Below are 72,089 nucleotides of genomic sequence, written 5' to 3' on the forward strand. Positions count from 1 at the left end.
ACTGGGACTCTGATTCGAACCATCATAATATACCACTAAATCACCCGCACCCTCGGGTAAAGATGATGCTCAATGCATTGCAGAGTTGGGATTCGAGAGCTGAAAAGATTAGAGCTGCGCGATCTTCGAAAATCCCATGATGAATCTGCGATAGTATCCAGAGTGAGGCCAAGAATTGCTGCATCCCCGAGGGGATCTTTGGCGTCGATCAGTTTCTAACGAAATGGACCTTAGCGAGATCCACGTGTATTCCCACTTTATCGTTTATATGACCAAATATGCACATCTCGAATCCAGAAGTTACCTTTTAACAAGACTTCGCGCGGAGTGGCTCCTCCCTCAGGAGCCCTAAAATAGGATACATATGCCGCCCCTGTTGTTCCTTACTCCTAGCAATGGTTTGAAACGTCCTCAATAAACGCGGTCGATTCATGTGATCCATATGGCTGCCAGTGTGTTGGTTAACTTCAAAGGTCATGGAATACAAAGTCGCAATGAACGCATCGCGTTTGATATGCCGTTTTAGGAACATCCTCCCCTTGGACTTCCCTCTAACGATAGCTCGTTCACTAGCTAATCCTCGAATGAAGCTTGTCCCTCGCACTAGTCGACGGGTTGACAATACATGGTCGAGGCAAACGGTTCTTAACTGTTACCTTGTTAAGTTCTCGATAATACATATGAAAAGGCTTATCTTCATGGATATAACTGGGGCTTCCCAAAGCGAAAACTAAGCCCGAAAAAACTCCTGTCCAACAGTTCTCGTAGCTTGTACAGTTCTTGTAACCCTCCTGTGCAAAATGGTACGATGTATGAGTATTCAGAGTTGCCTCTGCCGTGAGATCAACTGAGATTCTGACTAACAGTTGTGCAAGTAAGCCTGAAAGTTCCTAGAGTAGCACACCGAGAGGAGTCAAGAACAATTGGTGGATCCTCGATAGCCTGACAATCAAAAACGGTTGCTTACATAGCGAGGTAATCCCCCCGTAGACACTTCTGGGTTTTCATTGCAGAATTGATGCTAACCTCTACACAACTCTGGTACTTTGGAACAGATGACGATTCTCCACTAGGGAGAGGGGTACGCAAAGCTTTCTTATCGCAGGGTATATCTGCGCGATGTATGGATAACCAATCCATAATAACTACTGCATCAAATTATCGAGGATGACAGAAGGAAGGTTTACGTCGAACACTTGTCCCACAAGGTCGAGTTTACATCCCAACGAACATATGAAGTTCTGTTTGACTTGCCATCAGTTGCTGCCACCACAGGTTCGGTTTCAAGAAGCATCAGGGTTGACTAAAACAGGGCTACTTATACAAGTTACCATGCTGCTATTATGCCTGGCGTCACCTTCGCCAATCCTAAATACCCTTCCGTACGCATCATTTCCAGTGTTGTTTTCGTTGCGAGAATTCCTAGTACCGTCTTTATTCCCTTGGATGATGACACTTTGACTTAACACAGTCAGTCCTTGTCGTGGTCAACTTCGTTTCCATACTGTAAGCTATGATTACGAGTTCCTTGATGTTGCCGTGACCGTTGCCTCTGCTGTCGTTGCTTAAAACGGGGCCCTACGATCTTTCAACAACAGGGTCCCTCTTGTCCCATTCCGTGTCGCGTCCTAAGGCACTACTCACTACGTGGGAAGTTACACATTCCATGTCCCGATTGATTCGTAAGAGTCGACTCCCATAAGTCATTTACTAGGGTTAAGGATTCGGTTGAGGTCAATCTGCGAGAGTTCATTGCTGGTAATCAGGGTCGTTCTAATACTGGGGTTGGTAATGCACTACGCTCATCCTCTTGTCCATCGCTCTTGCAAATTGACTGAGTAATATACGATATGTTTCTAGAGTGTTGCAGATGTGGTCGCACTCCGGGGTCTAAGACATCGGTACATTGAGTTCCAACCGATGAAAAGGAGTGAAAAGGTATCGTCCCATCATTCGACGCTGCAGCATCCAACTCAGGGATGTTCGTACAAGCACTTAACGTTCTACACAGTTCGCTAGGCGTTCAGACGGGTGTTCAGGTAATGCTCGATAACATCGTGATTCGTAAGGGTTTAGAGAGAAATGAAAAGATCATGCTCAAGTAGGAGACAACCACTGCTATGACTCTTATAGACTGTTGTGTTGCACATCAATCAAATAACGAAACGGAACCTCTTTTTCACTTGTTAAGCCTCACTAGGACTTGCATGCACCCCTCATTATTATTATGTGTGCACCCACAATAATATTGTGATTTGCATGCTCATTTCAGCTCCTCCTAACTCATGTCAAATGGTTCCTCAAACTCAAGTAGCAAACCAAGAGCATCACGAAACGTGAGTCACGAATGTTTAGGGAAATACCACCCTATCAGTCATATAAAACATGCAAGTAATACAGGAATTCATACTGTTGTGCCAACGTGCAATCATAGGCAATATCATATGTAAGTGTTCACTAGTTATGCTATGCAATGAATAAACGAAAGACGAACCTTGCTATCTGGAGCTGAGTGTCATGGTCGTATTCTTGTTTTCAGAACTGTTCGGTTATAGTCTGGTTTTTCTAAAACGTTATAAAACCAAGTTCGCTATAACCAGTGGCTCTGATACCAAACTGTCACACCCTCAAAATACCACCTAGGGAGTGTCCCTGATAGGCGTGTGACGTACCAATAACGAGCCACCAATTACATTGAACCCATACAAGTTATAAATAAAATCCCCATTATTAATAAAAATATACTCAATAAGTTAAAATGAAAATCAATAAGTTCAGCGGAAGCAAATAGTAAACCAAGTTAAATTGTTTCATAACCAAAGTATGGTCTCATGAAATCAATCACATAATCCTTCCAGTCGACCCATGACCACTCCAGCTACTCCAGACAGCAAGTTTCCCCAAATCCAAGATACCTAACGACCTGCGAGCATGTAACAAGTGTATCAGACAAAGCTGGCGAGTTCACAGTTTTAGAAAACGTTTGTTACCGGTTGTATGTAAAACAGTTCACTGACAATGCAAGTAATATTGTTAATATCTCAATTCCGAACAAGACGGCTCCTGAAATACATGACTGCCCTTCCCACGTACTCCTATCTAGTACTGGGCCATGACTGGGTCATTAGTTCACATCCGTCCTATCCAGGAGCGGTGTGAGGGTGCCAAACCTAAGTAGCGCTACCAACTAATACCCGTTACCCTCCAGGTAACATAATAAGGGACTTACAAAATGACAGGTGAGAATATTAACCAATATACCCGTTTTTACCCAAAACACTTGTCCCTCCACGGGATACCTACTGACTGTCCCCAACCACTGGGATGCATGCTCGAATGTAGTGAACTCACCTTAGAGTGCTCGGTTTGATTTAGTTACTCGTTTTTCAAAAGTAGTCAACCAAGCCCTACCGTGGTTACCAGAGTTAGTCTGTTTCATGTATACGTAAAATGGGTGTTTATTGCATCTAGCACACAGGTTACAGATAACAGTACTTATATTATTACACAGATTGTAACAAACAGTTGAGTCAGACAACGCAAGTCCATATCATACTATATCACAAGTGGTTTAGTTCACAATTAACTTTACGCGTCCCCGCTCGTAAAGAGCTTCGTAACCACATTTAGCATTACGGCACATCATAACTCAATCTCATAATAGAATGACACAAGGGATTTTAGGTCACATATTCAACACATATCATTAATAACATACAACTTATGATTATAGTTCTTATAACCATCCGGCATGTCTAGGTCCGGTAAACTATCTGTGGCCTAATCAACCAATCATCCACCCGCAACCCACCAGATATGTATAACCCACTAATTAACACCCTACTCGGCCCAAATCAACCGAGCCCAGTACCAGATGTGGCCCAACAAGAACCTACGCCCAAACGATAGGGGTGACCTGACTCGTGTTTAAGCTGGCCCAATCCCCCAATGCCCCTTTTAACTCAGACCACCCAAAACCCGATCATGCTAGCCCAAGTATACCCAGCCACCGCCCCAAGCGACTGCTCGTGTGGATGTGTGTGCGTGTCTCAGCTGACATAACTGAGGCCCAATTACATACACCTAATAAGTCTTAATCGTATAGCCCAGGTTATGCTATATGGCTCAGTTATTTCCGTAGCTGACCCACCATCACAACCGCTCCCCTGTGTTACTCAGATTACATGCGGCCCACTCCTGCTTGTGGCCTGACTCGCTAATCAGCCCAAGCCACATCCTCGAGCATCATCTAAGCTCTCAAACAGGCTATTTTATGTGAAGATTATTACCATTCTCTATGTTATACACATTATGATTATTTAATAGTTTATACAAACACTAGTTTAATTATCAAAAGCCAAGAACAACCGCAACCAGTTTGATTATCACAAGCCATTCATCATAATATTCTATGGCCATTGTATTGGTGTAATCCATTTGCATGAGATCTAGTCATTCTATCGGTCCAATAGAAATTAACTATGATAATAGTTGTCAGCCATCATCTAATTAAGATATCATCTAACTATTGTCATATCACTACTTAATTTCTGCCCATGTGTTTGTTTTGAGAGGTCCAATAGTATTGAGAATTGGTGGGTTTGGATCAGGATGTTATTCTTGATTCCATCAAAAGCAATTAGTAATTTCACATAGCAATCTTTGTTTAATCAAGAGGTGGTCAAGTTCATACGTGTAATCAGTAACATGAACTAATCATTAACATTGACAAACTCATGGAATCCTATCATGTCCACTGTTGTACCAATCGGTTAACGACCAACGTCATATGCAATCATAACAATTATCACAGGAAATCAACCTCATTCAATATCACGTATGAACATTATTATACAAATATATAAATGTTACTAGATAAGAATCACTAACCAATAATTTAACCAATCCAGATTCTATCTCGAGGGGATGTGGGTGTGCCTACTGCCGTCGAGCAATCAAGAAGGAAAGGGGTAATGCTTTAGGGTTTTATATTGACTTAAGCTTAATCCAGTACATAATACGTGCACCATGTTTGATAAGTGTTTGGGGCGGTTACCCCTTTATGCCGATATGGGCCTAAGCCCCAAGCACTTGGGTTGCCATAATCACATGTCATGACTGCCATATAGTGGCGGTTTGGGCTTCTAGTTCACGGCTTTGGGATGCGGCCCGATAAAACAATCGTTTATTCAGAACACAAGGTGTGGCCCAATCATATTTTCCATCCAAAGATTGGCCCACTACACATTACTCACTACATTATAACGTAACACGTTTATCAAAGTCGCGGGTGTTGAACAGATTTGTTAAAACAATAACAAGGAAGGAAATAATAAAAGGAATCGGAATCACAAGACGACACTAACCTTAAATTTCGGGTTGTCACATTTGTGTTAACCCACAGAACAAGCATGTTTAAAATTTAGTTTATATCTTGATGCGTGGTTGAAAACTGGTGTTCGTTGATGTTTAAGTTGATGTTTTTATTCGACTTTTAATCTGGAATAGCCTACTTTTAATTAGATTTGTGTTTTGCAGGTTTAATGAAGTTTAAGGAGCTTTTCAGGAGCTTTACGGATCACCGGGTCGAAAACCGGAGCACCGGGATGCGTTACGGATCAATCGAGAGTGCAAGGAGCGAAAAATGGAGAAATGAATTTCTAGAGGCCGTCGGCGACGGGGGTATACCCGTCCCGGACGGGCCCCAGAAAGTCCCGTAGGCCAAAAGTTCCCATATCCAGTCATTTAGGCCGTCGGCCAAAGAAGTGTTTTTGGGGACCCGTCGGCGACGGGGTCAGGCCCGTCGGCGACGGGTGATGGTTTTTCAAAACGCGAAATTTGATGATTTAAGGGTCAAGCTCGAATGTTATAGGCTCTCACTCATTGATTTCGGGAGTTACACCTTCTTTTGAGTTTTTGAACATCATCTTGGAGCCATTATCACCCAGCTACCACCTACCATTCAACCCTCTTCATCTTTTAACAACCGAATCACCATCAATCATCCCCAATTCCTCTATTAAACCCTAATTCTCCATCCCCATCATCCATCTCACTATTATTCTTCACCAAGCCTTCAACATCTATCAATTCTCCATCCAATCAAGCTTCAAGATGAATCCTTCCACGTTCCAAACACCCGGTGATCAAGCTTCTTCAACCATGAGCGGCTAATCATCTCGGTTTCACCCCGGTGTAGGTAGTTGTTAATTCTAGGGTTTTGAATTGTTCTTGTTTTAACTTAGTGACAATTTGTATTTGGTTTTTGAAACTCTTGACAATAGTATTACATTTGTTACGAATTCGTGAATTGTCGAGCGATGTTAAAAGTTATGACTTTGCGAAACGGTGATATGTAATTGTACATTGTCATTGTTAGGATTTACTTGTGTTGATTATAAAGTGTCTTTTTGTCCGTTCTTCGGGGCGTTGATAGTTAGTAGCACCTAAGTCACGGTACACTAAATCCGTTAATCAAATGCATTTGAGTTGAAACTAGAACTTGTAGAAATCCTAGGTTGATAATTACCGAAACCGGGTGTGATTCCCTTTTAATATTATTGTTTTCATATCCAGAAACTTTTGCAATCGTTACGTAGTAGTTGTTAATTAAGCAATTCAATTTCAGTAATCCAATTTCACATCTTTCAATTAAACGAAAACCCAAAAATACTTTAGCAAGCTTCATAAATTGTGACAAGTTTTATAATTCAGTCAAATCCATACACAAACCACATACTCTTCGTGGATCGACCCCTTACTACCACTAACACATTGTTAAGGGTAATTTGGGCATATAAATATTATCTTTGACCGGAGCGCGACACTCCGATCAAATTTTGGCGCCGTTGCCGGGGAGTGCGTGCGCTTTGTGTTTGAATATTGTTTGAATTTTTTGTGATTAACTATTTAACTTGTTTAGCTTTCTTTTTGTATTGTCTTTTTCCTTGTTACGCGGGGTGTGTTACTTGTGCAGGTTCAGGTAGTGCATGCGTACACGCAATTCCGGGAGGACTTCACCTTTAGTCTACGAACCGGAAATCGAAAGACTCGCAAGGAGGAACCTAGCAAGCCGGTTAGAAGCAACTCTTGCTTCTAATCAAACCAACCAAACACCACCACTCACACCGACCATTGAAACCGATTCAATGGCAAACCACAATTCCAACCAAGACTTCAATCTCAACCAAAACCTCAATCCAAATCAATTCCAATCCCGAGGAACCTTTTATCCCGCTCAAAACACCCAACCTATACCCCAAGAACAACCGGGTGGTAACACCAACGCAAGACCACCTACTCCACCTTTCCGAAACCAAAACACCAACAACACCCAACGAACACCTCAACAACAACCCCTTCACCGACAAGCATCATTACCTATCAACCTTGATGACCGGAATGTCAACTCCGATCGTAGAGGTAACCGTGATCGCGGCAATCCCGCAAATGAAGACCCGTTTTTCAACATTGACGATTTAAGGAATGCAATCCCCGATGATGAACCGTATAGTGTTCCCGGTTATCAATCACCGGAACACGTAAGCATCCATACGGAAAATTCGGACGATGGGGGGTATTACGATGATCGAGCTAATGATGATGAAGATTGGGGTTACATGAATAGGGGAAACGTCTACAATGCTAGAAGGTATGACGATGAGGAAGTTGGTTACCAAAACGCCAATTATGTTGGGGAAGATGAATACGGTTACGGAGGTGGAAGAAACGATGGTTATGGGAACAACCGTCAACCACAAAACAACAACCAACGAAACCGGAATGATGGGTTTTACAACAACAATAACAACAACAACAATGTAAACCCTAACCGGATTCCTCGTTTCGTGGGAGGTGGTAACCCAAGGGATAATCGAACGGGGGATCAAAGAGGTGGAAGAAGGGATAATCGAAGACCGGTCGATCAAGAAGTTAATGGTCCACAACGTCGTCAACAACCTCCACAGGGAGTAAATGACCGTTTCCGCCCGATAGTGACCGAGAATAATTCTCCGATAGTATGCGAAAGGAGGATGTTTGATTGTAAACCGCATTAAATCAACATACTTCCTCACTTTCATGGGAGATCCAATGATGAGCCGTACACACATTTAACGGAGTTTTCTTCCATTTGTGATACTGTTGGGGGGCATAATTTCGCACTAGAGGAAGTGAAGCTTCGGTTATTTCAATTTTCGTTGAAAGATAAGGCAAAACAGTGGTTCCTCACACTTCCGGCCAATAGTATTCGAACTGGGGAACAAATGCGACAAGTATTTTTGGATGAATACTATTCTATGGCAAAGACCGACGATGCTAGAGATGAAATTCGGTCGTTTTGTCAACTTTCGAGTGAGCCTCTACATGAAGCATTTACCCGATTCAAAGAGCTAATGAGGAGATGCCCACATCACCAAATAGAAAAATGGGAGTTGGTGAAATGCTTTGTACGGGGTTTGGATGATGCAACTTGGAATCGTCTCGAGACAACAAGCAATGGTACACTCTTGAGCAATCATGAAGATGATGATTGGGAATTTTTGGAAAGGATGAGCAAACGATCCAAAGAAAAAGAATCGGCCGATAGAGCGAAAAGACATCCAGTTTCCCGGTCACTTCCCGATCTCGATTCCAAAGACCGGATTTCCACTTTAGAACGGGAAATAGCCCAATTGAAAAAGAAGAAGGAGGTAAATGCGGTTCAGTTTGCGGTTTGTGAAGAATGTGGAGATATTGGACATGCGACTGAGCAATGTTCAATGGGGTCGAGTGGTTACACCGAAGAAGTCAATCAGGTGTATGGGGATAGAAAACAATATGACATGAACTCCAACACTTACCATCCGGGTTTGAGAAATCACTCCAATTTCCGGTATGGCAATGCTTCAAATCAAATGAACCCGAATTTCCAATCGGGTAATCAAGGAGGAAGTGGGTCATCATACCAAAACCGTCAAGGTGGTAACCAAGGAGGTTACCAACGAAATTACAACCAAGGGTACCAAGGTAGGTACCAAAAGAATTACAACAACCAAGGCGGTAACGGAAGTGGGTCAAATAACCAAACCGGTGGTGATGACTTGAGTGCCAAGATGGATGCTTTGCTAAACATGCAAAAGGAGACTCACAGTGATGTCAAAGAGATAAAGAAGGCAAATGAGATTCGAGACAAAGCACACGAGGCATTGTCGAAACAAGTGGGTCAACTAGCGGAAGAAGTGGCCCAAATAAAGGGAGGCATGGGGAAGCTTCCAAGTGACACCACCATAAACCCTAAGCATCAAGGGTCGAGCTCGAGGAACACACGTGAGGTACCAATTAATCAAGTTACTCTACGTAGTGGTCGAATTGTTGATAATGGTGTCAAAACACCACCACCCCAATTTGTTGAAGGGGTGGTAGAAGATGCTAGTGATCAGGAGCTTGAGGATGGTCAAACGGGTCAAAATAAAAATGAATTGAAAAAGAATAATGTTACTCCCATTGTGACCATCCCCGTCCCCAAGGCTAAGGAAATGGGCGTGGAGGCTAATACCGCCCCTTATCCCGAAGCATTGAAGGGACCGATGAAAAAGGTTGTAAACAAAAGAGGTCCACAACAAGAAGAGTTGTTGGAAATTTTCAAACAAGTCAAAATTAATTTACCTCTTTTGGATGCAATTAAACAAGTACCGTCGTATGCTAAGTACTTGAAAGATTTGTGTACCCAAAAACGCACTCACAAATTTCCAAAAAAAATAGATTTAACCGAAAACGTGAGTTCGATTCTTTCGGGTGCAGTTCCACCTAAGCTCCAAGATCCGGGTGCGCCTATCATTTCAATTCAAGTGGGCGATTTTAAAATCAACCGGGCACTTCTAGATCTTGGTGCTAGTGTAAGCATTCTACCGGGTAGTTTGTATGACCAATACGAGTTTGGTCCACTTCAATCGTCAAACACCACCGTGGTGTTAGCCGATTTGACACCCAAACTACCCCGTGGAATTGTTTCAGATGTGATAGTGAAAATCGAGGATTTTTACTATCCGGTGGACTTTCTTGTGCTTGATTATGTGGCCAAGGACCCAACCAAACAACCTACGGTGATTTTGGGTCGACCGTTCTTAGCAACTGCAAATGCTCAAATTGATTGTAGAACGGGAACGGTTGACATGACATTTGGAAACCGGAGGTTGAGGTTGCATGTTTTTTCCGGACTTATGAACCCTCCAGTTGATGATGAATGCTATATGGCAGACATTATTGACACGTGTATACCTCTTTGCGACACAGTCGTTTATGGGGAAAACACAATAACAGGTCACAGGTGGAGGTGGAATGAAGCATGGACGAGGAAGTGAGGAGTTTGGAGGTGCTTGCGGTTAGAGAAGGAAAACCGACATGGACGCACCAAGTTGAAAGCTTACCGGAGAGCATTGATACTAAATTGAAGCCGTCTTTAGTGGAGCCTCCGGAAGTGGAGTTGAAAGCATTGCCAAAGCATCTCAAGTATGCTTATGTTGGAGAGGGCAATACTCTTCCGGTTATCATTGCATCAAATTTAACCGGAGAGCAAGAGAAAAAGTTGATGGAGGTGTTGGTCATCAATCGGGCGGCGATTGGGTGGACCATTGTGGACTTGAAGGGTATTAGTCCCTCGGTGGTGATGCACAAAATCATCACGGAAGAGAATGTGACTCCCGTTCGAGATGCACAAAGGCGGTTAAATCCGAACATGCGGGAGGTCGTGAAGAAAGAAGTGTTGAAGTGGCTTGATGCGGGTATCATTTACCCGATCTCGGATAGCCAATGGGTGAGCCCAACACAGATGGTTCCCAAGAAAGCCGGTATACAAGTCGTCAAAAATGACGCAGGTGAAGAGGTAGCTACCCGGCCGGTAACCGGGTGGCGAATTTGTATTGATTATAGGAAGTTGAATACTGCAACTTCCAAAGATCATTTTCCTTTACCGTTTATTGATCAAATCGTTGAGAAATTATCGGGGCAAAAATTTTATTGCTTCCTAGATGGTTATTCCGGTTATAACCAAATTGCCATCCATCCGGAAGATCAAGCAAAGACTACATTTACATGTCCCTACGGTACCTTCGCATTTAGGCGGATGCCGTTTGGATTATGTAATGCTCCCGCCACCTTCCAAAGGTGCATGATGAGTATCTTCTCCGATATGGTGGGAAAGTCTTTGGAAATCTTCATGGATGATTTCTCAATTTTTGGATCATCTTTTGAGACTTGTTTGGACCAACTAGATAAAGTGTTAAAAAGATGTGTTGAAACTAGTTTGGTCCTTAGTTGGGAAAAGAGCCATTTTATGATTCAAGAGGGAATTGTGTTGGGGCACGTCGTGTCAAGTCGTGGGATTGAGGTTGATCGTGCTAAGGTACAAGTGATATCTACTTTACCATATCCCACGACGGTTAAAGGTGTTAGGTCGTTTTTAGGTCATGCGGGGTTTTATAGACGGTTTATTAAGGGTTTTAGTGATATAACGAAGCCTTTATGTAATTTGTTGCTAAAAGACCAACCGTTTGATTTCAACGAAAATTGCCAAAATGCTTTTAACAATTTAAAAGAGAAGTTAGTGGAGGCCCCAATCTTGCAATCGCCAAATTGGTCTTTACCTTTTGAGATTATTTGCGATGCAAGTGATTATGCGGTGGGGGCCGTGTTGGGACAACGGGTTGACAAGAAACCCGTTGCCATATACTACGCAAGTAAGACTCTTTCGGATGCACAATTGAACTACACAACTACCGAAAAAGAGCTACTTGCGGTGGTATATGCATTGGATAAATTTCGGTCTTACATATGGGGTAGTAAAGTGATTATTTACTCTGATCACACGGCAGTTAGGTACCTCATGGAGAAGAAAGATGCAAAGCCGAGGTTAATCCGATGGGTGTTGTTGCTCCAAGAGTTTGATTTGGAGATACGGGACAAGAAGGGTATTGAGAATGTGGTGGCGGACCACTTGTCCCGGTTGATGGTAGAAGATGATCCGAGAGCCTTTGAGATCAATGAGTCTTTCCCAGATGAGCATATAATGAAATTAGATAAATTGCCATGGTATGCTAACATTGTCAATTATCTTGTTACAGGTGATATGCCGGCGCATTGGGATAGACGGAAAAGGCAACACTTCATGTCCCAAATTAAGTACTATCGGTTGGAAGAACCGCATTTGTGGAAAGAGTGTGCGGATCAAGTTATAAGGAGATGCATTGATGACGAAGAGATTCCGAGCGTGCTGCAACATCTACACTCGTTTGCATGTGGTGGTCACTTTAGTGGTCACAAAACGGGTCATAAAGTGTTGAATAGTGGCCTTTATTGGCCTACTATTTTCAAAGATGCAAACGAGTTTGCCAGAAATTGCATAGAGTGTCAAAAGTTAGGGGGTATCTCAAAAAGGGATGAGATGCCCATGCAACCAATCCTTGTAGTCGATGTTTTCGATGTATGGGGTATTGATTTCATGGGCCCATTCCCCAATTCCTATGGCAATTTGTACATCTTGGTGGCCGTTGACTATGTGTCAAAATGGGTCGAAGCAATAGCCACTAAGACAAACGACCATTCCGTAGTATGTAACTTTGTCCAAACCAATATTTTCTCAAGGTTTGGGATTCCGCGTGTCATCATAAGTGATGGAGGATCTCATTTTAAAAATTTTCGGTTTGGCAAACTCTTAAAACGGTTTGGTGTTGACCATAGGATTGCTACCCCCTATCATCCGCAAACAAGCGGGCAAGTTGAGGTGTCAAATAGGCGAATCAAACAGATTTTGCAAAAGACCATGCGGGCGGACCGTAAGGATTGGTCAATTAAATTGAACGATGCTTTATGGGCCTACCGAACGGCACATAAGACACCCATAGGCACTACACCTTACCGGTTGGTCTACGGTAAAAATTGTCATTTACCGGTTGAACTTGTGCACAAATCGTTATGGGCCATTAAAGAGGTTAACGTGCAATATGATGATGCAGGTAAGGAACGGAAGCTCAAGTTGTGTGAATTGGAGGAGCTAAGGGAGATGGCATATGAATACGCATCTCAATACAAGGACGGAATGAAGAGAACGCATGATGCCAAGTTGAGGAAGAAAGAATTTGAAGTGGGTCAAAAGGTGTGGCTCTACAATTCAAAGCTCAAATTCTTTCCCGGAAAGCTCCGAAGCAAATGGATGGGACCCTATGTTGTCACCCGGGTCGGACAATTGGGTGATGTTACTATCGAGGACCCGAAGGACGGGGTACGGCAAACGGTAAATGGTCATCGTTTAAAACCGTTTCTCGAGGGTAATGAGAAAGTAGATGCAAACAAGGAATCGGTAAGCTTCGTGGTAAGTTTCCCGGTTTACGAGGTCGAATGAAAAGGACCGGTAACACTTTGTGTAAAGTTATGTACAATCTTTTAATTGTTTATGTGCTCTAGATATAATCGTTTTCGTTTGACACTAACCTCTCTTGATTGTGTGAAGTCCGGACATTCCGAACGGGTCATGAAGACACAAGGTATGTTTAGGCTTTGTTATGTGTATTGAGGACAATACACGAATTTTTAGGGGGTGGTAGGGCCGTTGACGGTTATTGCATTTAAAAAAAAAATTTAAATTTTAACTTATAAAAATTCACAAAAAGATTTTTAATATTTTTTAGGATTTTTTAGTGTACATAGGCCCTTTATTAAAAAGTCATAATTTCCTTCATTTTACAAAAAAAAAAAGAAAAAGAAAAAGAAAAACCTGTACCCGTCGGCGACGGGGTGGTGACCGTCGGCGACGGGGTCTCAAATAACCCGTCAGGTGGTTGTTCCCCGTATCGGGCCGTTGACGGTTATTGCATTTAAAAAAAAATTTAAATTTTAACTTATAAAAATTCACAAAAAGATTTTTAATATTTTTTAGGATTTTTTAGTGTACATAGGCCCTTTATTAAAAAGTCATAATTTCCTTCATTTTACAAAAAAAAAAAAAAAGAAAAACCTGTACCCGTCGGCGACGGGGTGGTGACCGTCGGCGACGGGGTCTCAAATAACCCGTCGGGTGGTTGTTCCCCGTATCCAGATCGTTAAGCCGTCGCCACCATCGCCACATTTCCGTGCCCGTCGGCGACGGGGGGGGGGGGGGGGACCCGTCGGCGACGGGTTGCCAATTTGTCTCCGACGCAGGTCGGGTCTAATGGTTTAAAAAACGATTTTTAACTCTTTTTCACCTAACCAAGCATCGTCAAAACTCAATCTTAACCACAAATCCGACCCATACCCATCTTACATCATTCTTTACTTCCAAAATTTCTGACTTCTCTCTCCAAACTCACCTATTCCCTTCATCTTCCTCATCTTCACCTCAAGAACCCTAAACCTTCAACTCCCCATAACTTTCTCAATTCTCCACCAAATCCACTGATTTTCGGGTCCATCTTGGGTAATTTTTCAAGAGGAACAAAACCCCCAACACGGTTTTCATCAATTCTTGCTATTGTGCGAGATTTCTGGGCGTGTTACTTAGGGTTTGTGAAAGGGTGTTCATCAAGTTGCTTATTTGCCATCTTTTCTTAGTTCTTCTTGTTTAACAACAACCAAGGTATGGATTCTTCTTAAATTTATGCTTGATTATCATATGTTAGTGTTTTTCTTCCGAAATTTTAAACTTTTTGGTTTAAGAGTAGGTTGTTTAGACAATGTATGTTGTGCTAGCATGATTTTGAGTAAGATTAGTTGTTTTGAATGGAATTTGAGTATGTCATAACCATAGTGAAGTGATTACACTGTTATGAACATGATTGAACATGAAGATGATGTTGACTTTTGTTGAAATTATAAGAGATTGTAAGATTAACAGGAAATTAATAAGTTTATGATAAAGTGAGCGACTTTGAAAGTTTAAAGAGGCGATTTTACATTCACTTGTTAATTAAAATGTCAACATCACACCTCATGTTCAAAGTTTGGGAGTTAATGAAGGTTGAATTTATATTGATGTTGCTTGTTTGTGATTGTAGTTATGGCGGGAAGCAAGAGACAAAAGACTACAGGCCAAGCTTCATCATCCGGGGTTGGTTCTTCTTCCGGTTTAATACCGAAGAAGTGGGAGCAACTAAGCTCCGTGGAGGAGAATGATCCGAGGTTATACTGGCAGGATTGGGAGTGGGCGAAGTTCAGGGATAGCCAAAGTGCTAAAATTTGGGATGACGAGAAGAACAAAACGTTGTCCCATTATCAAGACAGGAAGTTAGAGGCTAAGTTGTGGAAGTGGAAGATGGTGAACGGTGTGAATACCTTAGTGCCAACAAGGGTAATATGTGAAAGGGTGGTGAACGTGGAAGAATTTCGTAACATCGGGATTGTGCAAATGTTTGAGCGTTTAGGATGGGAAAGCGTTCTTGATTGGTGCGAAGATAATACTTCCAGGATTCACTTGTCGGAAGTATGTGAATGGTTGTCTACCTTGAAGCTTTTGAACAAGAATGAATCTCCTTCACAGTGGAAGTTGGTGGGGAAGACTACTCGAGGGAACATGACGATGTCTTTCGAGACCATGAATCGTATTGCTCGTTTCAACTCTTTGGGAGTACAAGCTTATGATTATCCATCCATCGAGCAGTTTTTGGATAATCATTTGAACAACAACGATTTCGAGCAACTGTTAGATGTTATCTTACCAACCCGCCAATGGATCCAAACGAGCGATATCAGCGGTAGAGGTATGGTATGCTTTATGTTGTTGTTGTTGTATATTTTGTTCCGTTATTTCTTTTTGTTTTTATTTAATTTATAGTTAAATGAACTTTGTGGGTGTGTTCCCTATATAACCCTCACGAGACCTCTCGTCCTCCCAAGCTATTGGGGGGTTTAAATGGGCTTGTTGCATAAGCTAAATGCAACCGTGATTCCTACGAAAGTGAGTTAGGTTTGTTGTTGTTGTAAAATTTTTTCCACAAAAAATCAAAGTAAAATAATGCATGACTTGGTAATATGTTCATAAAAAGGGTAGAACTACGTACTAACAAATTTTGATGGTTGTGAGAAGCATGCTTCTACACAAGGATTAGAATTTGTAGGTACAACATGTTTGTGGGACAACCATTTTTATGAAGAGACGAAGGATATGAGCATCAAGCGATAAAAATCAGGTGCATGTGTTTCTTTTTACTTTGATTGATAGTTTAGAATAAGTGGATTGTAAGGTGTATTTTAATTTCTGGGGCGAAAAGTTGGGAAGGTTAGTCGTGTCACATCCCTTGTGCAGTGCTAAAACTCTAGTTCTTACACATTGAGGACAATATGTACTTCAAGTGTGGGGATGGGGGAGTAGTAGAAATTTTTCGATTTTGACCCGTTCATTTAAAAACTACACATTGAGGACAATGTTGATGGGGGAAAATTTCAAAATTTTTTTCAAAAATGTCTTGTTTTCAAAGCGATCTTAAAAGCACGAGTAACCAAGTCAACGAGGGATGTCACAACCCATTTGGTCTTTTGTCATGGTCAAGTTCAAATTAATAAGCATAGCGGGTATTTATTGGGTGGTTATTTGGGAATAATTCGCCTAAGGAACTAGCAATTTATGCATATCACATATCATACCCTTATACGTGAGGTTTGAGCCACTTATATATCATAGATTTACATTTACATGTTTCTTTGTTTGAGTGGACCATTAGTCGCGTATTGTAGAACTTGCAACTTTTGATACGTTTGAGACTATAGACCAAATACAAGCACGAGAATGATTAAGGCATTAGGTAAACCTTTTTCTCTTAAAACCATTTTTCTATCCTTACCCGAACAAATTCCTTAGTCGCCTATTTTGAGCCTAAACCTTTCGTTTGACCACCCTATAGCCCATAAACCTTAAACCTTTTCGTTTAAACCCGTGTGATGAAAATTCGATTGTAGGAGCTTAAGTTTGTATAGTTGTTATGATTCGTTGAAAAAAAAATGTGAAAAAGAATTGAAAATTGTTGAAGAAAAACACAAAAAGAAGTGTTCGTAGTTGTTGAATAAAAGGGTGAAAGATCATTGCCCATAGTTGATGTTTATAGTTTACTTTCGTTTTAGATAGTCTTTTGTAATAAAAAGTTGAATTTTCATCACTTTAGCCACTTTAAAAATATCCTATTTCCTACCCTTCGCCTAGCCCCGTTACAACCCTTCAAAGACCTTTTGACTTGTGCTTAGTATTTGTGTTCGATAGTGGAGAATGATTGAGTTGCAAGCCTATGCGGGTACGTGTTCTAATCGGTTTTGAGCGATTAATTGTTGAAATGCTAATACATTATACATGTTAGCAAAATTTTAAGCCGAGTGGAGAGCACATTGTGAGGGATATGCATGAGTTGTTAGTTTTACGGGCGAGTTAATCTTGGATAACCATTAGTATATGTGATTATTCACTTAACCGGTAAATATGTGAAATGTGTAAAGAGTTTGAATTTTTTTTATGACAATAGACCTTAACCTTTTTCTCGGGAATGGGATTTGTATTCGTTGTTTGACCCACGTGAAAGTGAAAAACAGATTTGCTTGAGGGCAAGCAAAAGACAAGGGTGGGGATGTGATGCGTGGTTGAAAACCGGTGTTCGTTGATGTTTAAGTTGATGTTTTTATTCGACTTTTAATCTGGAATAGCCTACTTTTAATTAGATTTGTGTTTTGCTGGTTTAATGAAGTTTAAGGAGCTTTTCAGGAGCTTTACGGATCACCGGGTCGAAAACCGGAGCACCGGGATGCGTTACGGATCAATCGAGAGTGCAAGGAGCGAAAAATGGAGAAATGAATTTCTAGAGGCCGTCGGCGACGGGGGTATACCCGTCCAGGACGGGCCCCAGAAAGTCCCGTAGGCCAAAAGTTCCCGTATCCAGTCATTTAGGCCGTCGGCCAAAGAAGTGTTTTTGGGGACCCGTCGGAGACGGGGTCAGGCCCGTCGGCAACGGGTGATGGTTTTTTAAAACGCGAAATTTGATGATTTAAGGGTCAAGCTCGAATGTTATTGGCTCTCACTCATTGATTTTGGGAGTTACACCTTCTTTTGAGTTTTTGAACATCATCTTGGAGCCATTATCACCCAGCTACCACCTACCATTCAACCCTCTTCATCTTTCAACAACCGAATCACCATCAATCATCCCCAATTCCTCTATTAAACCCTAATTCTCCATCCGTCATCCATCTCACTATTATTCTTCACCAAACCTTCAACATCTATCAATTCTCCATCCAATCAAGCTTCAAGATGAATCCTTCCGCGTTCCAAACACCCGGTGATCAAGCTTCTTCAACCATGAGCGGCTAATCATCTCGGTTTCACCCCGGTGTAGGTAGTTGTTAATTCTAGGGTTTTGAATTGTTCTTGTTTTAACTTAGTGACAATTTGTATTTGGTTTTTGAAACTCTTGACAATAGTATTACATTTGTTACGAATTCGTGAATTGTCGAGCGATGTTAAAAGTTATGACTTTGCGAAACGGTGATATGTAATTGTACATTGTCATTGTTAGGATTTACTTGTGTTGATTACAAAGTGTCTTTTTGTCCGTTCTTCGGGGCGTTGATAGTTAGTAGCACCTAAGTCACGGTACACTAAATCCGTTAATCAAATGCATTTGAGTTGAAACTAGAACTTGTAGAAATCCTAGGTTGATAATTACCGAAACCGGGTGTGATTCCCTTTTAATATTATTGTTTTCATATCCAGAAACTTTTGCAATCGTTACGTAGTAGTTGTTAATTAAGCAATTCAATTTCAGTAATCCAATTTCACACAGTGTTTTAAAAACCGGTAAATACTGGCCGGTTATACCGGTATTACCGTTTCCGGATGTAAATTCGGTACGAAACACCCCGGTAAATAAGTGAAACGGCATAAGTTTTGTACCGGCGGTAAAATCCGGTATACCGGTTTGAAACGTAATACCGGTACCGACCCAAGGTTATTTTAGTTTGGGTTGTTACTTATTTTTATTATATATGTTACTTATTTTACGCAATTTTTATATATTATAATTATTCGTATCTAAAACTTCTTATTTAATATTGTATGAAACGAAAAAGTTATCCTCTAGTTGATGAGGATAGCAATAATAATGAATTTTATCTTTTATGCGATTATGAACTTGATGTATTCGACTCAGACGGCTTAAACATATTGTACACTTTCATTTAAAAGAGCTTGTTGGAAAATTGAATGATTTTCAATTATCTTTTGGATTATTTTTTTATTATGGATTAGCTTTTGGATTATTTTTTAATATGTAATCATGCATTTTTGGATTAACTTTTGAGTTGATGTTCTAATTTATGAAATTATACAGTTAACTAATCAATCCGGTTGAACCGCTCGGTACAACCTGGTTCAACCGGTTGAACCATTTTTTAGCCTAATCCGGTTTAATTTAAAAACCGGTTTTTAAAACATTGATTTCACATCTTTCAATTAAACGAAAACCCAAAAATACTTTAGCAAGCTTCATAAATTGTGACAAGTTTTATAATTCAGTCAAATCCATACACAAACCACATACTCTTCGTGGATCGACCCCTTACTACCACTAACACATTGTTAAGGGTAATTTGGGCATATAAATATTATCTTTGACCGGAGCGCGACACTCCGATCATATCTCGTCACAAATTACTAAGTGTGTAAAAACCTACTGGCACATCCTCAGTGAGATTGTTTATCACATTTTATCTTTACATTTCTTTAGCATGTTGTGACAACCTACTGATGTACTATCATTTCCTCTTTTCACAACAAAACTCATTTTTGAATTTTATCATGTTTTTGTGTTTTTCAAATTTTCAAATGTTTTTGGATTTTCTGAAATTTCCCTACTCCCCTGAAATGCAAACACATTTCAAAGGAATTTGAAAGCTATCTAAGATCTAGACCCACTTGAAAAACTTGAAATGTAAAATAAACTGTACAAAAATTTGACAACTGACATCGAATTACATCAAATCTCTATTCACTCTGCATAAACAATCTGAACTCCCCCTTTCAACAAACCATTTTCTCATTTAGATTTCAAAACACTTAAGTTTGTTTTAATCAAAATTATTTTTCCGGAAAATGAGTTTGTTTTTACCACTTGTAAGTTTATCACATCTGTTGATGCATGGAATGTCTGATTGACTTCGTCTACATCAAGTCTTAGGTCAAGATTGGTCAAATTAGGAGCTAGAAAGTAAAATTCATGTATTTTATGTTAGTTTCACTTATGTGAACATGATTTGTAAAGGTTCCGCTTATTAGTCAGTAGGTAGTTTCGCTTCAAGGGAATTGAAGAGGTTCCGCTTATTTGTCAGGTCGTATAAGCGAAACCTCATAGACTATATATAGGACATAGAAGCGAAATCAGGTTCATTGATGTGTGCATATACGAGCGGAACCTGATCATTGTATTGGTTCTAGAACTCTGTCAAAACTGATTCAAATAGCTATAAAAGAGAAGGAATTGAAAAGGAAAAGTTGTGTAACTTCATTTACGTTGATTCCGCCTTCGTACGTGAAGATGAACGTTCTCTACTGACTATTTAGGGTCGGAACACGGTCCAACAAGTGGTATCAGAGCTCAGGACGAGGAGTTCATCCTACTACAGCTTGAATCTGCAGAATTCTCTCATTTCTACTCACTTTTTCTCATACTTTTTCAGTTTGAACTGGTTTCTACAGTTGAAATGGCCTGAATTTTGACTATAACGTGTGAAATACAGTAATAACAAACCCTAGAAAGTTACAAGTTAAAATTTGGACTAAAACATGGTGAAAACTGGTTAGAACTAGGTTCCGCTTATCCGGACATCGAGGTTCCGCTTATAAGTCCTAGTTTCGTTTGAAGGTTCCGCTTGAAACAACATAGTTCTGCTTGAAATACATACTTTCGCTTGTAGGTTTGGCTCGAAAGGACATATAGTTACGCTTATTCGGACCTTTCGCTCATAGGTTTCGCTTGAACGATCAAGTTGGTTTCGCTTTTAGTGACATCTTGTTAGTTTCGCTTATTCATTCACCATAGTTCCGCTCATACTGACATTGGAGTTTCGCTTATCTGGACAACTTGCTAGTTTCGCTTTTCTGTCAAACAAGTGTTTCGCTTATTTGTCACATCTAGTTTCGCTTGTCTGTCCAAGTGATATTTCGCTTATCTGTCTTATCTGGCATATTTCGCTTATTTGTCAGTGTTTTACAAAATCTCGAAAATTTTTCTAAGTGTTGGCTGATTTTGCAGGTACATTCAAGATGGATGATATATTCTTGAATCCGTTCAGTGACATGTACGCGTTTGCAGAAAATTCCGGAAACGATGATACTTCGTCAAGTAATACGAATGAAAATCCGACGGTTGTGAAGAAAAATGAAGCTTGGGAATCAGAAAGTGCTTTCGAAACGTTCAACAAACCCCCAAAGCTAATGGCTATCGAAGAGTACAGTAGATGGTCGAGAAAGTTTGAAGACTGGTTGATGGCGTTTGCATTTGCTAGTTGGAAGACTTTGAAGAATGGTTATGAACATGGAGATAAGTTTGGTGAAATGTTGACCTCGGCTGATGAGATTGATTCATTTGTTGCCGAACAGAAGTGTATAGCGTTGTTGTTTCAGTCGGTTTGGGAGGATATAATCTCACTGATTGATTATAATAATGCAAAAGATCTCTGGAAGAAGTTAGAAACAAAATGCTTAGGAAGTTCTGAAATTGTCAAAAACAAAAGAAAACTTCTTAGAAAAGAGTTTGATCTTTTTGGGTGTCTAAAGAATGAGTCTGTATGTAAAATGATAGAACGATTTGGTCATCTGAAGCTGGAATTGGCAAGACATGATATCATATATTCTAAAGAAGATCTTATCGACAAGTTGTTTGACTCGTTACCAGACGAGATGGATTGGAGGTATTACGCGTTAATGCTGAAGAATACCATCAAGGCACCAGAAAAGTTAACTTTAGATCTGCTGATTGAAAAACTCGAGAGTCATGAGTTGGAGCTGAAGAAGACATTCAAAGTTAATCATTCATCCTATCAGCAGAATCTGGATCTTTATTATCCGAAGAGCATGATGCCAAAAGCAACTTCTCCCAAAACTGCGTTTTCTACTGAGAATGTGTCGACAGCAAGCAAAGAATGTCAAAGCAGTCAAAGCAGTGGAAATCACAGTGGTTATCACAGTGGATCTTCATCATCTGCAAGTCATTCTGATGCAAAATTTCAATGCAACATCGCAATAGATCTAAAGAATGCTCAGAATTTTGATGAGGAGTCGGCTAAGCAACAAATGGTCTTCTTGGCGTCGGTGTTGGAATCATATGAAGGGTTAGTAGCTGGGAAGATCGGCAACACAAACCTGACGAAAGTGGACTATGATCAAATAGATCCTGAAGAAATGGAGTTAATCGATATTCGTTGGGCTATGGCTAGTGTTGTTCGTCGAGCACAGCGTTTCATGGAAATAACGGGCAGAAAATCAATTGGTGGTCCGTCTACCAAATTGGGTTTTGATAAATCGAAGGTGACATGCTTTAAATGCAAACAAAAATGTCACTTCAAACGAGAATGCCGAAACGCTTATGCTGATGAGTCGGAGAATCCTTTCAGAGATGATTACTACAAGAAGGCGATTTATCACCAGAATAAATCTGAGCCGCCTAGATTGAAGCAGGTTGAAGTTTGCAGTGATCTATGATGATGAGGGGTATGATTGGAGTAAAGAAGTGCTACCGGAAGAAGATGCGGTTGGTTACGCGTTCATGGCGAAGAATAATGAACCTATTCCGTGGAAAGACAACCGTACTGAAGAGCAGAAGTATAGATATAGGAAAATGATTGCTCAAAACAGAATCACTAGAATTTCTCGTATCTATCTGGAAGCAAGGAGAGCGAGAAGATGGGATCCGGACAGGGAGTGTTATCTTGATGAGTATGGAAATATTGCGATCGATGACAAAACGCTTGATCTGGAAGCCATCATCAACGAGTTAAAAGAAGGGGATGAGTATTGGCAAAACAAATGGTGGGGAACTCCAACTGAGAAAATGAAAGAAGAAGAGAAAAAGGAGAAAGAAGAGCAAGAGAAATCAAAGAAGATGGATACTGGGGTTATAGATACAACGCAGGAGTTGACTGCAGAGAACCTGGGAAAAATGGCTGACAAAGTGCTGGCTGCTAAAGCACTTGAGGTAGACTCTAAATCCGTGTCTGAGTCAAAAAGCCAGGTCAGTCCAAATTCGTCAACGAGTGCGTCAGGTAAAAAGATCGAAGGAAATGTTGATTGCAAAAATTGCAACAAAGAGTGCAAATTTTGTAATACTGTCACGTATCTCAACAGTGAGAAAGTTAAAGATCTGACAGCAAAGGTCAGAAGCGTTGAGAATCAGATTCTTAATCATGACAAAACAGTTAAAGCTTCAACTGAACGGATAAGAGAACTAACTGGTCAAATTGAAAATGATAAAATTGAACATGAAAAAGTTAAAAATGAAAATGAAAGGTTAATTCTTGAAAACCGTCAGATTTCTGAAAAGTTTGAAAAACTCAAAAGCACAGTGAAAGATAGTGATGATCGAAATGGTAAAACTTTTAAAGAAAACGAACATCTAAAAGCAGTGCTGAGAATAAAAGAAGAATCAATCAATAAACAACTGGATGAAATCGCTAAATTGAAACTAAAATTTCAAGAGGCTGAAATTGAAAACGAGCGAATCCAGTTGAAGCTTAATAGTTACAGCTCCGCAAGCTTTGTGTTGCAACATATTGTTCCCAAACCCATCAGGAAAAACAAAGCTGGCGAAGACGTGTATTCTGATGGAACCGGGGTGGGTTTTCACAAAGTTCCACCACCGATTTTGCATAATTACACGAAAAAGGAATCTGGGTTGGTTGAAATTGGTGAAGAAAGTGAAGTTAAACTTCCGGAAAACATTGATGTTACGTTCACATCTTCCAATGATGATAGTGTGGAAAATGATATTGTAAAAGGTGTTGTTGAAAACGTGTTACAACCGGATGGTGACACTACTGAGGAAGATGGGTGTTTCTTGGACAAATACATTCCAAAACGAAAGTCCAAGAACAACTTAAGTGATGAACCTACTCTTGTCATGTACAAGATGTCGAGATCTGATAAGTTGTTTTCGGATTCTGAGTTTCCAATTGAGAATGTTAACATGAACAAATTGACAAATGTTTTCAAGTTGGTCGAAGTTGAGTTGTCAGAAGTGAACAATCTGAGTAAAACAAAGAGAAAAATGAGTTTTGTGAAAGAAAAAGTTTACAATAAGAAAGCTGTTAATCCACCGCGTTTGTATAAAAACAACAGAAACAACTGGTCGGGTGGTTATCAGGGGGGTAAATCTTATCAGGAAAGAAATGTTCCAAACAAAAGGTTTGTTGAGAAGAAAAAGTTTGTGAACAGTTTGAGTTCACTTGCTGATGAAGAAAAAGAAATTTTTTCAAAATCAAACAAAGAGTTCTTTGAGAAAAGAGCTTCACAGGCTCAGCCTGAAGGCACTAGTCGAGTGGCTGATACTCGAACATGCTTCAGATGTAATCAAGTTGGTCACATTGCACGAAAGTGTACCAATGTGAAGCCTAAGACTGAAAATGTGAAGACTCAACAAAAGAAGGTTGATGTAAAGGGTAAAGCACCAATCGTTGTTGAGAAAAAGAGTGTAAAAAATGATAACACCAAAGTGAAAGAGGAACCCGTAAAGAAATTGGTAAATAAAAATGAAAAATTTTAAAAACGGGTTGCATTATCTCAACAAGTTTGGAAGCCAAAAATTGAGAAGAAAATTTCAACTTCTGAGGTGAAAAAGGCTGAAGAATCAATTACGGTTGACTATGATGCGAATTTTCCATCTCTGAAGGCTGAAAACTTTAAAATTCAAGTTGCGAGAGTTAAAACAGTCAAGGTTACACCTAAGGCTGATGAGGCCTGGGTGGACACCATGTTTGACTAAGCAGTTTGAATTATCGGAGCTTCCTGGATTGCGAAGCATGAATCAGCATCTTTCTTGAAGTTGTTTAAGTGATAGTTTGTTATGTGCAGGATCTTCTAAAACTTGTATCTAGATGGATCATGGATAGTGGAGCTTCAAGACATATGACAGGGAAGACCGCGTTACTGTATGATGTGAGAAACATTAATGGTGGTTACGTAGGTTTTGCTGGTAATCAAGGAGGAAAGATTATAGGTGAAGGAACGTTATCCAACGGAATCGTAACGTTTGAGAGAGTTAACTACATTGCAGAGCTGGAGAATAATCTGCTGAGTATCTCCCAGATCTGTGACAGGATGTATACTACTCACTTCACTGACAAAGAATGTTTGATCTTGAAACCGGGATTTGTGATACCTGAGGAATGGATCATCATGAGGGCACCAAGAGTCAATGATCTGTACGTGTTGGACATGAGTGTAGCTACTACAACCACGAGTCAGGCTCATTGTTTTGTGTCCAGAGCAACTGAGAAAGAATCAAGATTGTGGCACCGGAAAATGGGGCATATTCACCTAAGGAAGATGAATCACTTGGTGCACAATGATTTGGTTACAGGAGTTCATGTCAAAGGTTTTCATCTGGAAGGGGAGTGCATTAGTTGTGTCAAAGGCAAACAGAAGAAAAAGTCACACCCTACAAAGGAAGTCAATTCAGTTTCAAGACCTTTGGAAAGACTTCACATGGATTTATTTGGTCCGGTGAATGTCAAGAGTATTACAGGAGATTACTACTGTTTGGTCGTAACTGATGATTATTCCAGATTTTCATGGGTTTCATTTTTGAAAATGAAAGACGAAACGTTTGACAGTTTAATGGCGTTGTTTAAAAGAATTGAGAATCTGTACCAGAGGCCTATCAGTAGAATTAGAAGTGATAATGTACTGAATTCAAAAACAGTAAGATGGAAGAATTTTGTGATGAAAGAGGTATACTGCATGAGTTTAGTGCTCCGTACACTCCGCAACAGAATGGAGTCGCAGAACGCAAAAACCGGACGCTAATCGAGACGGCTAGAACTATGCTCGCAGATTCAAAGTTACCGATAAATTTTTGGGCTGAAGTAGTTTCCGCCGCATGCTATACGCTCAACAGGGTTCTTACTGTCAAGAAGTTCAACAAAACATGCTTTGAGCTAATCAATAATCACAAACCGAATTTGAAGTATCTAGAACCGTTCGGGTCACCCTGTACTGTTATAGAGCCTCATGGAAAGTTTGGTCCGAAGTGCATTGAGGGAATATTTGTTGGTTATGCAAATCCAATGCGACGTGTCTTCGTTCCAAGTGAGAAGCGGATTATTGAAGCTACAAATGTTGAATGTCAAGGTTATACTATGCCGCCGCAGAATCCTGGAGATTCATGGCATTATCATTATGAAAAACTTTGAGAGTCGTTTGACATGAGAGAAGAATCAGAGGACGATGAAGATTTCTTTGATGAGCTGGATATTTTACGAGAGTATGAATCGCAGCTCAGGTTCCCAGCGGAGTATTCAAGAAGACCTCGGGAAACTTCAAATGATGATGAAGCAGGTCCTAGCAATGCTGGTGAACATGATGATGAAGTTGCTCCTGGTAATCAGTCGGAGATGAATGATAATCAAGAATCTGAAAAGATGCCAATATTTGATCATGGTGATTCAGATTCTAAGGGGGAGCAGATCCAGATATCAAGTCAAACAAACCAAGTTGGTGAACAAGTTGCAGATCAGAATGTTACTAATCTGGAGGGAAATGTAGATGTTCCAAGCGAAGTGATGCCGCGAACTCTTTCTTACCATCCAGAGGAGTTGATCATAGGCGAATTGCATTCAGGCGGTCGTACAAGATGTCAAATAGACCAGGGCTTAACATGTTTTTATTCTACAGTAGCACCTTTACAAACTGAATTTTCATTAAGTTGTTTTATCTCGCAGATCGAACCGAGAATGTATAAAGAGGCGCTTACTGAAGACTCTTTGGTCATTGCGATGCAAGAAGAGCTAAGTCAGTTTGAAAAGTTGGGAGTGTGGAAGTTAGTGGATTTACCGGATGGTCAAAGGAAAATCAATACAAAATGGGTATTCAAGTGTAAGAGAGACGACAAAGGAGTGGTTGTAAGGAACAAATGTCGACTCGTTGTTCAGGGCTTTAGTCAACAGGAAAGGATTGATTTTACAGAAGTCTATGCTCCTGTCGCACGACTAGAGGCAATTAGAATTTTCCTAGCATTTGCGTCTTGGAAGAACTTCAAAGTTTATTAGTTGGATGTTAAATCGGCATTTCTTTATGGGAAGGTCAAAGAGGAGGTTTATGTCGGTCAGCCGCTGGGCTTTACTGACCCAATCCACAAGAACAAGGTCTATCTTTTGGACAAAGCGCTGTATGGTTTACACCAGGCCCCGAGAGCTTGGTACGAGACTTTGTCTCAACACCTACTAGCCAACAAGTTCATACGTGGAAAAGTGGATGCCACTCTCTTCACTAAAGAGGTCAATGGACATCTTCTGATAGTTCAGATTTACGTAGACGATATAATTTTTGGGTCAACGAATGAGAAATTGTGTAAAGATTTCGAACAACTGATGAAGCAAAAATTCGAAATGTCATCAATGGGGAGATGAAATTCTTTCTGGGTCTACAAGTTGAACAATTTCCTGAGGGAATTTTCATGCACCAGACGAAGTACGTTTTTGATATTCTAGAGAAGTTTGGGATGTCAAGTTCTACTCCAGCTGCTACCCCACTTGCAACAAATCATGGGATTCACCCAGATCTCACCGGAGACAGGGCTGATGAAACGTTTTACCATTCCATGATAGGTTCTTTGAGGTATCTAACTGCTTCACGTCCTGATATCATGTACCCAACGTGCCTCGCAGCAAGATTTCAGTCGAACCCGAGAGCATCGCACATGATTATTGTGAAAAGGATATTGCGTTACCTGAAAGGTACTCCGTCATTGGGGTTATGGTATCCTAGAAAAGGCGACTTTACGCTCGAAGGGTATTCCGATTCGGATTTCGGATGCTACAAAGTCAATTCGAAATCAAAAACTGCAGGATGCCAGTTCTTTGGTCCTAGATTGGTTACCTGGCAGTGTAAGAAACAAACGTCTGTGGCGTTATCTACATGTGAAGCGGAGTATGTTTCTGCTAGCAGTTGCTGCTCTCAGATCCTGTGGATACAACAACAGATGCGCGACTACGGTTTGCAGTTTCTTAACACACCTCTTTTTGTTGATAATGAGGCCGCTATTAACATAACAAAGAATCCAGTACATCACGCTAAAACTAAACATATAGAAATTCGTCATCACTTTATTCGCGATTGTTTCGAGAAAAAGTTGATACGAATTGACAAAGTCCACACTGACGAACAAAAAGCTGATTTGCATACCAAAGCTTTTGATAAAAATCGGTTTAAATATTTGTTAAAACTGAATGGTATGAAGCTTCTTTCGGTGTCGGATGGCATAATTGGCGTTGATGAGAGTATTGTTGCGGATGAAGACGAGAAACAATCTGCAATGGTTTGTTGATTTTTTACGTGTTTTGGTATTTAGGGGGAGTAGATAGTTGTATATAGTTTATTTTCAGAAAATACAAAAACAGTAAAAAATGAAAAAAATACAAAAACATGATAAAATTTTCAAAATTCAAAAACAATATAAAATCTGAAAAAGAGCTTGTGTATAAAGGGAAAATGATAGTACATCAGCTAGACAATTACAGTATGCTAAAGATTAGTAAAGTCTAAATGAGTTAAACAGTCTCACTAATGATGTGTCGATAGGTTTTCACACATTTAGTAGATTTATTCGGGATATAAACCTAAAATTTCAAACTTGCAAAATTCGTGGGGAACATTACTTGGATATATAGGTAACCCCTGAAATCTGGTTTGAAAGGTCTCGTATTCTGATATACTAGGTTTTTATACTCAATGATGTCTGGGGTATTATTCCGGGACTTCTGCTGAATGGAAGTTCTGACCTAGTCCTTGGATAATACTTTCACCAAAATGCTTGAAACATAGCATAAACCCTCAGCATGCAGATGAAACAATAAAATTGATAGTCGCTGCTGTTGTAGCTAAAAGATCCTCTAAAGGGGACATACTGAAAAGTCGAAGCTGATATCTCTCTGCGCATACGGAAGTATCGACCTGAGATCCCTCGGCCCTCGCATACCTAATTTATGTAGAGATATCATTGTAGTATACTCACCTGTAAGACTGAATATTGGGATTCTGGATACGGGAGTATATTCAAGAGGTGGGACACATGAATGAGCTAAGTTCATAAAACACCTAAATAGTATCCTGAGTAGATTGAAATCTGTGTGAGAATTTAAGATGGATCAGTATATCGACAATCGAGGTGAATTGTTTAAGTCTAAGTATGAAATGTAGCTTAACGGTACTTGTGATTTGTCTAAAAAGCTGATATGATTCCCTGACACGCTCACCAAAAATAAGTGTGTAAATAGTTTACTTTGTTTACTTTCTGCAATTTAAGTTTTCTGTATTTCATTTCTTAGTTTAGAACACTTTATAAAATCCAAAAAGATTTTATTTCTGCTTTATTTTTGACAAACCAAAGTAGAGAGTTGATTGTTGGATTCTTGAAGATTGAAGCAGATGCAGGAAAGTTCTAAGCTGAAGAATGAGGAGAGCTTACTTTGTCGGAGATTGAGATATTTTCAAAGATAAAACAAGTTCATTAAGTTGATGCTTGTTACATTGTTTTTTAGAAAATGTGAAAATGTTTTTACAAAATTAGTTTGATTCGTCAAAAGATCAACCAAGGTCATTAAATTGAACTTGGTAGATTAATTGAGTAATCAGGGTCATTAATTTGAACCTGAATACTTGAGTGGATTTCTAAAGCTGATTAAGTTTGTGATTTATGATTATAAAGATAGAATTGTAATGTTATTGGTTGAGTCACAGGTTTTTGAACTTCATTATTCCCATGGAAGTTAAATGTCAAAAGCTTGAACCAGATATCGCAGATTCTAGTATATCGAAAGGGGGAGTCTATGAAAGGGGGAGTCTGGATCAACAGTAAAAGGGAAGATGGAAGTTAGAGCAAGGATGTGATTGTGAACTTGTGAAGATATAGTGCTTATGATGTGAAGACAAAGATTTGAAGAAAAGACCAACACTGAAGACTCGGGAGCTGAAGACTACGTCAATATCCAAGGGGGAGTCTGTTGATGCATGGAATGTCTGATTGACTTCGTCTACATCAAGTCTTAGGTCAAGATTGGTCAAATTAGGAGCTAGAAAGTAAAATTCATGTATTTTATGTTAGTTTCGCTTATGTGAACATGATTTGTAAAGGTTCCGCTTATTAGTCAGTAGGTAGTTTCGCTTCAAGGGAATTGAAGAGGTTCCGCTTATTTGTCAGGTCGTATAAGCGAAACCTCATAGACTATATATAGGACATAGAAGCGAAATCAGGTTCATTGATGTGTGCATATACGAGCGGAACCTGATCATTGTATTGGTGCTAGAACTCTGTCAAAACTGATTCAAATAGCTATAAAAGAGAAGGAATTGCAAAGGAAAAGCTGTGTAACTTCATTTACGTTGATTCCGCCTTCGTACGTGAAGATGAACGTTCTCTACTGACTATTTAGGGTCGGACTTCTGCTGAATGGAAGTTCTAACCTAGTCCCCGGATAATGCCCCAGATATCACTGAGCATAAAGACCTAGCATCTCAGAATAAAGGACCTTTCAAACAAGATTTCAGGGGTTACCTATATATCCAAGTTTGTGTTAACCCACAGAACAAGCAAGTTTGAAATTTAGTTTATATCTCGTCACAAATTACTAAGTGTGTAAAAACCTACTGGCACATCCTCAGTGAGATGTTTATCACATTTTATCTTTACATTTCTTTAGCATGTTGTGACAACCTACTGATGTACTATCATTTCCTCTTTTCACAACAAAACTCATTTTTGAAATTTATCTTCTTCGGCCCAACTATCTTAATATGTTTGATCAATTATTGTGTATAACCTGAAAGGGTGCAACTCAACAGTTTAGGATATGCACATGGACTTGTGTGACCCTAGTGTGCGTCTGACCCCTTTTCATTCTTCCCATTCATATTATTATCATTCCTATTGTAATCACATATACCATTATTCCTAACAATGATTAACAACATGAACATTCCCACTCAAAATATCACATCAGCCTATTAGCATTAACTCAACCCAATTTAATTGTTCCAGTTTCATGCGTGGCCCAATTAACCTTAGTGGGTGTTCGATAATGAATGTACAGCCCACATCACAACCACCCCAACCAATACTAATTTTCATCTATTAACTTCCGTAATCCAGTTGCATATGTCGGCCCAGTTACAGTTCGTGGCCCACATCACAATAAGCCCAAGTCATTCATCAAATTCAAGCTAAAATCAATGAAGAACTTAGGCAATTCAACCCAGGTGTGCGTGGCCCATTCATCCGAATCAAGTTTCTTTAGCAGTTTCCCCCCTAACCTATTACCCAACCATTAGCAACTAATCCCGATTGCATGTATAGTCCAAGAATCAACATGTAATTACAATTGTTTATGAGCTACTTCATTAATTAACATCTACTGAAATATTAATTTACATAACCCATATATCGACTTCTTAATTATATCACATAAACTTAATTCTTATTTCATTAATAGTGTTGGCTAGTCTGACAACATACACATGGAGTATTAAACTGAATTAATGAAACACCATGGCCGACATGTATTAAACTTCTATGCTCTTTGATTGGGCCGATCACTATTTAGTGGACTGCATTCATTGAAGGATTCTAAATTGTTATGTATCATGTACTCATATCATGCACATGTAATTGTGTGTATTGAATTAAGAATCAGAAGCTTTATTGGGCCTTTCAACAACTGCACATGCTATAGTTACTATTGTCAAATAAGAACATGAACCTCAATCATCATCAATAAGATATGCAGCCATCTAGTCATCTAGCAATAATGGAAGCATACACTGACCTAGGGAAATCACACCTTAATTTCATGCATAAATAGACATCAGTCCAGACAAACCAACATATTAATCAGATTCATACATAAGCAAAACAATAACATAACTCCGAATCTACTCGCATGTACGTAATCATAACAACATGCATAACAATTCGAGCATCAAAATCACATGTTTTAACGAATCAACTTGTTAACACCAGATTCATTATCAACTTACATTATCATGTCTGAACACACAAGTCACCAATCAGCGACACTATTAACCACAACAAGAAGAAACTCGATAAAGGGGGTGATCACTAACCGAGGGGGAACGCAGGCGAGGGAGGGTCAAGCCGAGAGGATGAGGGCTTCGAGTTGTGAGGGTCTGCCATCGACCATCCAAGGAGAAGAAGTTAGGGTTTGCAAATCAATGTGTTTGTGTGACAATGGGAATCACGTATACCCTCCCTTGTGTGCGCATGTTTTGAGTAAGTGGGTGTAACACCCCGTGTTTTCGAATGTCAAAGTCAAAGTCAAAGTCAAAGTCAAGTTTGACTTCTTTAACTGTAATTAGTCTATTCTATGTTTTATTTGTATTATGTGGAGTAAGTGTTGTTAATCAGAGAAATCGAAGTAATCGAATGTTTAATCAACGCGAAACGATTTACAACTGTGAATAGTAGGAAATAACAATGCGATAAATTTAACTAATCAATAATCAAGCTAATCGAATCATCAATCGAACTCGAAACTCGAACTATGCGAATTTGGTGTTATATTACGTGTGTGTGCCTTATGTGTTACCTGTGCGTGTTTACTTTATGTTTTGTGTGGTAATTAATCGGAACTCGAATCGAAACTCAAAACTCAATCGAATGCAATTGAAATCGAATCAAGATAGTTAGTGGAGAAGGGATTATGCGAGATATAGATGCTTGTATGTAGATATAGTGGTTGGGATTAAAAGTAATTTGAGTAGGAAACTCTATCGTATTCGTATCGTCTTCAATCGAAATCAAAATATCAGAAATCGTCGCACCGAACACTCGAAACAGGCTGTGGATCGATCAGGCTCCTAGCCGATCGAACAGCCCAGCCGATCGAACAGGCTGTTTGATCGAGCAGGCTGTCCGATCGGGAAGCCTGGCCGATCGGCCAGCCCTTTCTCCTTTTGGAAGCCTATAAATAGGCCTGTCATTGTCATTCTTTCCACATTTGGAAACCCTCTGACCGACCAGCTCGTGCTCCCCTTCTTTTCTCAGATTTCTCTCAATCCCAGTAAGTTTTCATCCTAAATCTTGAACTTTCTTGATCAATATGATGGGATTTAAACATGTTTATCAAAGCAATTTCATCCATATGAAATAAAAACGCAGCGGAAATAATGTTTAAAACATGCTACTTTTATAAGATATAAAACAATTTATATGCAAAATCCCAAACCCGGATCCATATATGAAAATGCATACTATCAAACACAACCATAGGGTGTTTAGAATACTACCTTCTTGGAGTAATAGGATGATGAAACGAATGATGTTTCTTGAACAGTTGCCTTCAAGAGTAGAAGACCTTAAGCTTGTATACCCCAAGCTTCCAACAAACACCTTGAGATTAGCTAGGATTTAACACACTTGAATCAAAACCCAAAACTTGAGAACACCTTGTGATGGCCGATTTTTAGAGAGCAAAATTACTAGTTCTTCACTTTGATTTTTGCCATAAAAATCCTTTTTAAACCATGGGAGATGTGCACCTCCTTTTTGGCCAATAACCATGCTTCTAACACATGCAAATGCATGAAAGCTTATTGGACCAAAATGGTCTTGGAAAGATGATGCAGCGCGTGAAACGAAAAAATGAAGATTACACGTTGATTCTACGAATACCCGTGTAGCTCTTCCCCAACCCCCAAATTGTAACCCCAAAGGCCACGGAATTTGAAGTGAAAAAATCAGTTTTCTCAAAATTCAATTCTGAACTTCTCATTAGCTTTAGCAACATATAAATAAGGACTGAAATTCGAAACGGGCTTAAAAAAGATAACGGGCCAAACACACGGCCTAAAACAAAAAGCCCAAAAATAGTTCAAAAACATAAAAATGCAAATAAGTAATAGAAATAAGCGTTTTTTTGGGCCGGACGATGACCCAAACCGCCATAGGCGTTTGCAGCAAGATGGAGCTCGTTCTCGCCTTCGAATCGCCTGGTCGCACGTCCCAAACGGACCCCCATAGCCCAAGTTAGAGCCATTTTAGTGAAGGCCCTTTTCTTACGCGGTCTTGGGCCTCCAAGTACAAAATAGCCCGTTCCTCCACACTTGGGCCCACATCAAAAGACCACCCAATCAAGAGCCATCTTACACATGCAAATGCATGAAAGCTCATTGGACCACTCTTGGTATTGGGAAGACCACATGTTGGCTGATTTTTTTAGAGGTTGTTTTAAAAGAAAATAAATAAAAAAATAAATTTTCTTTTAACAATAAATTAAGTCTTGTTTAACTTTATAACTTTTATAAAATTATAACATCACATGTTATAAGACTTATACTACTTTTATTATGTTTATTTAACCCATTAAATAACAAAATAAATTATTCTCTCAAAATAAATTATCCATATAATTTATTAGTTTCTCAAGTGTAATTATTTAGAAAACCAATTTCTAAATATTGTAAGTGTTAATATTTATTTGTTTGATCATATCACAAATAAATATTTAAGTGTTTTTCTAGCTTGTATTTGGGTATGACTCGACTTGGATCATATCGTACTAGCCACATCAATCTAATATGTGTCCTGGGCATACAAACTCCAACAATCTCCCACTTGCACAAGATACGTAGAAGATTGACGCAAGTAGTAAAGACCACCTAACTACAGTTTACTACCCCTAATACGTATGACTATATTTGCCATTCAATAACATCATCCCCTTCAAGTCCCTTACTTGAACATGATTTAGGTGAATCTATCATTTATCCTTTCGTTACAGATGTCATGTTAAATCTAGAGACATAGAGTGATCACTCTCTGTTGATTTAACTTTAGCAGGCCTTAGACATCTTACTCTCAACGAATAAGAGGAACAAATCCCATCTTGACTACATACGTCTCTCACAATCACCTTGTACCACACCTGAGTTTAGCCTTATGTATTGCCTTATTACAGACAACGAAGAATTAGGTCAAGGTATAGTACTTGGTGAATATCAAGATCCAATATGTATCTCAGGTCAGAGGATACTATGATATTCGCCTTTACTCAAATTTACTTATGATCAATCACAAATGATTCCATGCAGTAATATTTGAGAGCGGGTCAGTCCAATATTTGTATCCCACAAATATCTATGAACTTTGGCAGCAACACTTTGCTCTATATTCATTCTAATGAATATCCACCAATCCAAATTCATAATAGTCTTACATTCATATTTATTCCCACAATTATGATCGACTACGGACATTTAGAATAATTAACTTATTCACGGATTTAAACATGCTAATATGAAACGTAACTCAAAATACCATAAAATAGTTAAATTAACAATTGTTTCAATATCCAAATACAAAATAGATCAAATCCAATCACTAGAATATCGAAGTCCTAAGGCACATGTATGACCCTCATGTTTTGCCCTATCAAGGAGCTTCGTGAGTGGATCCGCAATGTTTTGATCGGTGTGAACTTGACGGATACATATCTTTCCTTTTTCAACTTCATCCCTTATGTAGTTGAATCTCCGCTCGATATGTCTAGTCTTTTGGTGTGCACGGGTTCCTTGATTTGAGCAATCGCACCCACGTTATCACAAAGATCTCTAGGGGGTCTTGAATGGTAGGAACACCCCTAGGTCGGCTATGAATTTCTTCAACCATGCAGCTTCCTGGGCTGCCAATGAAGCGGCGATGTATTCTGATTCTGTAGTGGACAATGCTACCACGTCTTGTTTTGAGCTCTTCCAAGAGACTGCTCCTCCATTTAAAATGAAGACATACCCCGATTGCGATCGAGAATCACTTCGATCGGTTTAGAAACTCGCATCCGTGTAACCCTTTACAACGAGTTCCTCCTCACCAGATCCATATATTAAGAACATATCCTTAGTCCTCCTAAGGTATTTCAATATGCTTTTTACAGCCTTCCAATGACTGTTACCTGGATTTTGCTGGTATCTACTCGTCATGCTCAAGGCGCATGACACGTCCGGTCTAGTGCATATCATTGTATACTTGATGGATCCTATAGCAGACGCATATGGGACCCCTTTCATTTTCTCTTGCTCATCCTTTGAGCTTGGACATTGAGATGTATTCAATATTTTCCCCTTTTGAATAGGTACAAAACCTTTCTTAGAGTTCTCCATTTGGAACCTATTCAAGACTTTGTCAATGTATGCACTTTGGTTTAAACCTATCAAGCGCCTTGATCTATCCCAATAGATCTTTATTCCCAGAATGTAGGCGACTTCACCAAGATCCTTAATGGAAAAACAACTTCCAAGCCAAGCTTTTACACTTTCCATGGTTGGAATGTCATTTCCAAATAGTAGAATGTCATCGACATACAGTACTAAGAAAGTGATGATACTCCCACTAGCCTTCTTGTACACACAAGCTTCATCGCCGTTCTTGATGAATCCAAAATTCTTAATTTCTTTATCAAAACGGTGATTCCAACTTCTAGATGCTTGTTTCAATCCATAGATTGATTTCTTTAACTTGCATACTTTGTCAGGATGTTTTGGATCGACAAAACCTTCAGGCTGAACCATATAGACATCTTCATCAAGGTATCCATTAAGAAAAGCCGTTTTGACATCCAATTGCCAGATCTCATAGTCATAATATGCAGCTATGGCAAATAATATCCTGATCGACTTTAGCATCGCCACAGGCGAGAAGGTCTCATCATAATCAATCCCTTGAGTTTGAGTGAAACCTTTTGCTACAAGTCTTGCTTTATAAGTATCCAAGTTACCATGCATATCTGTTTTCTTCTTGAAAACCCACTTACTTCCAACTACTTTAGAGTTAAGTGGTGGCACAACCAATTCCCAAACTTGGTTATCATACATGGATTGCATCTCTATGTTCATGGCTTCAAGCCATTTGTCACAATCGGGTTTTGACATGGCATCATGGTATGTGGTTGGTTCATCTGAATCTACCACGTAGCATCCATCCATGAAAAATCCATATCTTTCAGGTGGACCACTAATTCTACCAGATCTACGAACATTTTGTGTGCTCTGATCAAGCTCTTGATCATTTTCAACAACCTCTTGTTGAACGCTAGTATCAACCAAACGTGTATCATCTTGTGGTTCTTGATCCTCTTCAAGTTCCACTGTTCTACCACTAGTTCCTTCCATAAGGAACTTAGCTTCTAAGAACTTACCCTTTCGAGCAACAAATACCTTTTGCTCGGTTGGGTCGTAGAAATAATATCTTATATCATCTTTAGGATATCCTACAAAGATACACTTAGTAGATCGGACTTCCAATTTATTTGGAGTGTATTGCTTAACATAAGCTTCACAACCCCAAACCCTTAAGAATGATAATGATGGAGGGTTTCCATGCCATATTTCAAAAGGTGTCTTTTCCACTTTCTTGGTTGGGGCCATATTTAATATACGGACTGCGGAGAGTAAAGCGTAACCCTAAAACGATAGTGGTAATGTGCTTCTAGCCATCATAGATCGAACCATATCTAATAGAGTTCGATTTCTCCTTTCGGACACACCATTGTGTTGTGGTGTTCCAGGGGGAGTAAGTTGTTAGATAATCCCGCAACTCCTAAGATGATCTTGAAAAGCACCACTAAGGTATTCACCTCCACTATCGGTGCGAAGGACTTTGATTGTTTTCTTGAGTTGATTTTCTACTTCACTTTTGAAGTCTTTGAACATTTCAAATGCTTCATCCTTGTGCCTTAGTAAATACACATAACCATAACGACTATAGTCGTCGGACAAGCCTTGTTCAAGTCTGTGTAGTCCACACATACTCTCCATTTCCCGTTTTTCTTTTGCACCACAACTACATTAGCCAGCCATTTAGGAAACTCTACTTCTCTAATCATCTTGCTTCTTAGTAGTCTTTTAACTTCCTCTTGGATGATCGCATTTCGCTCCGGAGCAAATTTCCTTCTCTTTTGTTGGACAGGCTTCAATGATTTGTCAATACCGAGCTTATGTGTTATAATATCCTTGGAAATACCTGTCATATCCTCATACTTCCATGGGAATGTTGACATCCTGCATTTCAAAAAGTTAGTCAATTGATTTTCAATATCCTGAGGGATATTGGTTCCTACGAGCACCGAGATATCTGGATTATCCTGACCCAGTAGCCCAAGTTAGAGCCATTTTAGTGAAGCCCCTTTTGTTACGTGATCTTGGGCCTCCAAATACAAGATGGCCCGCTCCTCCACACTTGGGCCCGCATCAGGTAGTGTGCTAGAAATGTGTGTTAAAAATATACTGGTTAAGTTGTTTGCAAAAACAGTTTCAGGATACAGCTCGGGATATAAAGCTGTATCGATGATCAAACCATGAGCAAAAATGTAAAGGATAACACAGGATGTACGAGGAAATCCCTTGATCAATCTAGATTGCCGGCACAAAACCTCGGGAGCTGATAATCGCAGCTGCCTTGTTCTTCTATTACTTCAAATATGAGGATACAGTGCAGGATATGATGCGGATCAACTAGGTGTTACAATGTAGTTTGAGTACAAGTTTTGTGTGTAGTGATTGCCTGTCGCTAGAGAGTAAAGTGTGCGAAGGAGAGTGTGTGTGACTTAATCTGATCCGATCATCTATTAATAGTAAAAAGAAACTAACTAAACATCCTATTATTCCGGGATTCAGTGGATATTCCCCATATGAACGTTGTAGTCCACTTCTTCCGGGTTCAACGTCTACAAGCTAACTGATTTGCCCGAGTCTTGAGGGGAAGAAGTCCTCCTGACCATTAGAGACTTGTCACAATAATCTGCACGTGGTTTTATTAGTTACTACCACGATATCACATCAGGATGTTACCAATATCCAGATCCGGTATCCTGGTCACAAACAAAAGAAACACAGCCAATATATTAGCTAGGATATATGAGCATAAAATGACCCATAACAATAGTGTACCATCAAAGCTTTAAGAAAGAACCAAGATTTAAGAAATTTTACAATGACCATTGAAGCAAGTGGAAACCCATGATAGCCTTGGCCATAAATCCCTTTAAGAACGTTTAAGATATGATAATTTTGTAGTTATTAGGAACACACTTCCCGGACAATAAAATATGAAAGACGCTAGAAAATAAATAGTGACGTCTAATAATGACTACATAGAGAATCCCATTTACTAAAACAATATATTCTTTTAAATAATTATTGTTTTGCCTTAATATAAGGATATATGCCCAGAAAATGACCCATAACAATAGATGACCATCAAAGCTTTAAGAAAGCACCAAGATTTACTTGAATAAATAATGGAACCCTATGAAAAGCAACATGTTGTAGAAATTTTTCTTGCATAAAGAACTAACCCATCTACTTTTCAAAGAATGTTAATAAAACATCTTAACTAGAAAATCATATTTCAATAGCTCTATTGTAGAGAATAAGATGGTATGGTTCAAAATATATGCATATCAAAGATATTTATAGTCGTCACAGTATAAAATGATATCTTTGTTATTTAATGCACTAAAATTATATTCAACTTTTTATATATAAACATATCTTTATTATTAAATGCACTTTTCTTAATTCAATTAGTTTTATTGTTTGCTTGGGTAATTGTTTTGTTGGTAAATAATTTAATCTCAAATACAATTATAAATATAAATAATATTGTAGTTATGTAACACACATGATATCAAATTTTACAAAAATTCTACGGCAGTCTTTCATTTAAGCGTAAATGCGACGAATAGCTCGAATTCCATCTAGATTTGTTTTTAAAACATGGTGGTAGATTTGGTTTAGCCGTATTTCGTTTAGCGTTATGAGCCTAGGGTTTTATCGAGAATGTTATAATACCATCAAATTTTGTTACAGAAATAGGGTAGAGAATAGCATCTAATTTATTATTATTATTATTCACACACGCGTCTTTACTTCTGTATGAATAGTGTTTTTTAGTCACCACAGGGTCCGCAATCTTATTTTTTCAGTACATTTTGCAAGAATCGGAATGTATAGAAATACAATATACAATATCCAATAAATACAATACTCCAAAGATTTCACAAACTTTTACAATGACCGTTGAAGCAAGTGGAAACCCATGATAGCCTTGGCCGTTTAAGATATGATAATTGTGTAGTTATTAGGAACACACTTTCCGGTCAATAAAATAAGAAAGACGCCAGAAAATAAATAGCCACGTCTAATAATGACTACATAGAGAATCCTATTTACTAAAACAATATATTTTTTAAATGATTATTGTTTTGCCTTAATATAAGGTATGTGTTTTCATAGCACACTGGAAAATGTATTGTAAGCATCTGTCGATATATTACTTTGGTACGTCCTCATGCTATCTAATTCTACCTTTTTAAGATAGAAGGTTACATATTGTTTATCACCTACTACGGTAAGTAATTTAATTTAAATCCTTGCTTTAAGGATTGCATTCATGTAAGTTAATTTTTTAAATGATCTATCTTTCTTTTGTTATAAATTCTCCATTAAGTTAATGCAGTAATCAAAGTATGCATAAAACATTAAAAGCGTATATTTTCTATAGAGGTAGATTTTAAAGACTTACGGATTAAAAATTAATTTATACGACGCTTAAAATCCATCTTATTTCTTGTGTTTTAGTCATGTTTTTAATAATAAAGTAGAGTTAATTAAATATTAGTAGATCTAATGTTGATAATCATAAAATTACGTATGACCATTCCAGATATACAAATTGGAGGAAATATTTTAACAAAATATGGTAGTCATAAAGAGTTGTTAGAAACAATTAAACACTTTCTTATATTATGTAAAAGAAAAATCTTCCCAACAAAGCTTATCAAAATGCCAAAAAACTATAAAAAATCAAATCAAACTCAAAATTACTAAATGAAATTAGAAAACATAATGCTTATAGTTAAAATTTATTTTATTACATTATATTACTAAAATAGCATAATTTAAATCAATAAAACAAATTTACTGATGTGTGTGCGGTTAGGAAAAACACAAAAATGTACCTTTATGCATGTAGCTTGTTCTCAAACCGTTGGTTTTACAACAATCACTAACAAACTTGTGGGTCTGTATTAAAGTTATCATGTGTGTAATTCAAAAATTAAATTTTCGTTCTTGTCAAATATAGTAAAGAAACAATGTGTTATATAATTTGTAGCAATTGTGAGAAAAATATACCAATTTTTTTTATGTATCCTTACCGATAAATACCCTTTCGCCCTCAAATATAAAAGATGAAATTTTCCATAACATGTTGATTGTTCATAGTGTACCATCAAAGCTTTAAGAAAGCACCAAGATTTACTTGAATAAATAATGGAACCCTATGAAAAGCAACATGTTGTAGAAATTTCTCTTGCGTAAAGAACTAACCCATCTACTTCTCAAAGAATGTTAACAAAACATCTTAAGTAGAAAATTACATTTCAATAGCTCTGTTGTTGAGAATAAGATGGTATGGCTCAAAATATATGCATATCAAAGATATTTATAGTCGTCATAGTATAAAATGATATCTTTGTTATTTAATGGACTAAAATTATATTCAACATTTTATATATAAACGTATCTTTATTATTAAATGCACTCTTCTTAATTCAATTAGTTTTATTGTTTGCTTGGGTAATTGTTTTGTTGGTAAATGATTTAATCTCAAATACAATTATAAATATAAATAATATTGTAGTTATGTAACACACATGATATCAAATTTTACAAAAATTCTACGGTAGTCTTTCATTTAAGTGTAAATGCGACGAATAAATCGAATTCCATCTAGATTTGTTTTTAAAACATGGTGGTAGATTTGGTTTAGCCGTATTTCGTTTAGCGTTATGGGCCTAGGGTTTTATGGAGAATGTTAAAATACCATCAAATTTTGTTACAGAAATAGGGTAGAGAATACGATCTAATTTATTATTATTATTATTATTATTATTATTATTATTATTATTATTATTATTATTATTATTATTATTATTATTATTATTATTATTATTCACACACGCGTCTTTACTTCTGTAAGAATAGTGTTTTTTAGTCACCACAGGGTCGGCAATCTTATTTTTTCGGTACATTTTGCAAGAATCGGAATGTACAGAAATACAATATACAATATCTAGTAAATACAATATTCCAAATATTTCACAAACTTTTACAATGACCGTTGAAGCAAGTGGAAACCCATGATAGTCTTGGCCATACATCCCTTTAAGAACGTTTAAGATATGATAATTGTGTAGTTATTAGGAACACACTTTCCGGTTAATAAAATATGAAAGACGCCAGAAAATAAATAGCGACGTCTAATAATGACAACATAGAGAATCCCATTTACTAAAACAATATATTTTTTTAAATGATTATTGTTTTGCCTTAATATAAGGTATGTGTTTTCATAGCACTCTGGAAAATGTATTGTAAGCATATGTTGATATATTACTTTGTTACGTCCTCATGCTATCTAATTCTACCTTTTTAAGATAGAAGGTTACATATTGTTTATCACCTACTACGGTAAGTAATCTAATTTAAATCCTTGCTTTAAGGATTGCATTCATGTAAGTTAATTTTTTTAAATGATCTATGTTTCTTTTGTTATAAGTTCTCCATTAAGTTAATGCAGTAATCAAAGTATGCATAAAACATTAAAAGCGTATATTTTCTATAGAGGTAGACTTTAAAGACCTACGGATTAAAAATTAATTTATACGAGGCTTAAAAAGCCATCTTATTTCTTGTGTTTTAGTCATGTTTTTAACAATAAAGTAGAGTTAATTAAATATTAGTAGATCTAATGTTGATAATCATGAAATTACGTATGACCATTCCAGTATACAAATTGTAGGAAATATTTTAACAAAATATGGTAGTCATAAAGAGTTGTTAGAAACAATTAAACACTTTCTTATATTATGTAAAAGAAAAATCTTCTCAACAAAGCTTATCAAAATGCCAAAAAACTATAAAAAATCAAATCAAACTCAAAATTACTAAATGAAATTAGAAAACATAATGCTTATAGTTAAAATTTATTTTATTACATTATATTACTAAAATAGCATAATTTAAATCAATAAAACAAATTTAGTGATGTGTGTGTGGTTTGGAAATACACAAAAAATGTACCATTATGCATGTAGCTTGTTCTCAAACCATTGGTTTTACAACAATCACTAACAAACTTGTGGGTATATATTAAAGTTATCATGTGTGTAATTCGAAAACTAAATTTTTGTTCTTGTCAAATATAGTAAAGAATCAATGTGTTCTATAATTTGTAGCAATTGTGAGAAAAATATACCATTTTTTATGTATCCTTACCGATAAATACCCTTTCGCTCTCAAATATAAAAGATGAAATTTTCCATAACATGTTGATTGTTCATAGTGTACCATCAAAGCTTTAAGAAAGCACCGAGATTTACTTGAATAAATATTGGAACCCTATGAAAAGCAACATGTTGTAGAAATTTCTCTTGCGTAAAGAACTAACCCATCTACTTTACAAAGAATGTTAACAAAACATCTTAAGTAGAAAATTACATTTCAATAGCTCTGTTGTAGAGAATAAGATGGTATGGTTCAAAATATATGCATATCAAAGATATTTATAGTCGTCATAGTATAAAATGATATCTTTGTTATTTAATGCACTAAAATTATATTCAACTTTTTATATATAAACACATCTTTATTATTAAATGCACTCTTCTTAATTCAATTAGTTTTATTGTTTGCTTGGGTAATTGTTTTGTTGGTAAATGATTTAATCTCAAATACAATTATAAATACAAATATATTGTAGTTATATAACACACATGATATCAAATTTTACAAAAATTCTACGGCAGTCTTTCATTTAAGCGTAAAAGCGAAGAATAGCTCGAATTCCATCTAGATTTGTTTTTAAAATATGGTGGTAGATTTGGTTTAGCCGTATTTCGTTTAGCGTAACGAGCCTAGGGTTTTATCGAGAACCAGATCTAATTTGTTATTATTATTCACACACGCATCTTTACTTCTGTAAGAATAGTGTTTTTTAGTCACCACAGGGTCTGCAATCTTATTTTTTCGGTACATTTTGCAAGAATCAGAATGTACAGAAATACAATATACAATATCCAATAAATACAATACTCCAAATATTTCACAAACTTTTACAATGACCGTTGAAGCAAGTGGAAACCCATGATAGCCTTGGCCATACATCCCTTTAAGAACATTTAAGATATGATAATTTTGTAGTTATTAGGAACACACTTTCCGGTCAATAAAATACGAAAGACGCCAGAAAATAAATAGCGACGTCTAATAACGACTACATAGAGAATCCCATTTACTAAAACAATATATTCTTTTAAATGATTATTGTTTTGCCTTAATATAAGGTATGCGTTTTCATAGCACACCGGAAAATGTATTGTAAGCATCTGTCGATATATTACTTTGTTACGTCCTCATGCTATCTAATTCTACCTTTATAAGATAGAAGGTTACATATTGTTTATCACCTACTACGGTAAGTAATTTAATTTAAATCCTTGCATTAAGGATTGCATTCATGTAAGTTAATTTTTTAAATGATCTATGTTTCTTTTGTTATAAATTCTCTATTAAGTTAATGCAGTAATCAAAATATGCATAAAACATTAAAAGTATATATTTTCTATAGAGGTAGACATTAAAGACCTACGGATTAAAAATTAATTTATATGACGCTTAAAAGTCATCTTATTTCTTGTGTTTTAGTCATGTTTTTAATAATAAAGTAGAGTTAATTAAATATTAGTAGATCTAATGTTGACAATCATAAAATTACGTATGACCATTCCAGATATAAAAATTATAGGAAATATTTTAACAAAATATGGTAGTCATAGAGAGTTGTTAGAAACAATTAAACACTTTCTTATATTATGTAAAAGAAAAATCTTCCCTACAAAGCTTATCAAAATGCCAAAAACCTGTTTAAAATTATATCAAACTCAAAATTACTAAATGAAATTAGAAAACATAATGCTTATAGTTAAAATTTATTTTATTACATTATATAACTAAAATAGCATAATTTAAATCAATAAAACAAATTTAGTGATGTGTGTGTGGTTAGGAAAAACACAAAAAATGTACCTTTATGCATGTAGCTTGTTCTCAAACTGTTGGTATTACAACAATCACTAACAAACTTGTGGGTATATATTAAAGTTATCATGTGTAACTCGAAAACTAAATTTTCGTTCTTGTCAAATATAGTAAAGAAACAATGTGTTATATAATTTGTAGCAATTGTGAGAAAAATATACCAATTTTTTTTTATGTATCCTTACGGATAAATACCCTTTCGCCCTCAAATATAAAAGATGAAATTTTCCATAACATGTTGATTGTTCATAGTGTACCATCAAAGCTTTAAGAAAGCACCAAGATTTACTTGAATAAATAATGGAACCCTATGAAAAGCAACATGTTGTAGAAATTTCTCTTGCATAAAGAACTAACCCATCTACTTTTCAAAGAATGTTAATAAAACATCTTAAGTAGAAAATTACATTTCAATAGCTCTGTTGTAGAGAATAAGATGGTATGGTTCAAAATATATGCCTATCAAAGATATTTATAGTGGTCACGGTATAAAATGACGTCACACCCCCAAAATACCACTTGCGGAAACACCGCGGGGCGTGTGACGTACCAGGATCTTAGCCACCAATCACATTGAACTACCGATATAATTTAGACAAACATTCCATTTATTTCAAAATATATAAATCCAAGACATGGGTTTCAAACTAAAGTAAATATCCAGTGGAAGCATAATGTAAACTTTAAGTTGATTGTTTTAAACATAAGTTCGTAATCAATAAAGCAAGTGTCCAAGAGTCTCGATCCATGACCACTCAAGCACTCCCAGATAGCAAGTCCATAATAAGAAATCTAACGACCTGCAAGTATGTAGACAAGTGTGTCAGACGACGCTGGTGAGTTCAAAGTTTTGTTAACGCGTTTAGTTACCAGTTCTGTGTTTAAGACAGTTCAACGTTTTGTTTTAATGATGTTATTAACTCGATTACCGTATGTGGCTACTAGATGTGTTTGACCAAACCACAACGCCTATATCAAAGCATTGGTCAAGTGGTCAAGGTAATTAGTTCACGCCCGTCCATTTCGGCCCGGTGTGAGGGTGCCAAATCTAATAACGCTATCAACTAAATACCTCGTTGCATTCTCAGCAACATGGTAGATGTAAGGGGTCTTATATGATAGATACTGAGTTTAATAACCAACATCCCAGTGTAACAGTTTACCCAACATTCCTTCCCGGAACGTTTACCAGATGTCCCAAACCACCGGGACGCATGCTTATAAAAGAGCAGTGAACTCACCTTGGTTTGCTCGGTATGATTTATTACTTGTTTTCACTTAGTCAATCAAAGCCTAGTATAATTATTCAGACTCGTTAGTTTCATATACCCTGAATTCCATAGAAACATATTGCACGCATCACACAATGTTGCATGGTTCATTACACATAGTAAGAGTATAAACAGATCACATTCATATGACTAAGGTTCAACCAAATCACTTAACTGTTCAACATTTACGGCCCAATGTGAGTGAATCCGAATCGTACAATTTGTTCATGGTACACAGTCCAACCAAGTCTAGGCCCAAATAACTTGTGCGGCCCAACTGGCTTGTGCGATCAGGCCTTGCTTGTGCAACTGGACCTCATTTGCATGACTGGTCCAGCTTGTGCGACTGGGCCCAACTTGTGTGACTGTAACCGGGCCCGTGGTCCAGATGAGACTCGAGTCCATCTGATAGCACTATTGGGCCTCCTTGTGCGACTCGCACACAAGCCCATTCGGACTTGTGCGACTGACTCGACTTGTGCGATTCAACAATGCAGGCCAAATATGAATCAGCCCAACAGTTCGTCCAAGTCTTGGGTTGTGTGACTAGAGTGGGCTTGTGCGACAGACTCAACCTTGTGCGATTATATGTGAAATCAGTTTATTAATTGCTGAAATCATGGGATCGGTTCCACTAATCAAAAGTCGGTTATTTGGGGAATCATTCCAAACATGTCCATAACAATTAATCTTAGTCATTTAGCATTTAAAACGGATCAAACTGTTTCCATTCCTTGAATTCATATGAACCCTAGATCTATGTTTGCACATTACGGCACATAATAACATCAAGAACAATTCGAATGAGCATATTGTTCCATGATCCATGTTTATTTCTAAATCATCAATTCATATAACAACATCGCACCCATCGATCAAATCAATTTCATGAGTTCGTTAGCACATAGATGTTACCGGATTCCTTAAGTGTCCAATCAATTAGTTATTCTAAAATCCTATCAACCATGCATAGCAATCAACATCATGCAAACCATTAATCATATCCACGACAATCCCTATCGAGACCCCAAGATTATATACAACCATTCTAACGCTCACTAATCATATTCAGTAAGTTTACACATACACAAGGATAGTCGACAAGGATCAAAATAGCAACGAGTTCACTAACCGAGAGGTGATTAGATTGTTTGATGAAAGCTTGATCGAAAGAAATAGTGCTTCAAAAAGAAGTTCCTGCCGTCGCTTGCTTGAGAGGAAATAGGGTTTGCAAGTGCTTGAAAAAGATAGAATGATATGCAACTCACATGCATATATGCGGGCCACAAGGGAGTGGGTTTAGGCTCGGTTTGGGTTAAAAGGTATTTGGGCTCGACGAAACCCATATGGTTTCAAGGATTGTGCGATCCAAAACATACAAAAGTATAAACTCATAACATTTAAGCAACACAAAAACGTTATCATTCAATTGAGACTAAACACATCACAAGATCACATGACGTTTATACGAGCTACATTACAATATCGAGGAAGTCTAAGGTACGGGTTGTCACATCATCCCCAACTTGAAAGAAATTTCATCCCGAAATTTGATAAGCAGTCGTAGGGGAGTGAAGTGACGGATTAAGATGAGTGTGGATTTTCCGCGGGTGCCACATCATCCCCAACTTGAATGGGAATTTCGTCCCGAAATTCACTAGTTGCACTAACTTTAGATTTGCTAGGTTTGGTCTTGTCCTTGGGGAACAAATGTGGATACTTAAGCTTCATCTGATCCTCGCATTCCCACGTGAACTCCGGTCCACGTCGTGAGTTCCAACGAACTCTCACAATTGGAATACGACTGTGCTTGCGAACCTTAACTCCCTGATCCATAATCTCAATTGGTTCTTCGACAAACTGTAACTTGTCGTCGATCTTTAGCTCTTGAAATGGTACGACCAGTGTTTCATCAGACAAACACTTCTTTAATTGCGACACATGGAACACATCATGGACGTTACCCAACTCAGCAGGTAACTCCAACCTGTAGGCCACTTTACCAATTCGCTCCAGAATTCTGAATGGCCCTACATAACGAGGGTTTAGCTTGCCACGTTTCCCAAAACGCACCACACCACATGACGCGATCATTAACTTCAAATTCCAAGGGTTTCCTACGCTTGTCAGTGTAGCTTTTCTGGCGGTCGCGCGCTGCGGCCATACGGTTTCGGATTTGAGCAATATTTTCTGATGTTTCAAGCACAAGCTCAGGGCCTGTGATCTGACTGTCACCCACTTCAAGCCAACAGAGAGGAGAACGGCATTTCCGCCCGTACAATGCTTCGAACGGAGCTGCCTGGATACTAGAGTGGTAGCTGTTGTTGTAGGAGAACTCTATCAACGGCAAGTGCTTCTCCCATCCTTTCCCAAAATCAATTACACATGCCCGCAGCATGTCTTCAAGTGTCTGAATGGTGCGCTAGCTCTGACCATCCGTCTGTGGGTGATATGCAGTACTCATATCGAGTTGTGAACCGAACGATTTATGCATTGACTGCCATAATTCAGAAGTAAAAGGCGGATCTCGATCTGAGATGATAGAAGTTGGCACCCCGTGCCTAGAAACCACCTCCTTAAGATAAATTGCTGCCAGCTGCGAAAACTTATCTGTTTCTTTGATTGTCAGAAAATGCGCTGACTTCGTGTGATGATCAACAATCACCAAAATAGTATCGTTTCCAGCCTGAGTCCTTGGTAACCCTGTAACGAAATCCATGGCGATCTGCTCCCACTTCCATGTGGGTATCTCTGGCTGCTGGAGTAGACCCGAGGGCTTCTGATGCTCCGCTTTGACTTTAGCACAAGTCAAACACTTGCTAACGTAAGTTGCTATGTGAGCTTTCATGCTAGGCCACCAATACGTAGTCTTTAAGTCATGGTACATCTTATCTGAACTATGATGTACTGAGTAGCGGGACTTATGCACTTCCTCCATTACAAGTTCTCGTAAATTGCCATAGAGTGGGACCCAGATGCGTCCGGTTACGTAGTAAGCGCCGTCTCCCTTTTGCTCTAACCGTTGCCTTGAGCCGTGTAGAGCTTCAGCCCTGACGTTTTCTGGTTTCAACACTTCTACCTAAGCATCTCGTATCTGGGAAGGGAGACTAGATTGAATGGTGAGTTGTAATGCTCGCACACGCTTAGGTGCAGTATCCTTTCGACTGAGGGCGTCAGCCACAAGGTTTGCCTTGCCCGGATGGTACTTGATGGCACATTCGTAATCATTCAGTAGCTCGACCCATCGTCGTTGTCGCATATTCAGTTCCTTCTGGTGAAAAATATGCTGAAGACTCCTGTGGTCGGTATAAATAGTGCATTTAGTACCGTACAGGTAATGCGTCCAGATTTTGAGCGCAAACACCACCGCTCCCAACTCCAAATCGTGAGTCGTGTAATTCTTCTCGTGTACCTTCAACTGTCGAGAAGCATAAGCTATCACCTTCTCGCGTTGCATCAACACACAACCAAGACCCTGAATCGATGCATCACATTAAACCACAAAATCCTCAGTGCCTTCAGGTAATGACAAGATCGATGCACTGCAAAGTTCCTGCTTTAATAACTGGAAAGCCTCCTCTTGTTTCGTTCCCCAAGAATAAGCAACGTTCTTCTGTTTCAAGGAGGTAAGAGGTTGAGCGATCTTGGAGAAGTCCTGAATAAACCGACGGTAGTACCCTGCATGACCCAGGAATTGTCGCACCTCCGAAGGATTCTTCGGTGCCGCCCAATTCCTAATAGCATCGATCTTGGCAGGGTCCACATGTATCCCCAACTCGTTGACAATATGCCTAAGAAAGTGTACTTCTCGAATCCAGAAATCACACTTAGAAAACTTCGCGTAAAGCTGCTCCTTCCTCAGGAGCTCCAAGATAAGACGCAAATGTCGCTCGTGATCTTCCTTGCTCTTCGATTAGATTAAAATGTCATCTATGAATACTATAACGAAATCGTCAAGATACGGCTTGCATACGCGGTTCATGAGATCCATGAAGACCGCTGGTGCATTCGTCAATCCAAACGGCATAACCAAAAACTCATAGTGCCCATAGCGCGTTCGAAAAGCCGTTTTCGGAACATCCTCCTCTCGGACTCTCACATGATGATAGCCCAATCTTAAGTCGATCTTCGAATAAAAACTTGACCCTTGCAACTAGTCAAACAAGTCGTCGATGCGTGGTAATGGATAACGGTTCTTGACTGTCACCTTGTTGAGCTCGCGATAATCTATACACATCTGAAAGGATCCGTCTTTCTTCTTTACAAACAACACTGGGGCTCCCCAAGGCGAAGAATTGGGTCGAATAAAGCCTCTGTCCAACAACGCTTGCAGCTGGTTAGACAGTTCTTGCAATTCTCCAGGTGCTAAACGGTAAGGAGCACCAGCAATTGGAGCTGCTCCTGGTGCAAGTTCGATCTGAAATTCCACTTGGCGATGAGGAGGTAAACCAGGAAGTTCCTCAGGAAATACATCGGCGAATTCGCGTACCACTGGAAGATCCTCAAACTTTCTTTCTCCTGACGGAGTATCCGTAACAAGTGCCAGAATAGAAGGATACCCCTTTCGTAGACATTTTTGCGCTTGCATAGCTGAAATAATACCGACCATCGCACCACTGCGATGCCCCTGAACCAACAATGGCTCTCCATCAGGGAGAGGAATAAGCACAATCTTTTCCTTACACAGGATCTCAACTTGGTGCTTAGATAGCCAATCCATACCAATCACTATATCGAAACTACCGAGGGTAATAGGAAGAAGATTAATATCAAACACTTGACCCACAAGATCTAGTTTACATCCAAAAAGGACATGCGAAGCTTCTATCGTTTTGCCATCGGCTAATTCTACTACTTGCTTAACCTCTAAAGGTGTGGGAGTTAACCCTAGTCGCTGGCTAAACTCTAGGGACACATAGCTTCAATCGGCACCGGAATCAAATAACACAGAAGCAATAAGATTGTTCACAGAAAACGTACCAGTCACGACATTGTCGTCATTCCTAGCATCCCAGCACCGATCGTAAACACCCTTCCACGAGCACCGTTGCCCCTATTGTTGCCGTTGTTGTTATTTCCAGCATTGTTGTTATTCTGGCGGTTGTTGTCGTTGGCGTTCTGATTCAACTGAGGGCAGTCCCGCTTAAAGTGGCCCTCATCCCCACACTTATAGCACCCTTTCTTGAAACCCTGGCTCTGCTGAGGTTGCTGCCTTTGCTGTCTCTGATAAGGCTGGTTTTGCTGCTGTTGCTGTTTCGGCTGTGGGGCTCTACAATCTTTGGCCTCATGGCCTACTTTCTCGCATCTACGACAAGCCCGGACACACTGTCCGTAATGATGATAGCCACACTTGCTGCATTGTGGCTTCTTCCTAACATAAGAACCCTGATTCTGATTACTGCCTTGACCTTGATTGACTGAAGACGACTGACTGAAACTGCGGCTGTTGATGTTGTCTGGCCTTTTCTGAGATTGGCTGACACTAGTTGCTTTGTCAACGTCGTTCCATTTCCGTTTGCCGTTAATGGCGAGGGTAGTGGCTGTGGTAGCGGCAGTAGTAGTAGCAGAAACATGTGGTGGTAGTGAATTACTCTCCACCTCTTGATCAACGATCTTGCGGGCCAAACGTAAAATCTGTGTCAAGTTGTTGAGATTTGCTGCAGTAACTAAACCCATCACTCGTGGAGGTAATCCCTTAATGAACAACTCGATTCTTCGAGGCATAGGTCAAGATAGATTCGGGCACATGTCAGCCAACTCATACGACCGCTTCACATATGCTTCAATTTCAGATCCCACCATTTTCAGGTCATAATACTCGTTCTCCAATTTCTGGATCTCATCGCGAGGACAATACTCCTCCCTGATCAATTCCTTAAAGTCATCCCAGGTAGTGGCATTTGCCGCCTCGATGCCCAACAACTGAACCTGGGCATTCCACCATGTCAGGGCACCATCCTCGAGTGTGCCTGTGGCATACATCACTCTGTCCCCAGCAGGACAGTTACACATAGCAAAAACCGACTCTGCCTTCTCAAACCATCGCAGGAGTCCTACAGCCCCTTCAGTCCGGTTGAAGGTCTGTGGCTTACAATCCATAAACATCTTAAACGTGCAAGCAGGTGGATTGTTTTAGTGTTGCGCTTGCTGACCTAATGGGTGAAAGAAAACACATTACAGGGGTAAGAGTCGTGTATGCGACACAAGAACAAAAAGGTAATTGGCACTTGTCGTACCAGCTTGATAGGCTGCCAAAGCCTCAGCCACACGTGTGTTGATCAAATTCGTTAACTCAGCTTGAGTCATGTTGATGTTACCGCGTCTGTGTCCTCGTCCACTCATGATTCTATATATGGAAGTGCACCAATTTAGGAGTCAAAATAAGGTGTAAGGCAAGTATCACGTTGATATCTACGTACTACCAAGTTTACACATAATAAGGCAGAACCCTTCTCACGCTCGTTAAGCCTCACGGGGACTTACATGCACCTCACATTATTATTAAGTGTGCACCTATAATAATAAGGCAATTTGCATGCTTATCCCAGTGCCTCTTAACTTGCGCTAGAAGTTTCCCCCCACATTCAAATAACAAAACAGAAGGTATCAGAGGATTACGAATCACAAGAGTCGAAGAGTAGTGTGATGCTATCAAGTCACCATAGTATCTAGTATGTGGTTTCATGCAAGCTGTGAGTGTGACTACTAAACAAGTAATGCATATAGTAAACAGAAGACGAACCTTGCAATATGGAGCTGAGTGTCATGATCGATTTTCGAAGGTGTTCGGTTATAGTCTGGTTTTACAAAAACGTTTTAAAACCTAGTTCACTATAACCAGTGGCTCTGATACCAAACTGTCACACCCTTAAAATACCACTTGCGGAAACACCACGGGGCGTGTGACGTACCAGGATCTTAGCCACCAATCACATTGAACTATGCGTATAATTTAGACAAACAATCCATTTATTTCAAAATATATAAATCCAAGACATGGGTTTCAAACCAAAGTAAATATCCAGCGGAAGCATAATGTAAACTTTAAGTTGAATGTTATAAACATAAGTTCGTAATCAATAAAGCAAGTATCCAAGAGTCTCGATCCATGACCACACCAACACTCCTAGATAGCAAGTCCATAATCAGAAATCTAACGACCTGCAAGCATGCAGACAAGTGTGTCAGACGACGCTGGTGAGTTCAAAGTTTTGTTAACGCGTTTAGTTACCAGTTCTGTGTTTAAGACAGTTCAACGTTTTGTTTTAATGATGTTATTAACTCGATTACCGTATGTGGCTACTAGATGTGTTTGCCCAAACCCCAATGCCTCTATCAAAGCATTGGTCAAGTGGTCAAGGTAATTAGTTCACGCCCGTCCATTTCGGCTCGGTGTGAGGGTGCCAAACCTAATAGCGCTATCAACTAAATACCTCGTTGCATTCTCAGCAACACGGTAGATGTAAGGGGTCTTATATGATAGACACTGAGTTTAATAACCAACATCCTAGTTTAACAGTTTACCCAGCATTCCTTCCCGGAACGTTTACCAGATGTCCCAAACCACCGGGACGCATGCTTATAAAAGAGCAGTGAACTCACCGTGGTTTGCTCGGTATGATTTATTACTTGTTTTCACTTAGTCAATCAAAGCCTAGTATAATTATTCAGACTCGTTAGTTTCATATACCCTGAATTCCATAGAAACATATTTTACGCATCACACAATGTTGCATGGTTCATTACACATAGTAAGAGTATAAACAGATCACACTCATATGACTAAGGTTCAACCAAATCACTTAACTGTTCAACATTTACGGCCCAATGTGAGTGAATCCGAATCGTACAATTTGTTCATGGTACACAGTCCAACCAAGTGTAGGCCCAAATAACGTGTGCGGCCCATCTGGCTTGTGCAATCAGGCCTTGCTTGTGCGACTAGACCTCATTTGCATGACTGGTCCAGCTTGTGCGACTGGGCCCAACTTATGTGACTGTAACCGGGCCCGTGCTCCAGATGAGACTCGAGTCCATCTGATAGCACTATTGGGCCACCTTGTGCGACTCACACACAAGCCCTTTCGGACTTGTGCGACTAACACAACTTGTGCGATTCAACAATGCAGGCCCAATATGAATCAGCCCAACAGTTCGTCCGAGTCTAGGGTTGTGTGACTAGAGTGGGCTTGTGCGACAGACTCAACCTTGTGCGAATATATGTGAAATCAGTTTATTAATTGCTGAAATCATGGGATCGGTTCCACTAATCAAAAGTCGGTTATTTGGGGAATCATTCCAAACATGTCCATAACAATTAATCTTAATCATTTAGCATTTAAAACGGATCAAACTGTTTCCATTCCTTGAATTCATATGAACCCTAGATCTATGTTTGCACATTACGGCACATAATAACATCAAGAACAATTCGAATGAGCATATTGTTCCATGATCCATGTTTATTTCTAAATCATCAATTCATATAACAACATCGCAACCATCGATCAAATCAATTTCATGAGTTCGTTAGCACATAGATGTTACCGGATTCCTTGAGTGTCCAATCAATTAGTTATTCTAAAATCCTATCAACCATGCATAGCAATCAACATCATGCAAACCATTAATCATATCCACGACAATCCCTATCGAGACCCCAAGATTATATACAACCATTCTAACGCTCACTAATCATATTCAGTTAGTTTACACATACACAAGGATAGTCGACAAGGATCAAAATAGCAACGAGTTCACTAACCGAGAGGTGATGAGATTGTTTGATGAAAGCTTGATCGAAAGAAATAGTGCTTCAAAAAGAAGTTCCTGTCGTCGCTTGCTTAAGAGGAAATAGGGTTTGCAAGTGCTTGAAAAAGATAGAATGATATGCAACTCACATGCATATATGCGGGCCACAAGGGAGTGGGTTTGGGCTCGGTTTGGGTTAAAAGGTATTTGGGCTCGACGAAACCCATATGGTTTCGAGGATTATGCGATCCAGAACATACACAAGTATAACCTCATAACATTTAAGAAACACAAAAACATTATCATTCAATTGAGACTAAACACATCACAAGATCACATGACGTTTATACGAGCTACATTACAATATCGAGGAAGTCTAAGGTACGGGTTGTCACAAATGATATCTTTGTTATTTAATGCACTAAAATTATATTTAACTTTTTATATATAAACATATCTTCATTATTAAATGCACTTTTCTTAATTCAATTAGTTTTATTGTTTGCTTGGGTAATTGTTTTGTTGGTAAATGATTTAATCTCAAATACAATTATAAATATAAATAATATTGTAGTTATCTAACACACATGATATCAAATTTTACAAAAATTCTACGACAGTCTTTCATTTAAGCGTAAATGCTACGAATAGCTCGAATTCCATCTAGATTTGTTTTTAAAATATGGCGGTAGATTTGGTTTAGCCGTATTTCGTTTAGCGTTATGAGCCTAGGGATTTATCGAGAACCAGATCGGTGTTATAATGCCATCAAATTTTGTTATAGAGATAGGGTAGGGAATACCATCTAATTTATTATTATTATTCACACACGCGTCTTTACTTCTGTAAGAATAGTGTTTTTTAGTCACCATAGGGTCTGCAATCTTATATTTTCGGTATATTTTGCAAGAATCGGAGTGTACAGAAATACAATATACAATATCCAATAAATACAATACTCCAAAGATTTCTCAAACTTTTACATTGACCGTTGAAGCAAGTGGAAACCCATGATATCCTTGGCCATACATCCCTTTAAGAACGTTAAAGATATGATAGTTTTTTAGTTATTAGGAACACACTTTCCGGTCAATAAAATATGAAAGACGCCAGAAAATAAATAGCGACGTCTAGTAATGACTACATAGAGAATCCCGTTTACTAAAACAATATATTTTTTTAAATGATTATTGTTTTGCCTTAATATAAGGTATGTGTTTTCATAGCACACCGGAAAATGTATTGTAAGCATCTGTCGATATATTACTTTGTTACTTCCTCATGCTATCTTTTTCTACCTTTTTAAGATAGAAGGTTACATATTGTTTATCATCTACTATGGTAAGTAATTTAATTTAAATCCTTGCATCAAGGATTGCATTCATGTAAGTTAATTTTTTAAATGATCTATGTTTCTTTTGTTATAAATTCTCCATTAAGTTAATGCAGTAATCAAAGTATGCATAAAACATTAAAAGCGTATATTTTTTTATAAAGGTAGACTTTAAAGACTTACGGATTAAAAATTAATTTATACGACGCTTAAAAAGCATCTTATTTCTTGTGTTTTAGTCATGTTTTTAATAATAAAATAGGGTTAATTAAATATAAGTAGATCTAATGTTGATAATCATAAAATTACGTATGACCATTCCAGATATACAAATTGTAGGAAATATTTTAACAAAATATGGTAGTCATAAAGAGTTGTTAGAAACAATTAAACACTTTCTTATATTATGTTAAAGAAAAATCTTCCCAACAAAGCTTATCAAAATGCCAAAAAACTGTAAAAAAACAAATCAAACTCAAAATTACTAAATGAAATTAGAAAACATAATGCTTATAGTTAAAATTTATTTTATTACATTATATTACTAAAATAGCATAATTTAAATCAATAAAACAAATTTAGTGATGTGTGTGTGGTTAGGAAAAACACAAAAAAATGTACCTTTATGCATGTAGCTTGTTCTCAAACCGTTGGTTTTACAACAATCACTAACAAACTTGTGGGTATATATTAAAGTTATCATGTGTGTAACTCGAAAACTAAATTTTCGTTCTTATCAAATATATTAAAGAAACAATGTGTTATATAATTTTACGCAATTGTGAGAAAAATATACAAATTGTTTTATGTATCCTTACCGATAAATACCCTTTCGCCCTCAAATATAAAAGATGAAATTTTCCATAACAAGTTGATTGTTCATTGTGTACCATCAAAGCTTTAAGAAAGCACCAAGATTTACTTAATAAATAATGGAACCCTATGAAAAGCAACATGTTGTAAAAATTTCTCTTGCATAAAGAACTAACCCATCTACTTTTCAAAGATTGTTAATAAAACATCTTAAGTAGAAAATTACAGTTCAATAGCTCTGTTGTAGAGAATAAGATGGTATGGTTCAAAATATATGCATATCAAAGATATTTATAGTCGTCACAGTATGAAATGATATCTTTATTATTTAATGCACTAAAATTATATTCAACTTTTTATATGTAAACATATCTTTATTATTGAATGCACTCTTCTTAATTCAATTAGTTTTATTGTTTGCTTGGGTAATTGTTTTGTTGGTAAATGATTCAATCTCAAATACAATTATAAATATAAATAATATTGTAGTTATGTAACACACATGATATCAAATTTTACAAAAATTCTACAGTAGTCTTTCATTTAAGCGTAAATGCGACGAACGGCTAGAATTCCATCTAGATTTGTTTTTAAAATATGGTGGTAGATTTGGTTTAGCCGTATTTCGTTTAGGGTTATGAGCCTAGGGTTTTATTCAGAACCAGATCGGTGTTATAATACCATCAAATTTTGTTATAGAGATAGGGTAGAGAATACCATCTAATTTATTATTATTATTCACACACGCGTCTTTACTTCTGTAAGAATAGTGTTTTTTAGTCACCACAGGGTCTGTAATCTTATTTTTTGGGTACATTTCGCAAGAATCGGAATGTACAGAAATACAATATATAATATACAATATCCAATAAATACAATACTCCAAAGATTTCACAAACTTTTACAATGACCGTTGAAGCAAGTGGAAACCCATGGTAGCCTTGGCCATACACCCTTTAAAAACGTTTAAGATATGATAATTGTGTAGTTTTTAGGAACACACTTTCCGGTCAATAAAATATGAAAGACGCCAGAAAATAAATAGCGGCGTCTAATAATGACTACATAGAGAATCCCATTTACTAAAACAATATATTTTTTAAATGATTATTGTTTTGCCTTAATATGAGGTATGTGTTTTCATAGCACACCGGAAAATGTATTGTAAGCATCTGTCGATATATCACTTTGTCACGTCCTCATGCTATCTAATTCTACCTTTTTAAGATAGAAGGTTACATATTGTTTATCACCTACCATGGTAAGTAATTTAATTTAAATCCTTGCATTAAGGATTACATTCATGTAAGTTAATTTTTTTAAATGATCTGTGTTTCTTTTGTTATAAATTCTCCATTAAGTTAATGTAGTAATCAAAGTATGCATAAAACATTAAAAGCGTATATTTTCTATAGAGGTAGACTTTAAAGAGTTACAGATTAAAAATTAATTTATACAACGCTTAAAAGCTGTGACACCCCAGGAAAACCAGTAAACTACGTAACACAACTAGCTTCCTCGGTAACTACGTGCTAAATTTCGGGACAAAATTTCTTTCAAGTTGGGGATAATGTGACAACTCGAGTTTCAAGGTCTCTATCTGATTTAGCTTCGTATGCATTTGCTAGCGTGTTTAATAATTATTGAAGTGCAATATAAATGTATAACTGTGATATGTATTATATGTGTACACATTTTACATATTTGGATTGTTTAATTATTTTAAAACATGGGACTTCACCTAACAATCCTAGCCGAAAACCCCACCATATGAAAACACCCCATCGAAAACACCCTATGGCCGAAAACACTTCATGTGTTTTCGTCCACTACCTGATCAACGAAATCACAAGTGGGCTTTGGCCCAGTGATGAGCTGTTTCAGTATTGTTTATAACCTTTACGCGAGAACTATATTTGGCAAAAAAAAACCCTAACCACCTCTCACATCCCTCCTCCCTACCCTTTGAACCCGACGGCAGGAAATCTCTAACTCTCTAGGAACCGTGCTAGCCTCTGGTCTTAACAGGTTAGTATCATCTTGGTGATCAGATTGTGGTTACGTATTTTGGATGATTGCTATTTATTATCTGCAACCGGTTATGTGTGTTGGACGAAGTGCTTGTGTGATGATCTACTGTTATGTGATGTTGTTGGGGACTTATTTACAGCGTATGATTAGGGATGCTGTTAATGATAATCTGATGTTATTATTAGTTGTGCAATGCCTGTAATGATGATCTTGTCATGATGGTAGGAGGTTAGATATTAGCAGATTTGGGTTATATTGCATGCATTGGCAGACTACTGAATGATAATAACAATCTACTTATATTGATTTATGATCGAATGACTGTGTAATGTTAATGATCTTGCTTACAAATATAATATATTCCAGCCACCTTGGTATGACTTTGTCTGCATATGTATAGTTTCTGCGATGTCAACAGTTAGGGATGTATGTGGGATAGTGAAATTATGTAATGATGTGTGCATGTGAGATGTTTAAAAGTGAAGTCAAATGAGATAAGGGTCATGCATGATTGTCAGCCATCTTAGTCATGTTTGCATAAGAATTGTCAGAAGGCATGTGATGTGATGATTCATATGTATGCCACTAGTAATTGTCTTGTATGTTTAATTAATATTAGATTATGTGGTCACATGCTGTTGGTTCGAAATACACATAACCTAGGATCTATGCTAATATGATTGAATGATAGTCTTGATTGGACAATGATTGGTAGGTTATTTGGTTTCGTGACTTGGTATGATTGTATAACTTACTGATCATTAGGGTTTTGGTAGGATGAGGTAACCGACGGAAACACAACCCCAACGAAAACACTTTGGGATTTCGTCACCCAAGTGTTTTCGCCATTCAGTGATTTCGGCCAAAATATTTTCGGCCCAATGTCTGTAACTTGTATGTAAATCTGTTATTAACTCAGTTAGTTATTGGATCAGTTAGTTGGCAACTCTGTTAAATATACAAACTCTGTTAAACATGTCGACTGTGTTAAATATGTTAAGTATATGAACCTCTTCTGAGCTTGTAACCTTGATAAGTTATTGACGCTGTTAAGTTGTTAACTCTGTTAAGTTGTAAACTCTGTTTAGTATGATGGTTCTATTAAGTCTGTTAACTGTGTCAATTATGTTAATATCCATGTTAGAGTAAACTGTGAAATCAAAGATGTGATGCATGAATTATGTGAACACGATTAGCTGTTTATGTGATGTATGATGTTAATTACCAAACACTTTGTGGCAATGATTTCATGCCAAACTTTATGAACGAAAACTGATTATATACACGTGCGTACTATAGGTCGTGATTGATTAATTGTGAACGTGTAACCCTTTTAGCATACCGAGCAAACCAAGGTGAGTTCACACAGCCAAGGCTTGGGGTTCCCAGGGTGGGAATGGGTTTGGATTATTTACTTGTACTTACCTAGCTTATGGAACTTAGTTATATGGTCCTCGGGTGAGGAAGGGTTATTGATACGATACGACTAGACTAGTGATACTAATAGAACTGATCTTCGCACACACGCCGGGGTTGGCTGCGATAATATGACTAATCTTCGCACACATGCCTAGGAAGGCCGCGAACTATACAATAAACTTCGCACACATGCCGGGTGGCCGCGATACAAATATACCTAGTCTAGAATACTTGGGAATTTTCCCTAATCTTCGCATACATGCCTAGAGGGTCGCGATACGAACTAATACGATACATGACTTAATGAACGAACACAAGGCTTACTATACTATTACAATTACTAAACTATTAACTGTGAACTCGCTCAACTAGTTGTTGACTCTCTGTTGCATGCCTTGCAGGACCTTAGGTACATTTGGGAGCTTGCACAGGGAGGAGCAGGTCGTTGTGGGACATGGATCGAGGATGCCATGTTAAACGTTTAAACATTTGAACTTATGATTTACATTGGGTTTACATACTTATGCTTCCGCTACTTAAATTATGTTTTTATTGAACACCAGTTATATTGTGATGGGTTGTAATGATTACTTTTAATATTTAAAATGCTATGTTCAATATGATTGGTGGCTTGATCCTGGTCAGTCACGCTCCCAAGCGGTGATACTCCACGGGTGGATTTTGGGGGTATGACAGATTGGTATCAGAGCCATTGGTTATAGAGAACTTGGTTTTAATATGGGAAAAACGTTTTTATTAAAACCAGACTATAACCAGAACAATGCTCTCAACGATCCACAACGACCCTTCGCTCCACGTGCAAGACTCAACATCCTAGGTAATAAGGTTTATGTTTATTGCCTACTTGCTAGAATTACATAGAACTTTGCTCGTGGTATGCTTACATTACATTGCTTACTATTCGTTATTACTTGAGAATACCTATGTGCTTACACTCTTCTGTCATCGCACTACTCGCGAACCATTCTCACTTATTCTACTTTTACTATGAAGATCATGTCTGGACGTGTGAACATGACTCAAGCCCAGTTGACGGCTCTTATCAATGAACAAGTAGCTGCGACACTTGTAGCTACACAAGCAGGTCAACACGCCCCACAACCTGTATGTACTTTCAAGAACTTCATGGACTGTCGTCCAAGCACGTTCAGTGGCACGGAAGGAGCAGTGGGACTACTCCATTGGTTCGAAAAGATCGAGTCAGTATTTGAAATGTGTGAATGCCCTGAAGCTCGCAGGGTCAAGTACGCCACTGGTACTTTGGAAGGAATCGCGCTAACCTGGTGCAACGCGCAAGTACAGATCCTAGGGTTGGCAGCTGCTAACGCCACACCTTGGGAAGATTTCAAGGAACTGATCAAACGAGAATACTGCACACGTGATGACATCCACAAGTTGGAAGATGAGTTTTACCATCTGAAAATGACAGGGTCGGAAATCGAAGCTTATACTAAACGGTTGAATGAGCTGGCCATCTTGTGTCCAACTATGGTGGACCCTCCAATCAAGCTCATTGAGTTGTATCTCAAGGGGTTAGCGCCAGAAATTCAGAGCCACGTGACATCGGCTAACCTTAACAACATCCAAGACATCCAGCGTCTTGCTCATCGACTCACCGATCAAGCAGTGGAACAGAACAAGTTGCCCAAACATATCAGTGCTACCACTCCAGCTGCTACTTCTGCTATACCCAGCGATAACAAAAGAAAATGGGATGGGGATTCCAGTAAAGGTTCAGTCTCAGTTCAGTCTCAAGCACAGCAGCGCAAGACAAATGACTACCAGAATCCGAGTCAGCAATCATCAGGCAGTCAGGGGCAGGGTGGATATCGGGGATTTCACCCACTATGTAATAGGTGCAACAGACACCACAGTGGACGGTGTCGCAAGGAACGTTGTCAGAGATGCCTTAAGTTAGGGCACGAAGCTAAAGACTGCAGGAGTTCACGACCTGCGAACCAGAATCAGCAACTCCCGCCACCAGCTCCACAGAACCAGCAACAACAGCCACAGCGGGGAAACCGGGGGTGTTTCCAGTGTGGGGCTGAAGGTCATTTCAAACGTGATTGCCCTCAATTGAACCAGAACCAGAATCGCAACAACAACAATCACCAGGGCAATGGAAACAACAACAAGGGGGGAAACAACAACAACGGCAACGAAGCTCGGGGTCGTGCTTTTGTGCTGGGTCGGGGAGACGCAAGGAATGATCCCAATGTAGGTATGGGTAAGTTTCTTCTCGACGATATTTATGTTACTGTTTTGTTTGATTCGGGTGCGGATACTAGTTATGTGTCATTAAAAGTTAGTCAAATGCTAAAACGTACACCAACACCCCTAAACACCAAACATGTCGTAGAGCTAGCAAATGGTAAAAGTGTAGAAGCCTCTCATGTAGTCAAGAGTTGTAATATTGTCTTAGCCGGTCAGACCTTCTTGATTGATCTCATTCCCATAGTTTTGGGTAGTTTTGATATCGTCATTGGTATGGATTGGTTATCCCAACATCACGCAGAGATTTTATACAAGGAAAAGATAGTTCGCATTCCTCGTTCTGGCAAGGAACCTCTCGAAGTTCAAGGCGACAAGAGTGGTGCTGTGGTCGGCATCATCTCCTTCATGAAGGCTCAGAAATGTTTACGAAAGGGGCACACCGCCATTCTAGCACTTGTCACTGATGCATCAGCGAAGGAAAAGAAATTGGAGGATATTCCAGTTGTACGTGACTTTCCTCAGGTGTTTCCTGAAGATTTTCCTGGACTACCGCCTCATCGCCAGGTCAAATTTCAAATAGAGCTCGCTCCAGGAGCAGCACCAATAGCCCGAGCACCGTATCGTTTAGCTCCAACTGAACTGGAAGAACTGTCAAAGCAGCTACAAGAGCTCTTGGAAAAGGGCTTTATTCGTCCTAGCTCTTCGCCTTGGGGAGCTCCAGTATTATTCGTGAAAAAGAAGGACGGTACCTTCAGGATGTGCATTGACTACCGTGAATTGAACAAGGTGACAGTGAAGAACCGCTACCCTCTTCCACGTATTGACGATTTATTCGACCAGTTGCAAGGGTCGAACTGCTACTCCAAGATTGATCTTAGGTCAGGCTACCATCAGCTGAGAGTCCGGGATGAGGACGTCTCCAAGACAGCATTCAGAACTCGCTACGTCCATTACGAGTTTCTAGTCATGCCATTCGGGCTAACGAACGCGCCTGCAGTTTTCATGGATCTTATGAACATGGTGTGTAAACCCTATCTAGATAAGTTCATCATAGTTTTCATCGACGACATTCTGATCTACTCCAAGAGTCAGGAGGAACACGAACAGCACTTACGACTTATCTTGGAACTTCTTCGAAAGGAACAGCTGTACGCCAAGTTTTCAAAATGCGACTCCTGGCTTCGTGAAGTCCATTTTATAGGCCATGTGGTAAACAAGGATGGGATTCATGTTGATCCATCCAAGGTAGATTCAATCAGAAACTGGCCTGCACCGCGTACACCAACGGAAATACGCCAATTCTTGGGTTTGGCAGGGTACTACAGACGATTCATCAAAGACTTCTCAAAGATCGCACAGCCGCTTACAATGCTGACACAGAAAGGTGTTACTTATCGTTGGGGTAATACACAAGAAACGGCTTTTCAGTACCTGAAGGATAGACTATGCAGCGCACCTATTCTCTCATTGCCAGAGGGCACGGATGATTTTGTGGTCTTTTGTGACGCATCGATACAGGGGCTTGGTTGTGTATTGATGCAGCGGGATAAAGTGGCAACCTACGCTTCGTGGAAACTCAAGGTTCATGAACGGAACTACACGACGCACGATTTAGAGCTGGGAGCTGTTGTTTTCGTGCTTAAGATATGGCGACACTACCTGTACGGTACCAAGTGCACTATTTACACCGATCACAGGAGTCTCAAGCATATCCTTAAGCAAAAGGATTTGAACATGCGACAACGAAGATGGGTCGAACTTTTGAACGATTACGAATGCGCTATCAAGTACCATCCAGGCAAAGCCAATGTTGTGACTGACGCCCTCAGTCGGAAAGACACTACACCTAAGCGTGTACGAGCATTGCAACTCACCATTCAGTCTAGTCTTCCAGCACAGATACGAGATGCTCAGGTAGAAGCATTGAAACCGTAAAACATCAGGGCTGAAGCCCTACGCGGCTCAAGGCAACGGTTAGAACAGAAGGAAGACGACGCCTACTATGTAACAGGGTGTATTTGGGTTCCACAGTGGAAATGGGAGGAAATTTCCATGGATTTTGTTACAAGCCTACCTAGATCCCAGCGTGGGAACGATACTATTTAGGTGATCGTGGATCGACTCACCAAGTCTGCTCACTTCTTGGCAATCAAAGAAATAGACAAGTTTTCCACATTAGCAGACATATACTTGAAGGAAGTAGTCTCAAGGCACGGGGTGCCCACATCTATCATCTCGGATCGCGATACATGATTTACATCAGAACTATGGCAAGCAATGTACAAGGCTTTTGGCTCTCGGTTAGATATGAGCACAGCTTATCACCCTCAGACGGATGGGCAGTCTGAGCGCACGATTCAAACTCTAGAAGACATGCTTTGGGCATGTGTTATTGATTTCAGCAATAGCTGGGAAAAGCATCTCCCTTTGGTGGAGTTCTCGTACAATAACAGTTATCACACCAGCATACAAGCCGCTCCATTCGAGGCATTGTACGGGCGTAAATGCCGGTCACCTCTCTGTTGGGCAGAGGTGGGGGATAGTCAAATCACGGGTCCAGAACTTATAGTGGACACCACGGAAAAGATTGCACAAATACGACAACGCATGGCGGCAGCTCGCGACCGTCAGAAAAGCTACGCGGATAAGCGTAGGAAGCCATTGGAATTTCAGGTCGGGGACCGGGTTTTACTTAAAGTCTCACCCTGGAAGGGTGTGGTTCGTTTTGGCAAATGAGGCAAACTCAATCCGCGGTATGTCGGACCATTCAAAATCGCAGAAAGAATAGGCACCGTGGCCTACAGACTAAACTTACCAGCTGAACTCGGTGCAGTTCACAATGTTTTTCACGTGTCGAATCTAAAGAAGTGCCTGTCAGATGAGACCCTCATAGTTCCCTTGAAGGAGCTCACCATCGATGAGCGGTTGCAGTTCGTCGAGGAACCTGTTGAAATCACGGACCAGGATGTTAACGTCTTCAAGCACACTAGAATCCCACTTGTTCGAGTTCGTTGGAACTTCCGTCATGGCCCAGAGTTCACCTGGGAACGAGAAGATCAAATGAAACTCAAGTGTCCCCAATTATTTGGAAACAGTGCAACCACTACTGAGGCTGAAGCTACCACGGAATTTCGGGACGAAATTCCAGATCAACGGGGGGAGGATGTGACACCCCAGGAAAACCAGTAAACTACGTAACACAACTAGCTTCCTCGGTAACTACGTGCTAAATTTCGGGACGAAATTTCTTTCAAGTTGGGGATAATGTGACAACTCGAGTTTCAAGGTCTCTATCTGATTTAACTTCGTATGCATTTGCTAGCGTGTTTAATAATTATTGAGGTGCAATATAAATGTATAACTGTGATATGTATTATATGTGTACACATTTTACATATTTGGATTGTTTAATTATTTTAAAACATGGGACTTCACCTAACAATCCTAGCCGAAAACCCCACCATATGAAAACACCCCATCGAAAACACCCTATGGCCGAAAACACTTCATGTGTTTTCGTCCACTACCTGATCAAGGAAATCACAAGTGGGCTTTGGCCCAGTGATGAGCTGTTTCAGTATTGTTTATAACCTTTACGCGAGAACTATATTTGGCAAAAAAAAAAAAAAAAAAAACCCTAACCACCTCTCACATCCCTCCTCCCTACCCTTTGAACCCGACGGCAGGAAATCTCTAACTCTCTAGGAACCGTGCTAACCTCTGGTCTTAACAGGTTAGTATCATCTTGGTGATCAGATTGTGGTTACGTATTTTGGATGATTGCTATTTGTTATCTGCAACCGGTTATGTGTGTTGGACGAAGTGCTTGTGTGATGATCTACTGTTATGTGATGTTGTTGGGGACTTATTTACAGCGTATGGTTAGGGATGCTGTAAATGATAATCTGATGTTATTATTAGTTGTGCTATGCCTGTAATGATGATCTTGTCATGATGGTAGGAGGTTAGATATTAGCAGATTTGGGTTACATTGCATGCATTGGCAGACTACTGAATGATAATAACAATCTGTTTATATTGATTTATGATCGAATGACTGTGTAATGTTGATGATCTTGCTTACAAATATAATATATTCCAGCCACCTTGGTATGACTTTGTCTGCATATGTATGGTTTGTGCGATGTCAACAGTTAGGGATGTATGTGGGATAGTGAAATTATGTAATGATGTGTGCATGTGAGATGTTTGAAAGTGAAGTCAAATGGGATAAGGATCATGCATGATTGTCAGCCATCTTAGTCATGTTTGCATAAGAATTGTCAGAAGGCATGTGATGTGATGATTCATATGTATGCCACTAGTAATTGTCTTGTATGTTTAATTAATATTAGATTATGTGGTCACATGCTGTTGGTTCGAAATACACATAACCTAGGATCTATGCAAATCTGATTGAATGATAGTCTTGATTGGACAATGATTGGTAGGTTATTTGGTTTCGTGACTTGGTATGATTGTATAACTTACTGATCATTAGGGTTTTGGTAGGATGAGGTAACCGACGGAAACACAACCCCAACGAAAACACTTTGGGATTTCGTCACCCAAGTGTTTTCGCCATTCAGTGATTTCGGCCAAAATATTTTCGGCCCAATGTTTGTAACTTGTATGTAAATCTGTTATTAACTCAGTTAGTTATTGGTTCAGTTAGTTGGCAACTCTGTTAAATATACAAACTTTGTTAAACATGTCGACTGTGTTAAATATGTTAAGTAGATGAGCCTCTTCTGAGCTTGTAACCTTGATAAGTTATTGACGCTGTTAAGTTGTTAACTCTGTTAAGTTGTAAACTCTGTTTAGTATGATGGTTCTATTAAGTCTGTTAACTGTGTCAATTATGTTAACATCCATGTTAGAGTAAACTGTGAAATCAAAGATGTGACGCATGAATTATGTGAACACGATTTGCTGTTTATCTGATGTATGATGTTAATTACCAAACACTTTGTGGCAATGATTTCATGCGAAACTTTATGAACGATAACTGATTATATACACGTGCGTACTATAGGTCGTGATTGATTAATTGTGAACGTGTAACCCTTTTAGCATACCGAGCAAACCAAGGTGAGTTCACACAGCCAAGGCATGGGGTTCCCAGGGTGGGAATGGGTTTGGATTATTTACTTGTACTTACCTAGCTTATGGAACTTAGTTATATGGTCCTCGGGTGAGGAAGGGTTATTGATACGATACGACTAGACTAGTGATACTAATAGAACTGATCTTCGCACACACGCTGGGGTTGGCTGCGATAATATGACTAATCTTCGCACACATGCCTAGGAAGGCCGCGAACTATACAATAAACTTCGCACACATGCCGGGTGGCCGCGATACAAATATACCTAGTCTAGAATACTTGGGAATTTTCCCTAATCTTCGCATACATGCCTAGAGGGCCGCGATACGAACTAATACGATACATGACTTAATGAATGAACACAAGGCTTACTATACTATTACAATTACTGAACTATTAACTGTGAACTCGCTCAACTAGTTGTTGACTCTCTGCTGCATGCCTTGCAGGACCTTAGGTACATTTGGGAGCTTGCACAGGGAGGAGCAGGTCGTTGTGGGACATGGATCGAGGATGCCATGTCAAACGTTTAAACATTTGAACTTATGATTTACATTGGGTTTACATACTTATGCTTCCGCTACTTAAATTATGTTTTTATTGAACACCAGTTATATTGTGATGGGTTGTAATGATTACTTTTAATATTTAAAATGCTATGTTCAATATGATTGGTAGCTTGATCCTGGTCAGTCACGCTCCCAAGCGGTGATACTCCGCGGGTGGATTTTGGGGGTCTGACAAAAGCCATCTTATTTCTTGTGTTTTAGTCATGTTTTTAATAATAAAGTAGAGTTAATTAAATATTAGTAGATCTAATGTTGATAATCATAAAATTACGTATGACCATTCCAGATATACAAATTGGAGGAAATATTTTAACAAAATATGGTATTCATAAAGAGTTGTTAGAAACAATTAAACACTTTCTTATATATGGATGATAGGGTTTCGAGTTATACAATTTCAAACGCGTGTAACTATGACGACTTCTTTTCAGGTAACGACGACTAGAGGAGATGATGGGGTTTGTCAACAAGGACGCGTTGGTATATTGTTCTCCTAAATCCGAGTTCGTTTGGGCCGGTTCTGGTCCATGTGAATGTTGTCGTGCAAACTGAATGTACAGAGGGTCAGATCTGAATTCTAGCTGTAACGGCGACGTCATGTCGAGACAGTCGTATGAATATATAGGACACATAAAACAGTTGTCGTAGTGGGGTGAGGAGAAAACAGGAAAAGAATTTGATCACTACACGTCAAATTTCAAGTAAATAGTTGGGTGTCATAAAGAGTACATTCGGGCTAATAGATAACATGCTACTACTCTAACTAAGCATAGCATAAGCAACATGAAGAAACACTGGTTTAATCGACCGGAATCAATTGAACCAGGGAGTTTGGATCTACATAAAAGGGTTAATTTTTCTCGTTTGATTCGGGGGTGAATGATCTCCTTCTTCGAACAACAACTACAAAAAATACAGCCGTTAGACCCCGCCACGGGGAGAATGGGGGTTCTCTCCGTGACCACCCTCCGGCGTGAGAATAAGTACAGGGTTTGATGAAGAAGAAGTGATAGTAAAGTGAAGTGAGAGTAACTTGAGGAATTATACTTGAATTATCTTTTATTTGTAGCCGAAGTTTGGGCGGGAAAGTCTGTTGATAGAAAAGATGACGGAAAGTAATTTCCGTGAGCGGTTATTTCCTTCACCGTTAATCACTAACAGATGTGTGAGCACACGGATCATGGTTATGATCAAGGCAGGGGAGATGCCACGTGGGAAGTGGGCAAGTGTGGATTTTTCTTCAATTCGGTGCCATCATCGTGATCTTGGGGAATACCCAGGATGATGCCACGTGGCCATTCAGTTATAACCGAATGGTGATGCACGATAAAGCTTTCTAGAAGGCTTATGTTACAACTCGAATTTCCAAGATTCCATCTTCGCACTATTGCACGTTAATTGTTTGTCTGTTTGTTTATACGACTTGTTTGTTTCACAACTGTACACGCTTGTCTTATGTTAAATCGCATTGTGATTTATATGTATATATGGTGTGCCTTATAAGTGTGTTTTATATATTGATGTGCAATATAAGCATGCATGCTAATAATATTTTGTTGTATTAATATTGTGTTTGGGGAAATTTAAAAACAACAAGCATGGAATCCACGAAAACACCCCCACCCGAAATCCTTTCCTCACGAAAACATCCTTGGGTGAAAACACATTAAGTGTTTTCGTCCACCTTCAGGCCAACGAGAACAGAAGTGGGCTTGGCCCAGTAACATCATGATATAGTGTGTGATTGTAAACTATACGTGGGAATTTTCGGCAAAACCCTAATCTCCTATCACATTTCCTCTCTCTCGTTTTTCTTGCACCCGACGGCAGTCTTGAGAACTCAAACCTCACACAGATTCGTTGTACGTTTTGCCTGGGTTAGTAATCTATTGTTACTTGTTATTGGGCCTAATTCTTCATGAATTATCTGTTTGTTTCCAGGAATCAACTGTTATGTTATGTGAACTGTATGATTGGGATTCTGTTAATGATAATCTGATGCCATGATTGTTTGTACTATATCTGTTCATAATTGATCTGATGTTTGGTACGATCTAATCTGATTGAGTGAGGACTTTGTAAATAGTTCGTGTTGGATCTGATTGTTGTATTACTGCTCGTGATCGGTTGGGTTATATATATATATATATATATATATATATATATAGATGTATGTCTAAGGCTTGAGTTGAATGATGATTCTATGTACATGCTACTTAGATGATAACTCTTAATTCATGGATAATTGGGTAAATCATGTGATGATGATATTAACTATTCTGATTGAATGATTGGTAGTTAAATCCGTCCAAAATTGTTAGTGTTGATTAGGGTTGCTATTAAATGTAACTGTTGTGAGGACGATGATGTAACCGGCGGAAACCTACCACTCACGAAAACACTAGCCGACGAAATCAGGAGCAGACAAAAACACAAGGTGTTTTCGTCAAAACCCAAGCCTGACGAAATCACTTTGGGATTTCGCCACCCTAGTGATTTCGCCATTAAGTGTCTTCGCTGCATAGGGTTTTCGGCTAATGATCTGTGACTAGTATGTTACTCGTTAACTCCATTAGTATTTAACTCTGTTGAGTTAAATGTGTAACTCTGTTAAGCATGTAAACCCCTGTTAAGTGGTTAAGTTGTTAACTTTATTTGTTTGCTAACTCAGTTAGCTAACTAACACAGTTAGTTTATTATCTCTGTTATCTATACCATTTCAGTTAAGTTTGTTAATCTTGTTAAGTAGGTTAAAGAGTAACCATGCTAGAATAAATTATGAAAGACCGTTATGCGAAACATGAAATTGTATGCACATGATTAACTGTTGTGTAATGCATGATGTTAACTGTCAAATGCACCTTGTGGCATTGATTTGCATGAGAAACTTTATGAGCTTGAACTGACTGAGAATACGTAACTGATATAGGACTTGACTGATTACTTGTCAGCATAGTTTAGCATACCGAGCAAACCAAGGTGAGTTCACACCCTTACTAAGGCATGGGATTCCCAAGGGCTTGGGAATGGGATTGAAGGAATGGGATTGACTGGATTCGTACATACACTGTTACTAGACTACCATACCATCGTCCTCGGTTGTGCAGGACACATACGTAAAACCTACGTATACTTGTATTGCTCACTGTCCTCAGGTTGCGAAGGACACTCACGTAAAACCTACGTGAACTTATACTCACTA

Source organism: Helianthus annuus, chromosome 7, assembly GCF_002127325.2.
Source record: "Helianthus annuus cultivar XRQ/B chromosome 7, HanXRQr2.0-SUNRISE, whole genome shotgun sequence".
Lineage (NCBI taxonomy): Eukaryota > Viridiplantae > Streptophyta > Magnoliopsida > Asterales > Asteraceae > Helianthus > Helianthus annuus.